We start from the raw sequence: 72,089 nt of genomic DNA on the forward strand, positions 1-72,089 counted from the left end.
AGAGTATATACAACATTCTGCACCTATAGCTCCCCACCTTTCCAAGAAAAGGAAGGTGTTCTTTATTTCTTCTCCAGAATCAAGATAGGTGATTATAATCACGCAACATTTGGCCTCATCTCTGAGTTATTTTTATATATATTATTGCGGTCATTGTGTATGTTGCTCTGGTTCCATTTCCTTGACTTTGCATCACTTTCCACAAGTCTTCCCATGTTTCTCTGACCTCTTTGTATTTGTCCTTTCTTACTGTAAAGGGATATTCCATCACATGTCCCAGCCATGGGGTGCCCAGTGGATAGGCCGCCCACTTTGTGTCTGGGCTTTTACTCTGGATAGCACCTTAGAAAGCCTGAGAGGAGATGAAAGGATGGGGTAACTAAAGCCTTTAGGGGATTATCCGCAGCCCAGCTGCTGCCTTCCTGGGCTGGTCTGCCCACAGACAGGCGGCTTCTCAGAGGAAGCCATCAGACAGCCCCAAATGGGGGGTGTTAGGAGGGGGAGGCAATCATAAAGTTAAAACCCAATGAGATAATCAAGATTAGCTTTTGTGTGATCTTGCCATGTTTTCACCTATTTCAAAACCGGAGTACCCCAGGCCTGTTGAGTAATGGGGCCAGCAGCCCAGGGCAAACACAGCCCAAGGACTGATAAGAATCCCCAGAGTAAACAGTGAATTCCGACTAATGGCTAAGTCACTAAGGTAGGTAAGACCCAGACCAAATACACGCCCTTAGTCAAACACCATTTCATTAACTCAGGTTACAGTGGCTCAGGGAAAATTTTCCTCTTTATGTTTGTCGGATGGAAATTAATTATCCATCACGCATCAATCACTCTTAGCTTTGACGTCTTGTGTGGACATTAAGGATTCCAAAGCATTTTGTCCAGGTGGGCCCTGGGGAATACTCTGGTGTCCCCTGATTTCTGATTTTTTGGCAAAGCACTCATTTTTTGGCTGAGCACTCTGGTAGACTCCTACTAGGAAAAAAAAAGCTTTGGGTTGGGGAGTTTTTGGCAACTGGAAAACATTTTGTCCAACAGAGTATAAGATGGGTCTGGTTGAGATAACCCAATTGAGTAAGCATGGATGACAGCCTACTTTAGTGTTACAGAATTGTTTGGTTGGAAGGACCATAGATCTAGAATTGGAAGGTACCTTACTTAGCAGAGATCTAGTCCAACAGATGAGAAAAGTGAAGCCCACATATCACAGGTTCATACATCATAGATTTAGAGCTGGATAGGGCCTCAGAGGCCACCTAGTCCAATCCCTTATTGTACAGAAGAGAAAACTGATACCCAGGGTATTTAAGTGATCTGTCCAAAGTAAGTTAGAGATATGGTATTTTAACTCAGGCCTCCTGACTGAATCTTAAGGTAGAATGGGTCTTATAGGCCATTGAGAACAACTCCCTTTTGTACAGATGAGGAAATCGACTCAGAGAAGTTAAATGACTTTCCCAAGGTAACACATCTTCCTAGTCAGTGTCTGAGATATGATTTGAACCCAGGTCTTTCTGCCTTCAAGTCTAGGGTGCTGGTGTCCACTGTACTACCAGCTACCCCCCCAGGCCAGTTCTCAGAAATGCTAAAGGTCACACAACCAGTAAGCCTCAGAGACAGAATTTGAATCAAGGTCTCTCCTGACTAAAATAAAATCTCAGCTTTAACAGTTGAGTTGAATTCAATCCAAAACGAATTTTATTAAGCACCTACCATATGCTAGGTGTTATGCTTGGCTCTTGTCCTACAAAGACAAAAACACAATCCCTGAATGCAGGTCTTATTTTACTGGGTGGGGAGGGAATATACAATATATGTCATGACAAACAAATCAATATAAAATACCATATATACAAAAAAAATGCAAAGTAATAGGGATGGGAAGGAAGGCATTAACAATTAGGGAAATAGAGTGAAATCTCATAAATAGGTGACATTTGATCTGATCCTTGAAAGAAGTCTAGAGTCAATGCCTAGAGTCAATGATAAGAAAAGAGTCAGTTCCAAGTATGAGAGACAAACTGTTCAAAGTCCTGGAGGTGGGAAATGGCATGTGCTATGTCGAATTCCTTGAATGACATACCCAACAAACAGTCATTCCGTCTTTGCTTGAAGATCTCTAATGAGATGGAGGAACCCACCACTTGCTAAAGTAGATCATTTCAGTTTTGGACAGGTTTCTTTTTTCTCCTGAGTTTAAAAATGTTTTTGTTGTCATCATCGTCGTCATCATCATCATCACCACCACCAACAAAATAATAATAATTGAAACATTATTTTTGGTGATGATTTCCAAATTCTCTCCCTCCCTCCAGCCCCTCCCCCACCCATTGAGAAGGCAAGCAATATGATCTCCAATATATGTGTGAATTCATGAAAAACTTTCTGGAAAGCTTTTCAACCTCTTTTCAACTTCTGTACAGGTTGTCTCCCCTATCAAATTATAAGCCCCTTGAGAGCAGGGACTAGTTTTCCTTTTACTTGATAGATGGTAAGCACTTGATAAATACTTATTGAATTGAAGAAGAGCTGAGATTTAAATTCAGTTAGGAGATACCTGGGTTCAAATCCAAATTTTCTCTCTCCCTCCTCTTTCCCTTCCTTCCCCTTTTCCTCCTTCCTTTCTCCCCTCCCCCGCTCCCTGAGATGGTAAGCAATTTGATATAGGTTATACATGTGATGTTTTAGAGTTTACAAAGACACCATCAGAATGAGCAGGAGATAAAAAATAAAATTGAGAATATTAAAATTATAGAAATCATAAGATAATAGGCAATAACACAGATAAGTCCCACTCTGGCACTGCTTCCAATCTTCGTTGAGTGTTTGAATTCTGCCCCTAACTCTCAGGGAATAATTCACTGTGATTTCTCCTCCCTAAATTTGCCTTTGAGAGTCTCTAGCACTGCCAGAGTTAACCACAAGAGCTCTTCTTGGGTGTGAGAACAAACCAGTCCAAGTTGCTGGCCCAAAGGTAGGTCCTTGCTGTAGTGTAAATCATAGCTAAACAGGCTTTGGGGAATTTCCAAATGGCTGTTAAACCAACAACCAGAGGCTTCTGGAATTCCAGGTAGAGGATGGGGATGTTGACCTCCAGGGGATACTTGACCTTTTTAAGTGAAGCAACTGAAGGAGTCCCAGGAAAATCTTAGCCTGATTCCTTCCCTCTCACCCAGGTGTGCTCAGCACTTCAGGGATATGAGGGAATTCTGCCCCACTGTAACAGCTATGAATGCTTTTTTTTCTGGACTGGGGTCTTTGCATGTTCTTTCCATGGGGCCCCCCATTAGGTTACTGTGCATCTCTCCTGATGGTGGAATGTGAGTGGACAGGAAGCATAGGGTTGTAGAAAGAGAGCAATTTTCCTCTTGGCATTTAAAGCATTCACACACAGTCTGACTCCAGGTGACCTCTCCAGGTGACCTCTCCAGGTTCTGGTAACTGGCCTTGTGCTAGGGAGGCAGCAGGGGTTTTTGGAGAAGATATTGTCAAGGACCCACTACTCACTCCCCTTCCTTCTCCCATACCCTCTCTACCTTCCAGACAAATAAGATTACTGGCTGTTCCCAGACCTGAGCATTCCATCTCTCATCTCAGGGGTCCCTCCCATGCCTAGATTGCTCTCTCTTTTCGAGTTTAAATCATTATTTATTTATTTGATATTTTTAGTTTTCAGCATTAATTTTCACAAGAGTTTGAATTACGAATTTTCTCCCCATTTCTACCCTCCCACCCGCTCCAAGATGGCATATATTCTGATTGCCCTGTTCCCCAGTCAGCCCTCCCTTCTGTCACCCCACTCCCCCCATCCCCTTTTCCCTTACTTTCTTGTATGGCAAGATAGATGTAGATTGCTCCCCCTTTTCACTTCTACCCCTTAAATTACCTGATTTTCCCCCAGCCTCAATTTAGATGCCAACCTTGTACAGAAAAAGCATTTTCCGATCTCTTTAACTAATACTCAGATATCATTTATTTACTTATCTTTGTACATGTTGAATATTACCAGTAGAATATAAACTCCTTGAGGGCAGGGGCTTTTGCATTTGAGTCTCTATATTTCTAGATGCCAGAACAATGCCGGACACACCAGGAGGTGCTTAGTAAATGCCTGTTGGATTGGCCTGAATTGAATTCTCAGAGGTGGCATGCAGTGGTGATAAAAGGGCTGGACTCCCAGGCAGGAAGACTTGGGTTTGAATTCTACCTTGGATAGTTAGTTACTAGCCATGTGACTCTGGACAAGTCATTTAGCCTCACTCAGCCTCAGTTTCCTCCTCTGAAAATAAGAGAGATGAACTTGATGGACTCTATGTTTCCTTCCAGTTCTAAATTTATGTTCCTGTGTATCTGCAGGCAGAAGGTTTGAGTCTGAATCCAGACTTTGGTGGATACTAACCATGATTACCTGAGAAAATGGCTTAACTTTTGCTTAGTTTCTGTATATTTAAAATGGGAAATGATACACTTTCACTACCTGCCTTATTGCTAGGTAGAGGCTTTGTAAAAGCCAAAGTCCTGTAGGAATATGAGACAACTTGACTACTATGTTCTAGGGCTTTTGTGAAGCTTATCAGCCACACTTAAAATTATTGCTTACATTCTAAGAATGACCATCTGATTGTCCATTTGAGGGTTTTCTTGGCTGGAGATGCAGTCATTTGGATTCTTTTCTCTTTTTTTGAATTAATTTCTTTATTACAGAGAACATTTTAGTTTTGTTTTTGTATGTTCACCACCAAGTCTATAGTCATCCTTGCATGTATGCATCTAATAAATGTTTGTTGGCTTGGTTTGATTTTTAGAGATTATTATAGTGTAATATCAACCCAATTAATAACAATAATAAAGACATTTATACAGCATGGTAAGATTTACAAAGCTTTTTATATACATAATGGCACTTTGGATAGAGTGGAAGACTCATCTTTGTAGTGCAAATCTGGCTTCAGACACTTACTAGCTGTGTTACCCTGGGCAAGTCACTTTAACCCTGCTTGCCTCAGTTTCCTCATTTGTAAAATGAGCTGGAGAAACAAAGGGGAAACCACTCAGGTATCTTTGCCTAGAAAATCCCAAATGGTGTCACAAAGAGTCAGACATGATTAGAAAATGACTGAACAAAAACAAATTGTATATATTATAGAGAGGCATATGGAAAAAGATTATATATATGTATAAATATATATATGTATGTGCGTGTGTGTGTGTGTCCACATTATAGAGAGGTATATAGTACATTGGACAGAGTGCCCAGCTTATGTTATATGATTATAAGGTCACTTCCTCTTTCTCAGGCTCAGTTTCCTCACCTATGAAATGGAGATAATAATACCTAAAGCATAGGTATTATTAAATATAAATATATTTATAAGTATATAAAATGTACCTATACCTAATGCTTAGCAACATCAGCATATAGTAGACACTTAATAAATGCTAGGTGACTGACCAGCTCAGAAGACCATTGTGAGGGTCAATGGATAGAAAGTATTGGGAGAGGGAGGAACAGTTCAGCAAAACTAACACATCCACGAAGTCCAGCAGTAAATGCAACATTCCACACCCTTTGTCCCTGATGTCTGGAAAAAAGGAAAGAGCTGTAGCTTCTTATTTCTTCTTTGGGACCAAGGTTGTTCATCATACATAAACAACATTCAGCGGCACCCCCTCCAATCTTTAAATTTCTGATGAGGGTATCCTTCTTTCTAGTTATCCAGTTCCTCATTGTCCTAGTTATTTTTGATTCTCCCCAGCCCCCATTCTCCACATCTAATCAGTGGCTAAGTCTTATTCATTCTACTTCCAAGATACCTCTCTTCAGTGTATTCCTTATCTACAGGCCATGCTGTCCTAATTCAGGTTCTCTTCACCTCTTGCCAGGACTAGAGCAATATAGACTCCAGATTTGTCTCCCAGTTATCATCCTCTCCTTCTCTCCAATTCACTTTTCACATAGCAGCCACAATAGGCTTCCTAGAGTATGAGTACATTACTCTCTAGTTTAAAGTCCTTTGGTGATCTCTTATTGCCCATAGGATAAAATACTAAAGTCTCAGCCAGGCTTTCTAAGCCCTTCACAAGCTGGTTCCTACCTCACTTCCCAAGACTTACTTTCTATCACTCCCATTTCACAGATTATGTTTTAGCCAACCTGTTCCTTGACCTTGACATTGGACATGGAATTGATTATTTATTGTAGAGAAGATAAAAAGAGATTGGAGTATCAGGAACGAAGGGAGGAAAGAAGATCATCAAAGAGGGGATATGCTAGTTTATGGATCATTTTAGAGAGCTTAAGGAGGATAACAGATCACAAAAAAAGGGGATCATTGGTGGTCTTTGAGAGAGTAGTGTTAGTGGAGTAGTGGAAAAGGAGGCCAGTTGGCTGGGGGCAGAGAAGTAAGGGGGTAATGTGTATTTAATGTGAATGGCTACCCTGGGACTGATCTTTTGTCAATAGTTCTCTGGGTACTTAGAGATAGCCTGAAGCTCCTATCAATGGTCATGCAGATTTGGGGAAAGCAGGTGGTAACGACCAACTGATTATCATCCACTCATATTTATGGACCAACTGGGTGGGACTGAGGGCTGGGTGTTGGCAGACTGAAATTATAAAATATATGTAAAAGACTGTGCTATCTAAGTGTCAATTGTTATTGCTATTATAAACATAATTATAACATAATAGTAGCTAACATTTATATGTTAGTTAAACATTTATTAAGCACCAAGTGTCAGTTACTGAGCTAAGCACTTAAAATTTTACAAAGTTTTTTACTAACACTAACAGTTTTATTATTGTTGTCCAGTTGTATCGAACTCTCGGTGACCCCATTTGGGGTTTTCTTGGCAAAGATGCTGGAATGATTTGCCATTTCCTTCTCCAGCTCATTTTACTGATAAGGAGCTGAGGCAAACAGGGTTGAGTGACTTGTCCAGGGTCATGAAGCTAGTTAAAATCTGAGGCCAGATGTGAACTCCAGGAGATGAGTTTTCCTGACTTCAGGCCTGGCACTCTATCCACTGTCCCACCTAGCTGCTCTCTTTAAAGTTTACAAAGTGTTTTAAATATTTTGATCCTCACTATATCTCTTGGTGTGATAGGTATTAAGTATTTGTTCTCATTTTAAAAGAAACTAAAGTTGAGAGTTTAAGACCCAGGATCGTATAGGTAGACTGGATTGGAGGTCAAATCAAGGGAATTTATTAAGCACCTACTATGTGCCAGGCACCGTGCTAAACACAAGGTGGCATAAAAACAACTATTTATGAACCAGATATAGACAGGATAAATTAGAAATAACCAACAGAGGGAAGGCATCAGCATTAAAGGGATCCAGAAAGATTCCTCGTAGAAAGTGACATTTTATCTGGGACTTTCAGGAAGTCATAGAAGCTGGGAGGTAGCAATGAAGAGGTAGAGAATTCCAGGCATGGGAGGCAGTCAATGAAGATGCCCATAGTCAAGGAGATGTTTAAGCAAGAGCAAGAGGGCCAGTGTCATTAGCTGGCAGGGTATGTGGGGGGCAGAGAGGTGGTGTAGTGGATAGAGCCTGGAGTCAGGAGGACCCAAGTTGTAATCTGGCCTCAGACATTTTCTTGGTGTGTGATCCTGGGCAAGTCACTTAACCCTGATTGCCTCAAAAGGAAAAGAGAGAGAGAGAGAGAGAGAGAGAGAGAGAGAGAGAGAGAGAGAGAGAGAGAGAGAGAGAAGGTGTAGGAAATAAGAAATCTGGGAAGGTAGGAAGGGAGCAAGTTATGGCCCCTTTGGCTTTAAAAGCCAAACCAAGGGCTCCATAATTAATCCTGGAGGCATTAAGGAATCACTAGAGTTAACTGAATAGAGGAGTGACGTGGTCAGACCTGTGCTTTAGCAAGATTAATTTGCCAGCTAAGTGGAGCATGGATTGAACTGAGGAGAGCCCCAAGTCAGAGACCAACCACGAGCCTATTATTACTCAAACACTACAATGGGTCTATGGTTTATTATTGTGGATATTCCCTCCCACAGCTCAGTTTCAGACTGTAATCCAGCCATCCATGACAGCTCATCCTGTGCAGCTCTCAGACCTCACCTCCCACAGATGGCCCACCATTGGGTCCACTCAATGTTTTAGAGATCGTCAATTCCTCTTGCCATCACCAGAGGGGCAGGTTGGCTGTGGGTGATGAATTTTAGAGTTTCCCTATGGTTGGTTTGTCAGAGCAGAGGGGTACAGAGGTTTGTCTCCATGCTTCCCTACATCTTCCCTTCCCCTGCCCCCTAATCTAATCACCATGTTATAACTCCCTTTCTTTGTAATTCACCTCCCCCTTCTCCCAACTGATCATAGAAGATCTTCTAGACATAGAAAATTCCATTGGGTTCAACCCCTTAATTTTGAGGAAACAGTCTCAGAGAAGTTAAGTGACTTTCCTAAAGTCACAATGCTGGTACCGGAAACAGAATTTGAACTCAGGTCTTTCTAGCTCCAAGTTTCACACTCTATTCACTTCTTCATGTTACTTCATCATTACATTTCTTTTGATTGACCCTTCTTGACTCTGTGGTCCTTCACTCCCACCGAATTCACCCAACTCCCACTCAGCTCCCACTTCAATCAGACCAACATTTGTTAAAAGTGCCTATTACGTGCAGAGCATTGCACTAGGCTGTGAGGGAAATGTAAAGTTTCATGAGGATTAGAGTCGACATACCTGGGTAGACTGGGGACTAGTCATTTTTCTCCCTGCCCTTCCTCATCTCTTCCTACCTAAACTGGCGGAATGACCAATATTTCATTCCCCAAGGCCCAAGGTGTGTGAGTCTCTCTCCCAGCCCCCAAGGTGACACTCTCAACATTATATCTCCTCCCCTCCTCCCCAAGGATCCGACCTAGAGCCTTAAAGGTCCTCTCTGGCCAATATGCATGTTTTAATTACATTCTGGAAAAAGTGAAGATCTCAGGCTCTGGTATCTTTCTCGTTGAACTATTGGGGACTTTGTTAGGCTGAGTGGTGTTTATCATTTCAAAAGTAGCCAAACACCTGTGGAGCCCAGAGGAATACTCAGTATGGGTTTACATGAATGGATGAGGCAGGGAATGAATTAATGAGTGACGGAATGAATAAATGAATAAGCCAAGGAAAGAGCCAAAGTGAAGGTGAATGAAGAAATGAGGCACCTGATCTCTGGCCATGAATTCTGGCTCCACCTTAGAGGAGTCCAAGAATTTGGGTTCCCAGGCTCTGCCATGTGCTGGCTGGGTGACCTGAAGTCTACATTTCCTCTCTTTCTGTGCCTCACTGTCCTTATCTGTAAAAATGAGGCAGTTCTTGCCTTGCCTACCTGATAGGGCTGTGGTGAGTTAACCAAATCAGAAAACATTTATTAAGCATTTACTATATGCCAAGCCCTGTGCATTGGGCATACAAAGTATGGTGAAATTTCCTCCCTGCCCCCGAGAAGCTCACATTCGAATGCAGGAGCCAATATGCAAATACCTACAAATGAGATGGATGCAGTGTGAATGGGAGGTAATCTCAGAGGGAAGGCAGAGGGAGCATTAAATGGGATTCTGTACAATTAAGCGCTGTTTTCTCCTCCATGGGGGCAGGGGCAGGATGCTAACATTTTGATAGAATGAACGTATGCCAGGAAGTAGTACCTCCTTTATAAAGATGTGATTATGTCCTGACTTATTCTCTCTTAGAGCATATTATTTTCAGATACTCCTCCCTGACACATAGTGAGTGCCCTCCATGTGGTAGGTACTTGTGTTTACTTTGTATAAGCATATGGTTCCATTCCATTTCTCCTACTAGAATATAAGTTTCTTGAAGGCAGGCATGGTTCCATTTTTGCCTTCATGTCCTTATTATAAGTGCTAAATAAATGCTTATTGACAGATGAATAAGTTCAATTAAATGCAATCCAATATGCATTAATTAGGCGTACTGTGCCTAATATGAGAAACAAAAATGAGAAACAGTCTTTGGGGTGGTACAGTAGTAATAGCACTGATCTTGGAGCCTGAGAAACTCAATTCCAAAGCTGTCTCTCCCACTTCCAAACTGTGTGACCTTGGGCAAATCACCTTACCTTTCTTGGGCTCAGTTTCCTCACCTGTAAAATGAGAGGTTTGGACAAGATGCTTTCTGAGGACTATTCTAGATCTAGGTCTATGATCCTATGAATATATACTTATTGAAGGGAGCTTGTTGAATTGACCAATTTACCTCCAAATAGCACCTAGGGAGGGATGTGGATTTAGAGTTATTCTGATGAACTCTGCATTTTCATTACTAGGAGGAGGAAGTGAGAAGGAAATAGATTTTTTAAAGTAAAATAGAGAGAAATTAAATAATTGTAAAAAATAGATTTTCATTAATTAACAAAAACAATTTTTTAAGAACAAAGATCTCAGAGGTTATCTAGTGCCTAAAGGCAGTGACTTGTCCAAGGTCACGGACCCTATAACGTTAACCAACATTTAACTATTTTTTTTTTGCATGGCTTCCATTCACATTGTAGTGTGATGGAAAGTGTCCTCAATTTGGAGTCCCAGACCTCACTGTGTTTAAATCCCAGCTTTATCATTTATTAAGAGGCAGCTGGTGGCTCAGTGGATAGAGCGCTGGGCCTGGAGTCATGAAGACTCGAGTTCAAATCCAGCTGCAGACACTTTCTAGCTGTGTGACCCAGGGCAAGTCACTTACCCTCTGATTACCTGACAAAATGGATCCACTGGAAGAGGAAATGGCAAACCAGTCCAGTATCTTTGCCAAGAAAACCCCAACTGTGGTCATGAAGAGTTGGATGTGACTGAAACAACTAAACAAAAACAAATAGTACCTCCCTCCCAGAATGGTGGTGAAGATTGGTGAAATGAGAGTTGTAATGTGCTTAGCACAGTGAAGGCACTGATTCATGGTAAGTGCTTTATAAAAGTTGTTGTTGCTGCTGCTGTTAACACTCATAGGATCATCACTTTGGAGCTGGAGGGGACCGCAGACACCACTTCTTCTGAGCCACTCATTTTACAGACGAAGAAACTGAGCCTCAGGAATGTTGAGTCGTATCATAATAAGCATTACAGGCAGAATTTGAATGGCTTCTTTCTAACCCAAAGGCCAGGACTCTTTCTAGCCTACAACACTGCCTCTCCTTTGTGGACTCCAAATCTTCTGGGCTCTCCCAGGGCACTGTATTACCCTTATGCATAAAGGAGAAGGGGAAGGGAAGGGAATAAGCATTTATTAAGCACCTACTATATACCAGACACTATCTTATTTGATCCTCAACACAAACCTGGGAGGTAGGCAATGTAATTATCCCCATTTCATAATAAGGAAATGAAGGCAAACAGAGGTTAAGTGACTTGCCCAGAGTCCAACAGCTAGTCTGAGGCTGGATTTGAACTCGGGTCTTCTTGATTCCAAGCCCAGCTCTCTATCCACTGTGCCATTCAGCAGCCAATCAATTAATAAGCATTTATTAATCCCTGGCAATGTGTACACCATACAAAGCGTTTGGAATGTAAAGCAAAAACATCCCCTGACCTCCGGGAACTTATGTAAAACTTATAGTACTGATTGTTCTGTGTCCACTAGGTAAAAAGCACCAGCAGATCTGGTGGGCGTGGGTGGGTGAGGGAACCCTCATCTTTATATGTTAAGGATTTCCACAAAGAAGCCTGCTTTAATGAAAGCGGGTGAAATTGCAGTTAAGCACCTGGACAGCGGAGGGCCAGTGGCATACAAAGATACCATCAGCTTCCCAAGGACATCAGGGATTCTCCAGCCTTGGAGAGTTTCAAGAAGGGGATGAATGAACCTTGTTTGCTAGGATCCCAGGGGACTCTTCAGAATTTAAAGCAAGAGTAAAAAAATAAATAAATAAAGCCTTAGTATCCAAAAGAAGTGTTTAAATTCTATCTTAGATCATTGTTTACAGAGTGATGCTGGCATGTTGTAAATCCTCTCTCAGCCTCAGTTTCATCATCTTTAAAGTGGGGACCACAGCAACCATAGTACTATTTTCAGCAGAGTGATGCTGGCATGTTGTAAAACCTCTCTCAGCCTCAGTTTCATCATCTTTAAAGTGGGGACCACAGCAACCATAGTACTATTTTCAGCAGAGTGATGCTGGCATGTTGTAAAACCTCTCTCAGCCTCAGTTTCATCATCTTTAAAGTGGGGACCACAGCAACCATAGTACTATTTTCAGCAGAGTGATGCTGGCATGTTGTAAATCCTCTCTCAGCCTCAGTTTCATCATCTTTAAAGTGGGGACCACAGCAACCATAGTACTATCTTCAACAGCGGTGTTGTGAGGGGTGAGTGAAAGAACATGCATAAAGTGCTTTACAAATTTGAGCATGTGATAATCATCATCATAAAAACGACAATAATCCCATGATGTTGCTGTTGGTAGCTGGCCTCTTAGCCAGGAAGACCTGAGTTCAAATGCTGCCTCTGATGACACCTGCTGGCTGTAGGATTTAACCTTTCTGTGCCTGAGGCAATACTCTAAATTGCAGAACAGGTGCCAGATGGAAAGAGTTTCCTCAAAGGGAGTTCCCTTCAAAAATAAAATTACAGGTCTGCTCCAAAATAAAAAAAAAACCTGACATTTAAATATTACGTTGAGGCTTTCTGAGCCCTTGGCGTTTGGAAGCAGGGTGATCCTCTGGGGCAGGACTCTGCTTAGACCCATGTTATCTTGTCAGTCTTCCTGCAGCTGCTCTCGTGTAAGTTCCATCATAAGTTCCATTTTACAGTTGAGGAAACTGAGGCTTAAGGAAATTACGTTACTTATCTAAGGTCATACAGCTAACCCAAGTTAGGGAAGAGTCAGACATGACTAAAACAACATTGTATCTAGGGAGGCATCTTCACTTAAGTTTAGGTTATGAAATTTTGGCCCCATTTTTGAAGCTAGCTATCTGTGTGTGTAGCTCTAAAATGCCTAGTTGGTTATCCACCATCTATATTTGCATGTGAAAACTAGCCATGGTGAACACACGAAAATCTGAAAACGGTAGAAATGGGGCATCTGGAGCACCATTCTCTGATCAGCGTGTGCAAATACCTGGCACAGACACACAGAGTTTATAGGAACAAAGGGTGTGTATGGTTGGGGTTCCCTCCTTCCCTCATGGGCAGGCAGTTTTGTGTCCTTGGAATTGAGTAGGTGAGCCTGTTGGATGCATTCCTGCACCATTTGCCCTGAATGTCAGCATCCCAGCAAATGAGTCTGGCATCTGTTGTAGGCATGAGAGGATCAGTCTCTTTGGCAGGAGGAGCTGAGGGGTGGGAAGGGTGAGTCTCTAGCTCTCCTGGGCCCTTTTTGTAAGGACAAATTACATTAATGAGCGCACCTCGGCAAATGCCTGCCAAGACCTCGGTTTTTTAATAATCCCACTTCCTTCTTCTAAAAAAAAAAAAACCCAACCGAAGAACGTTGTCACTCCCCTGGGAAGAGGGGGTATTTCAGCATTCCAGCTGGCTGTGGATTCTGAAAGCCTGAAGACTGTTTGCTCAGTAATCTGCTCCTCTGTGTAAGTTGTTAGGGGAAACCCATGGCACCTGATTGCTTGATTGTTTAAGGCAGGAAATCAAGGTCTTTCATTAGTTCCCATAATGTTCTTGGGAGAGACCAGGATTCTGCCTGACTGGGTTTTTCGATCCTCTCATTCAAAAGATAGATTCTTTCCTGGCATGAAGAAGGAGGCTTGAGCCCCCTAATCTATTTTCTGAATCTGTTGAAGGTTAGTTAAAGCCTGGCTGGAACTTTCTAATTTCAGAAGCAAATGAAAAAACTGTTTGCTACTGAGGGGTGGAGGACAGCTGGCCTCCTCTTAAGCCCACAGGGACTCTGAAGCCTTCTGCATTTCTTCACATATTCCATCCTTGATCGATGGGATTTGAAATGGCTGAAAATAAAGGAAAATGTGTGAGGGCCTAGTATTCAAACTAAGCTATGTTGGTTAGTTACAAACTGTTTGCTTTCCTGTGTTTCAGAAAACATTGGTTTCAATCTTGGATAAAGACATTTGATTTGCCTGAGAAATTAACTGTTGTTTAAATGTGGTTATCGGTGTTCGAGATTAGAGTTTGGGAGGTTTATTTACATTCAAGGAATAAAGTCCTTTCCTTTTTCTATTTTAACAAAGGCTATCTATACATACACAATGCCAAGGGATTCAGATGAAACTAGCCAGTTAGATTACTGGTAGTTTTTTCTAGAGCATCATCATCATCATCATCTATCAGACATCTACTATGCCCCATGAGCTGCACTAAATGTTTTACAAATGCCTCCTTTGGGCTTCACAACAACCCCGGGAAGGAGGGAGGCACTACCATCATTCCCATTTTATGGATAAGACAGGAAGTGGTTAAGTGATTTGTCCAGGTTCGTACAGTCAGTAAGTGTTTGAGGATAAATTTGAACTCAGATCTTTCTGACTCCAGATCTGATAGAAGATAAACCCCTTTTGTGTAGGGACTTTTTTTGTCTTTGTACCCCCAGTACCAAGCACAATACTCAGCCCAAAATAGGCACTTAGATATGTTGAGAGAATGTGATATGGTTAAAAGTGCAGGGGACTCGGGTTTGAGTCCTCACTCTTAGACCTTTGTCTTGGGCAAGTTACTTGATGTGAGACTTAATTTCCTCATCTGTAAAATGAGAGGGTTAGATTCAGTGATTCTAATGTCCCTTCCAGCTTTAAATCTGGGACCCTGTTATCCTCTGGAATGGGTTAGATCCTGTGATCCCTAGTAAAGTGGAAACTCCCTACAGCAGGGACTATATTTTTCCCCTTTGTAGTCCAAGCCCCTGATGTTGTACCCTGGAGAAAGGCAGTGCTTAGTAGTTGTCTCTTAAAGTTATTGGAATTGAGCTGCTCAGCACCCACTGTCTCTGTGTAAGAGGGAACAGTAGACATTTCTCAGGGATGGCAAAATGTCTTCATCTGATCCTACTCGAAAGGATCTACTCTGAGCCGCAAGGGACCTCAGAGGCCTACTGATCCCTAAACAAGAATACCCTCTGTTCCATACCCATACAATTGGCCATACACTTTCTGTGTGAAGGTCTCCAGGGAGGGGATTCCCATTCCTTCCCAATCAAAGGAAGTTTGCTTTAAATATTATTGCAACAAAAGCAAAAACAAAAATCCATCTTTTGTAAAATTATAACCAGAAAACACAAACAAAAAATAAAATTAAAAACAAACCAACTCTGCCTTTAAAAAACCCATTGAGGGTGCTGGTGGTAGTGGTGGTAGTTTATCCATTTTTAACTCCCTCACAATGAAACTTAATGAAATTGCCCTCTTGGTCCTTGGTCCTTGTTTGGTCTTCCCATGATTCTCTGCTCCTAATTAGACCACTTGAATCTATATTCTTGAGTAGCTTCCACTTCTGAGAAGAGTTCAGAATCATGAAGATTCTGTCCCCATTGCTTTCATTTTTTAAAAAAATTTTACTTTATTTTATTTTATTCGATCTACTTTCTCTTTTTCCTGTCTCCATCCTTTGTCCCCATTGCTTTCATTTTTTAAAAAATTTTACTTTATTTTATTTTATTCAATCTACTTTCTCTTTTTCCTGTCTCCATCCTCTCTCTTCCACTAAGAAAGTAAAACAAATAAAAAACACCAGAACCAAAACCCTTGTTAGAAACATCCATAGTCAAGCAGAACAAATCCCACCATTGGTTTATCTATATCTACATCTACACCTACATCTACATCTACATCTACATCTACATCTACATCTACACCTACACCTACATCTACATCTACATCTACATCTACATCTACAACTACATCTACATCTACATCTATATCTACATCTACATCTATATCTATATCTATATATCTATGTGTATGTATATGTATGTGTATGCATGTATGTATGTGTGTGTGTGTATATATATATATGTGTATATATATGTATATATAAAGTCTCAGTTGACACTATGGGTCTACTTAACTCTCTATCAGGAGGTAGGCTTAATTCTCCACAGTGGGTCTGGAATAATGGTTGGTCACTGCATTGATCAGAGTTTTTAAATCTTTCAAAGCTCTTTGTTTTTACACTGTTATTGTATACATTGTTCTCCAGGTTTTGTTCACTTCACACCGCCTCAGTTCATACAAATCTTCCAAGGTTTCTCTTAAACTATCTCCTTTATCCCACTCTCCATAGAGGCTCTTGCAAACATTTACATCATTCCTCAAATTTTCCATGACTCCTCCTTCCCCCACCCTCTCATCTGAGAATCTTGCCTCATATTTTACAGAAATTCCCCTTGAGGTTCCTCTTTTCTCTTCTTCTTCATCTCCTATCACTCTGGTGCCTTTTGCCCCATTCTCCTTCACCCCTGTCTCACCTGATAAAGTGGCCTCACTCCCTACCAAGGCTAACCCCTCTACTTGTTCAAGCGATCTCATTCCATCCTATCTCTTCCAGCAGACTGGCCCCTCTGTCATCCTTACTCTTTCACAGATTTTCAACCTTTCTCTGTCTACTGGTCCATTCCCTAATGCCTAGAAATACGCCTATATCTCCCCCATTCTTAAAAACAAAACAAAACAAAAAACCCTTTCATTTGTTCCTTCCATCCCTGATAATTATCATTCTATTCCTCCTTTGTCCTTTGTAGCTAAACTCCTAGAAAAGGCCATCCATACACAATAGGTGTTTCCATTTTCTCTCTTCTCACTTTTCCCTTACAATCCATCTTCTGACTTTATCATTACACTGAAACTGCTCCATTTAAAGTTACTAGTGGTCTCTTAGTTGCCAAAACCAACGATCTTTTTCTGAATCCTCATTCTCCTTGACCTCTCTGTAGCCTTTGGCACTATTAATCAGTCTCTTCTCCCTTGATAAGATCTCTCATTTTTAGGGACACTACTTCCTATCTGACTGCTCCTTCTCTGTCTGCTTTCTTGAATCTTTCTGCAGATCATGCCCTCTGACTGTAGATGTCTCCCAGGACTCTGTTCTAGGCCCTCTTCTCTTCTTCCTCTATACTTGCTTCTCTCCCGTGGTGGTCTCATCACCTCCCATGGACTTAATTACTATCTCTACGCTGATAATTCTCAAATCTACCCAAGCTCTCTCCTGATTTCCAATTCCCTTTTAGATATCTTGAACTGAATGTCATGGACATTCTTGTCCAATAGACATCTTGAACTCAATATGTTCAATATTGAACTCATTATCTTTCCCCCTAAACCCTCCCCTCTTCCTACCTTCTCTGTTACTGTAGAAGGTACCACCATCCTCCCAGTCCCTCGGATTCACAACCTAGGAGTCATCCTCACTATCTCTCACCTGCCATACCTGGACTGTTGACTATTGATCTCACATTTGTAACATCTCTCAAATTTCTCTCCTCTGACATAGTACATCCAGGGCCTCATCACCTCAGGCTTGGATGCTTACAGGTGGGTCTGCCTGCCTCAAATCTCTCCCCACTCCAATTCATCCTCTATTCAGTCACTAAAGTGATTTGCCTAAAGCACAGATCTGAACATGACACCCCCCTCCCCCAATCAATAAACTCCAATATCTTCCTATTGTCTCCAGGAACAAATACAAAATGGTCTGTTCAGCATTCAAAGTCCTTCATAATCTAATCCCCTCCTACCTCTCCAGTCTTCTTACATCTGACTCTCCTCCACATCTTCTTCCATGACACTCATCTGGTTGTTCCACGGATGATACTTCATCTCTCTGCTCCAGGCATTTTCCCGGTCTTCACTCCCTTCACAGAAGTTGTCACGTGTTACTCAGGGTTCTTGAAACCACTTTGTCTTATTTTGTACATATACTTTTTACTTTAATTATTTATGCATTGTGTTTTTATAATAGAATATAATGTAGGGGATGGTCTTCTGTTTTGTCTTGCCACCTCTGCTTAGCACAGTCTTTGGCACATAGGAGAAACATAATAAATATTTGTTGAATTCTATTGAACTGACTGATGAAAATGTTGTGGTTTTTTTGGCAGAGGGGAGGGATAGAGTAAAAAAAGCTGGAGAGGGATTGAACCAGGTGACCATTAAATTCCTTTCCAGCTCTAAACATGAAAGATAAAATCTGGATTTTGGAGGACAATGCTGCTAATGATCTCAGGCCAGAAAATAAAGCATATTAATATTCCAAATACCTTAGATCTGCTCAGCAGCCCATATTTAATTTGAAGTAATTTATTCTGTTAATATTTAGGTTTCCTGCTGTCAGGAACGCTGGGCATATGGCATTCCCCTAAGACATGAAAAGGAACCGATTATGGGTGATAATATGGAATGCACATTCATTGATATGTTTAACATCTTAGCGTGATCGGTGTGATGAATCTCAGCTGCTTCCTCCTCTGTGTGAGGGTGCCTGCTCCCTGTGCCCAGGATGCTCTCCATCCTTACCGAGTCTATTTGGAGCCCCTCCCTAGCTGTCTTCAGAGCACAGAATAGGGGTTCTAAATAAGGTCTTTCCTCATCTCCCTCCAAGACCATTATGCATTTATATTTCATGTTATTTTATATTTCCTTATCTTGATATGTGTTGCCTCTCCTCCCACCCCCACCTCCCAGTAGAATATAAATTTCCTGAGGTCAGGGACTGATTCGTTTTTTGTTTTTATAACTCAAGCTCCTAGTACTATGCCTAGCATATAGTAGGTATTTAATAAATTCTTGTAGAATTGAATTGTTTTGCACAGATTAGAATCCCTTCTCCCTTGACTAAAAGGGAGTGTGGTATAGTGGATAGTGGTCTGACTTTGAATTCAGGAAGACCAAATTCTTTCTCAGATACTTACTAACTGTGTGACCCTGGGCAAGTCAATTTTGTCTCAGTTTCCACTTCTATAAAATAAAGGGGATGAACTTGTTGAATTCTAATATTCCTTCCAGCTCTAAAAGTCTAGAACTTGATGATGGCACTAGTTTATTCTAAGCCCTTGGTATGCATTCTGGATCTTAGTTTTATGAAATTTTAACATTTGAGGTAGAAACCTAGTTTTCGTTGGGATAAAAACATATATTGGTTCTGCAAAAAAAGTTACTTTGGGTAGATCTCAAGGGAAGAAAACCAAGCTATCAACAACTATATAAAAAATAAAATATTCCAACTCACTAATATTTAGAGAAATGCAAATTAGGGCTCACCTCACACTCACCAGATTGGCAAAGCTGACAAAGAAAAGAAAATGACAAATATTTGAAAGGTTGGGGGAAAACAGGTATTGCTGATGGAACCATGGATTTGGTGCACTTATTCTGCAGAGCAATTTGTAACTGTGCACTAAAAGTTCCCAAACTGAGCATCACTTCTGACTCACAAATACCACATTTATACCTATACTCCAAAGAGATTTTTTTTCAAAAAGAGAAAGAAGATATATATCTATGTATACATATATTATATATATATATATATATATATACACATATATATGTGTGTGTGTATGGATTTGTATACACACACATACCCACAATATTTATAGTAGCTCTTTTTGTGTTGGCAAAAAACTGGTAACTAGAGGGGGATGGGGTGGGTATCCATAAATTGAGGAATGGATGAACAAATTATAGAAATGTGCTAGAGTACTATTATCTTATAAGAAACAATGAAATGAATAGTTCCAGAAAAACCTGAGGTTATTATGAACTGATACAGACTGAAGTTAGCAGAACTAAGAGAACCATTTATATTATAACAATAATTTTGTAAAGACAAACAACTTTGAAAGACTTAAGAACTCTGATCAAAGCAATGAACAATTATGATTCCAACGATGAAGGACCAGTGATGAAGAATGCTTCCCACCTCCTAGCAGAGAGGTGATGGTTTAAATGTGCAGAATGAGACACACATTTTTGAACATAGTCAATTGGGGAATTTGTTTTGCTGGACCATGAATATCTATTACAAGGATTTTGTTTTCATATTTGAATGGGAGTAAGGGAGGTGAGAGGGAAAGAAAAATAAATGCTTGTTAGTTAAAAATAAAAATCTAATTTCATTTTTAAAAAGGTACTTTGAAATAATTCCACTAGGGGCAGAATGTTGTATACATTGTCAGATGAGGTTCTTGCTTAACCAAGTCTTTTTGTTACAAAGGATGGTTCATTCTGGATTTTTTTTTTTGGGGGGGGGGAGTAGGGAGCTTTTCCAAAAATGACTATGGCATAAAAAACAAGCAAAACTTTAGAATTATTTAAAATAAACTAAAACTTATTCAAAACAATGACAACCAGACCAGTTAGTAAAAAAAAAAAAACCAAAAAACAAAAAACAGAAACAGTCAAGAGAGGAAAAACCCATCCAGCTTGTTGTTGGGAAGATGTTTAGTTCTTTCTGTTATTATTTCATCGTCAGCTCCCAGCACATAGAAAGTACTTAATAAATGCTTGTTGACTGACTAACTGGTGGTTGGAGAAATATGACCTGACCCTAAGCCCAGGATATGTATTTGAGGCAGTCAGCTACAACTCACAATAGACAGAGGGAAGCTCTGGGCTTGTCATATGAGTCTTGCTTTCTTCATGAATTCTCTCCCTCATTCCTGCTTTACCATTCTCACCTGGCTTTCTTGTCCTTGCTGGTTTTCTACTCCTAAAAGAGAGGAAAAAGACTATGGCCTACTGGTTGTCCTTCTAAATTCTAGTTTTACCAACTTACTTTATTTTGGAGTGATAGCTGGGAGAAATCCATCTTCAAACACATATATTCCCAAATGGCCTGAGCAGATGAAAAATAATTTTCATGGTCATATGAAGTTAAAGGGTATTTTAACAGAATCCAAGGAACTCAGCATTGGAATAGACCTCATAGGCATCTAGTCCAATCTGTATTAATGGCTTAATGAGCATTTGTTAAGTACAGATCTCATCTTTTTGAAATTCAGGTCCACCAGCCTGAAGGGCTGTGGTCATCGTGTATATTTTTTTATTTCTTTTATTTTTGTTTCACATGCTACTCCTTCACTTAAGTGCGTGCATTGAGCTGGGGTAACAATTTTTTTTTCAACTTCAATCATGCCCATGGTCCATGCACCTACTATGTGTCATAAGGGAAGACCAAGAAAGGCAAGAACAGTCCCTGCCCTCAAAGAACTTGTAGACTAAGAGGGGAAACAATATGTAAGCAACTCTAGGCAAGCAAGATGTACACAGGATAAATTAGAGGTAATTTTAGGAGGAAGGCATTAGCATTATAGAGGGGTGGGGAAATGGGACCAAAATAGACTTCTTGTAGAAGGTGGGATTTTAGCTAGGACCTGAAGGAAGCCAGGAGAAGACGATGAGGGAAAAAATTCCAGGGAATTGGAGAAAGCCAATAAAATTGCAGTCAGGAGACAGAGGGTCTTGTATAAGTAACAGCTAGAAGACCAGTGCAGCTGGGCTGTAGGGTATGTGGAGGGGACTAAAATATAAGAAAATTAGAAAGTTAAGAAAGGAACCATGTTGTAGCATTTTAAATTCCAAACAGAGGACATTATGTGTATTCCTGTGAATCTAGAGTTAATTTAACCTCTCTGGGGCTTGGTTTCCCCAACTGTAAAATGAAGGGGTTGGACTCAGTGACCTCTTGCATCCTTTCTGACCCAAAACTTGTGATCCTTTGATTGGATGACTTTGAACGTTCTTTTTTTAAAAAAATAATTATTATTTATTTATTTAACATTTTTAGTTTTCAGCATTGATTTTTACAAGTGTTTGAATTACAAATTTTCTCCCCATTTCTACTCTCCCCCTCCACTCCAAGATGGCATATATTCTGATTGCCCCATTTCCCAGTCAGCCCTCTATTCTGTCACCCCACCCTGCCCTACCCCCTTTTCCCTTATTTTCTTGTAGGGCAAGATAGATTTCTATGCCCCATTGCCTGTATATCTTATTTCCTAGTTGCATGCAAAACTTCTTTTTTGAACATCTGCTTTTAAAACTTTGAGTTCCAAATTCTCTCCCCTCTTCCCTCCCCACCCCCCCAAGAAGGCAAGCAATTCAACATAGGCCACACATGTATCATTATGCAAAATCCTTCCACAGTACTCATGTTGTGAAAGACTATATTTTGTTCCTTCCTATCCTATCCCCCTTTATTCAATTTTCTCCCTTGACCCTGTCCTTTTTGGAAAGTGTTTGCTTTTGATTACCTCCTCCCCCTATCTGCCCTCCCTTCTATCATGCCCCCTTTTTTATCTCCTTCCTCCTTCTTTCCTATACGGTAAGATACCCAATCCAGTGTATATGTTATTCCCTCCTCAGGTTAAATCCAATGAGAGCAAGATTCACTCATTCCCCCTCACCTGCCCCTCTTCCCTCCCAACAGAACTGCTTTTTCTTGCCATTTTTATGCAAGATAATTTATCCCATTCTATCTCTTCCTTTCTCCCTCTCTCAATATATTCCTCTCTCATCCCTTAATTTGATTTTATTTTTTTAGATATCATCCCTTCATATTCAACTCACCCTGTGCCCTCTGTCTCTTCAACTACCCTAATACTGAGGTCTCATGAATTATACACATCATCTTTCCATGTAGGAATGTAAACAAAACAGTTCAACTTTAGTAAGTCCCTTATGATTTCTCTGTCTTGTTTACCTTTTCATGCTTCTCTTGATTCTTGTGTTCAAAAGTGAAATTTTCTATTCAGCTCTGATCTTTTCATTGAGAAAGCTTGAAAGTCCTCTATTTTGTTGACAATCCATATTTTGCCTTGGAGCATGATACTCAGTTTTGCTGGGTAGGTGATTCTTGGTTTTAATCCTAGCTCCACTGACCTCCAGAATATCATATTCCAAGCCCTTCAATCCCTTAATGTAGAAGTTGCTAGATCTTGTGTTATTCTGATTGTGTTTCCATAATACTCAAATTGTTTCTTTCTGGCTGCTTGCAGTATTTTCTCCTTGATCTGGGAACTCTGGAATTTGGCAACAATATTCCTCAGAGTTTTCTTTCTGGGATCTTTTTGAGGAAGTGATCTGTGGATTCTTTCAATTTCTATTTTACCCTCTGGCTCTAGAATATCAGGGCAGTTCTCCTTGATAATTTCTTGAAACATGATATCTAGGCTCTTTTTTTGATCATGGCTTTCAGATAGTCCAATAATTTTAAAATTATCTCTCCTGGATCTATTTTCCTGGTCAGTGGTTTTTCCAATGAGATATTTGACATCGTCTTCCATTTTTTCATTCCTTTGGTTCTGTTTTATAAGATCTTGATTTCTCATAAAGTCACTAGCTTCCACTTGCTCCAAACTAATATTTAAGGTAGTATTTTCTTCAGTGATCTTTTGCACCTCCTTTTCCATTTGGATAATTCTGCTTTTCAAGGCATTCTTCTCCTCATTGGCTTTTTGGAGCTCTTTTGCCAATTGAATTAGTCTATTTTTTAAGGTATTATTTTCTTCAGTATTTTTTTGGTTCTCCTTTAGCAAGTCATTGATTTGCTTTTCATGGTTTTCTCTCATCACTCTTATTTCTCTTCCCAATTTTTGCTCTACTTCTCTTACTTGCTTTTCCAAATCCTTTTTGAGCTCTTCCATGGCCTGAGACCAGTTCATGGTTTTCTTGGAGGCTTTTGATGTAGGCTCTTTGACTTTGTTGACTTCTTCTGGCTGTATGTTTTGGTCTTCTTTGTCACCAAAGAAAGATTCCAAGGTCTGAGTCTGAATCTGAGTCTGTTTTTGCTGCCTGGCCATGGTCCCAGCCAACTACTTGACCCTTGAGTTTTTCACCGGGATATGACTGTTTGTAGAGTGGAGAGTACTTTGTCCCAAGCTTGAGGGGCTGCACTGTTGTTTTCAGAGCTATTTCTACACAGCAAGCTCTGCCACACCAGTGCTCCTCCTCCCCTAAGAACTGCCAACCCAGACCGGACTCAGATCTAAGCTGGCTCTGCACTCCTGCTCAGATCCACCACTTAATTCCTCCCACCACGTGGGCCTGGGGCCAGAAGGAACTGCAGTTGTAGTTCTGTAGCTGCACCACCTCCACTGCCCCCCAGGTGGTGGCCGAACCGCAAACTCCCTTCACTCTGTCCCTGAAGTTTTTCCCACTAACCTTCTCTGTTGTCTTTGGTGTTTGTGGGTTCAGAAGTCTGGTAACTGCCACAGTTCATTGATTCAGGGTGCTAGGTCCTGTTCTGCCCAGCTCCTGGTCTGGTTGGTCCTGTTGCTGCCCACACTGGGCACAGCTCCCCTCCATTCCCAGCTCTGTGTGTGATAGACCTCACCCAGTGACCATCCAGGTTGTCCTGGGCTGGGGCCCTGCTTCCCTCTGCTATTTTGAGGGTTCTGTAGTTCTAGAATTTGTTCAGAGCCATTTTTATAGGTGTTTCGAGGGTCCTGGGAGAGAGCCTTAGGCAAGCCCCTGCTTTCCAGATGCCATCTTGGCTCCACCCCCCCCCAACTTTGAACATTCTTTCTTCTCTAGATCCATGATCTTAGGGTTCTTTGACAACTTCGCAGGAATTGGAGGGCCCAGATATTTCTTTAGGCTCCTCCTCTGCTGGGCCTTGGATTGATTCTCTGGTTCAATTTTATGGCCCTCTATCCTGTGGCATGCTTTCAGGGCCCCTCTTTGTTGGCAAAGCTAAATTTGGGGTAGAAGGGTTTTGATGATGGCAAATCTTCTTGGATCTTATTCAGTTTCCACTGGGCAGCTGCTCTGATCCACAGATAATGTTCATGGTACTCCCCAGATATGGAATGTGATATCTATGGAAGGCCCCAACCCTCTAGGTCACATAATGAACTAGACAATGAGGATTCCTGTGGGATAAATCTTAATTTGTTTGCTCATAATTGGTCTCAGGGAGGCCTTCTAAAACTTTCCTGCATTAGGAAGAAAACAAGATTGTCCCCCTAAACAAATAAATGTCCAAGTCTCTCTTCTGCATTATGTGATTTTTTCTGATTACAGCCACATGCAGGAGGGGCCATGTAGATCCTTTGAATCTGACTTCCTGCTTACTTTCTCACTGCTGGGAGACCTAAGGCACGTTGTTTTCTCTCTCAGCACAGCCATCTGCCAGCTCACCTCCCTCCAGTCCTTCAAAGCTTGGCTGGCTTCATTTCTCTTCCACCCCCCACTCCCCACTCCTATGCATCTGTCTTTGATGAAGGCATTCAGTATGTGGATCCCCACCAGGTCCAATACAGTCTGGTAACTTTCCAACTTTTCCCAACCCCATTCTCGGCCTCCCCTCTAGGGTAAAGGGAAGCCCAGAGAGAAGAAGACTGTGTTGGGAGAAGGACCAGGACATTGATAGATGCTAGCAACAAGGATGGGGGAAGTGTGTTATAAATGCAATGGGGAAATAATGAGGACTCTGGAATCAGAGCTCCTGGGTTCATATCCTGTCTCTCATGTTTACTACTGGTGGGACCCCATGTGAGACTTTGTTCCTCACTTTCTCCATCTATAAAATGAGGGAGTTGGACTAGATGGCTTCTTTTCAGCTCTAGGTCCATGATTCTGTGATTATAAAAGAAGGATGGAGGTAGAAGAAGAGCCTGGAAGTAGCTAGAAGAAGCAAGAAATATGACAACCATTCTTCCTGGCCCCTGGAGTCAGAGGAGAACAGTAGAAGGAGCAACCTAAAATGAAGAAGGCTGCAAGAGAAATCCAGATTTCAGTTAAATGCAAGGAGGTGAAAGAAATGTTTCTTGCTTGGCATGTTTGAGCTCTGAAAGGGAATTTACTGAGAGGACAGCAGGGTCTCTAGTAACTGTAGTGCAATGGATTGGAGATGACCAAACCCTAGTAAAGTGACCCTAGGAAGGAGTTGGGCCATTTGGCATGGGGACAAAAGTTTAGGAGGAGATAATATGGCCAGCTTATCTCCAATTACTGAGTAGGACACAGTGTGCTTGTGGGATAGAGCAGTCAGAGGAACTGAGTCACAAATCTCATCTGTCATTCACTACTTGTATAACCTCAGGCAAACTACTAGAACTCTCTGGGCTTCAGTTTCTTTATCTGTAAAAAATAAAGGGGTTGGGCTAGACAGCCAATGAGGTCCCTTCAAGCTATAAATCTAATAATCTCTGATCGTAAATTGAGAGCTGGAAAGCAGATTAACAGTCATCCAGCTCAACCCCTTTATTTTTACAGATGAAGAAACAGAGGTCAAAGGAGGCTGATTAGCTCAGTGACACAGACAGAAAGCATGAAGGCTAGGCTTTGAAAACAGGCCCTCCAATTCAAGCGCCAGTGCTTTGCCAATGACGCTGTAGCTTAAACTGGAAAGCCTATGGGGTTCCCTGTAGTTTTAAATCAATTAGATCATGACTGGATAACTGCCACTGGGGAGCCAATATGACAGGAGCAGAAGTGTGCTGGAACCAGCTTTTACCATCCCCTTAACCCACCCACACCACCTTTTTAAGTGTTCAGCATGAGCATTTATATCTAAGAAATAGGCAAACACTACAAATCAGGGTTTGATTTTTTGTTTTGCTGATTGTCTAGACCAGAGGTTCCCGAACTTATTTGACCTACTCCCCCCTTTTCCAAAAAAAATTACTCAGAGCCTCCCTGGAAATCTATTTTTGTTAACCCTTTAAATTTTTTTTCTGAAATTTGTGTTATTTCAAAAAATATATAATTTTTTAAAAAAATGATGCATCTGAAGTTTAATAATTTACTTTATATTTGTGTTTTTATTCCTGCATTGAAATTTTGATGATGCAATATTGCAACATGTAACCATATAGTATCATATTGTAAACAAGTCATTATAGACACATATTCCTGCTGATGAATGCTGGACTTCCTGACAATGTATGACACATTTGCCTGCCAACACTTGCTTGTTAAGACCTGTCAGCAGACTTGACCACTGATTGGTTATAACTTGCATTTTGTGTGTTTATTTGGAAAATAATATAATCACTACAGCTTTAACTCCTTTACACAACAGATGAAACATATATGGTTTTTCAAAATTTTCTTCTCTTCTTTCCTTATGCTTCCACACCCTTTAATTTTTATTCAATGTTCCCCCAATTGTACCTGAGGCCACTATTTCCCCCCTCGCATCATTCCAGCACCTTCCAGGGAGTGGTATCACCCACTTTGGGAAACTATGGAAGAAAGAGGGGGAAAATGCCAACAATACATATTAAACATAAAAGTGTGCTGTAAAAGCCAGTTTTTAAACATTTATTAGCACACCCCTGAGTGTGAGGTATCTTGGAGGGAGTGACCAGAACTTAAATGACAGAAGTATTGGAAGAAATAATCTGTCCTAAAGCTTGAAATGGAATGAGGAATAGTGGAGCTTGGAGGAACACAGGAAGACCTGTGTTCATATCCTGCCTCAGTCACTAGCTATATAACCTTGGGCAAGTCACTTAACCTCTGTTTGCCATCTATAAAATGAGAATAATGATAGTACCACTGCCTTAGACACTAACTATGTGACTTTGGACAAGTCACATAATCTCTCTCAGTTTCCTTATCTGTAAATAGAGAATAATGATAGCACCTACCTCCCAGGGTTGTGATTAGGCAACATATATACTATAATTTGAAGATCTTAAACAATATATATGTGAGCTGTTAGTAGCAGTGAAAACAACAAAGAGATGATCCATAGAATATTCACTATGGATCCTTAGGTCTTCTTTCCCATCGCTATAATTTTTTACTTGTATAAGAATCATCTCTACATGCATAGAGAATGTTCTTGATGATGGTAAGAGAAGAAAACAGGGAGGCTTTTACAAACGATATGTACAGCTATCTAAACCTTTATCATCCCACAATTAATTGAAGAAACATAGGAAATAATACCAGGTTCTTCTGTTTTTGTTGTTTTTTAACTGTAAGAAAGCATTTGATTTAATAGAGAAAAATATCATTTTATTCTCCTCCAATAAGGTGACTCCAAGGGATATGTCAAAATTGTATAAGATTCCTTGAAAGAGTCAACAACAGAGAGAACTTTGTTCACCAATCCCAATGATTAATATCAAATGAGGCATAGAACCACAAGATGAATGCTCTGAGAGCCTCAGATATCATCATGGAGGAGGGTCCCCACCAAGTATAAATGGAAGATGGATCCCCTATATGGGTGAGGTCTTCTGGATGTTTCTGTTTGCAGATACATATATGATTATGTTTGAAGGTAGAAAGAAAAAAAACACCCGTTTTCACCATGGAAAATGCTCAATGAATCCTTGTTCTCATTGGCATGGGTCTACCATCTACCAGTGCAGATCACAGTCCATCCAACTTCCTCATGTTCTGTAATTGTTGTCTATGTACTCCCACATCTTCCTAGAATATCACCCCAATGCCCGGGAGGCTTTCCTCCATTTTTTTTTAATCATAGGGATATCAGAGACTTCTTTTCTGGCCAGAAAGGAGGTCAGAGGTTGGTGTTCTTAGCACTGACTTTCTATCTTTCTGTCTTGATAAGAAAAGCTCTAGGGTGGTTTGTGTAGACCATGGGCATGGTTGGTGATTAAAGGACTTTTTTTTTCTTTTTTTTAAAATTTATTTATTTATTTTTAGTGTACCACACACGGTTCTACATAATTTTGAGTTCCAGATTTTCACCCCTCCCTCCCCCCTCCCTTCCCAAGACTACCATGTATAACTTTGCATTGAATTAATTTATACACTAGTCAAGTTGTGGAGAAGAATTATAAAAAAAAAAAAAAGGACTTTTTTTACTCTAGCCCAGTGAGTACAATGAAGTCAAAGAGTAGTATGTGAAGCAAAATAAGAGGTAAAAAATACACATAATGCCTAAGGGCTTCTCTGGCTGGTTGGCTGACAGTGAGTCTGAATCTCAAATAGATGAAATAGCCACTGGGGCTATGAACTAAAAGAGCTGAAAACCATCCCTCTGCTGGGGAAAGGTCACATAGCAGCTTTAATTCAGCATAAAACCAAGAATATCAGCCATGAACACCCAGCAAAAAGTAGCTTAGCAGAGATACCAGCAAATAGTCACACAGTAGAGAAAATAAGCCAACAGACTACTTCAATTATTGCTTTTGTCTGCTGTTATTGAGTCAGTTTGTTGTAGTATACAGACTGCTTGACTTGGCATCAGGAAGACCTGAGTTCAAATCCAAGCTCAGATACTTACCAGATGTATAAAACTTCTCAGCCTCAGTTTCCTCATCTGCAAAATAGAGATAATAATAGTACTTACCTCACAGGATTAGTGCAAAGATCAAATGAGATGACATATTGTAGCAGAGAAGAAAAGAACTTGCAACTCGATGACACCCTGCGTCATAAGGAATAATTGTAGAACAGTAGTGTTAGAGCAAGAGAGGGGCTGCAGCATGGAGTTGATGTCTTTTAGTTATCTCACAGTTCTAAAATCTTATTTTTCAATAAATGAATGTACAGAAAAATCATTATTTGAGTGCTAACTTTGTGCTATGAACTGTATAAATTTTGGGGATGCAAATAAAAAAAGACAGTCCCTGTCTTCAAGGAGTTTATATTCTAATAAAAGACAACACACCTAAGGGAGTAGTAGCTAGGGAAGAGATTTTTGGTCTGGAGAGTCACAGGGAGGCTGGGTTGATCCATAAGATAGGTTTTCAATTGTCAGACCTTTCCCAAATCAATGGTAGTTTTCATTTGACTATGGTGCCTATAGCAAGATGTAGGAAACAGGAAAAGTAAGTGGATGTATGGGTGGGAAGGAAGAAGATACACTCTATGGCAGAGAAGATAGCAAGGTGGCCTTGCTGGATAGGGAGGAGGGCAAGGGAAACAATTGATGAATTTAGACTTATTTGGTAGGCTATGGGGAGCCATTAAAGTCTTTTAAGTAAAGGACTTAAGAGATCATAGCTATGGTTTGAGAATTATAACATATCTGTTGGTTTGGAAGATGGAGAGGTTTGGAGGCAAGGGAGAGATGTTTAGGGAGCCATTGCAAGAATCTTGGTGAGAGCCAATAAGAGTTTAATCTAGGGTAGTGGTAGGGGAAATACAAGGGAGATCAAATAAGATAATATATTTGAAAGCACTTGGTTACCATCAATCTCCAGGTAAATGAAAGTAGTATTATTTAATAATATAATAATAACATAATTGACTTTTTTTCTAATTGAGAAATTTATTCAAGTAGATCAAATTAAACATGTTTTTTTCTTGGCACTTAGAAGAACATGTTAGAGTCTTGGGGTTGCAATGGTGGTTTGTGCTGGCAACCTAGGACTCTATGGGGCAGAGGAAATGATTTTGGAGCCATGGAATTGCTTGACTGAAGCAATTAAAATTTTTTTTATTGCTATCTTTTTTCTTTATGTCACTTATTTCCACTGTGTCCTTTCTGCACTCTCATAGAGAGGCATCCTATAGAATAAGAAAGTTTTAAAAAAGGGGAAAAAAATGTTGAACAAAACTGACCAAGATATAGGAAAATGTCTGATGTCATAGGCAGCATTCCATCTCCATGTCCCACCCCCATTTCTATAAAGAAGCGTGGGTGGGTAGGGGAGAGGAAGAGGTGTCTTCTCATGGCTCCTCTTTGGGGCCAAGCTGGGATCTTATACTTCTGGAGCATTCAGTTTCAATACTTTCATTGCTTGGTTCTTTCCATTTCCAGTGTTCTAGTCGTGTGTTGTTTTCTTGCTACTTCTTACTTCCCTTTGCATCAGTTCACAGGATCATAGGATCATAGGCCTAGCGGTGGATGGGGCATCTGAGATCATGTAGCCTAGTCCCCTTATTCTACAGATAAGGAAACTGAGTCCCAGGGAGATCACATATGTATAAAGTGGCAAAATCAGGATTGGACCTGGGTCCCTTGATTCCAGAGCTGGTGTTCTTTCCACCCTTCTCCATATTGAGCATATTCCTTGTTTCTTTTCTTATCACATTCATATATGATATACTTACATACGTATATACACACATATATGTATATGTGTATGTATGTATATCTGTACATATGTATGTGTATATAAGTATATATACATATACATTTTTATTATATTTATTCACCACAACTTGTTTAGCCACCCCCCAGTTGATGGGCATTGCCTTTATTTCCAGTTCTTTGCTATTACAAAAGTACTCCTATAAATATTCTGATGTGTTTAATCACTCAATAAACATTTATGAAGCACCTCCTATATGCACTGTGCTAAGCACTGGGGTCTTTCCAATAACTGACACTTCTGTAGCACCTTAAGTTTTGAGACACTGTATTTGGGGATAGAGAGCTGTCCTTGAAATCAGGAAGACTCGAATTTCAACTCTGTACAAGCCATCAAACTTTCTCTAGGCTGGTACTCTTTATACTATAAAAGGTGTAAAAGGTGCTGACCTGTATTAGTGGAGGGTGTTTTCTGACTTGAGAGTTTCTTCTATTAGTAGAATACCATCCAGTCACTCTCTCTGTCCTTGTTTACATTCCCTCTTTGATTATTATTACAACTCTTTAAAAGTAGGTGGAATTGTTCAGGGTCACACCACGAGTTATTTGAACCCAAGTGTTCCTGACTCGAAACTCAGCACTCTACCCACTATGACAAGCTCACTCTCAAGTGGATGATGTTCTTAGCTACAGGAGCTCCCAGAAACCAATTCCTAAAGTCATTAAAGAGTTCTGAGGGTTGGAGGGAGTGTCAGTACTGATAGAATCATGGCTCCTTTATAATGGTTTGATATAATGATGATGGAGGGGAGACAAAGTCAAGAAGACTTGATGCTTGATTAGATGTGAGAGGAAAGGGAAGGAGATGCATTTACAATAACACTTAGGTTCCAGCGGTTAAAAGAAGAAAAATTAGGCTTGGCATGTGTCGAGTTGGAGGTGCCAACAGGAAATCAAGATAGAGATGTCAAGCAGGCAGTTGGAAATGTAGGGCTGGCCTGGGAGTGAATGTATGAAGTTGGGTGTCATTTTGCACCAGTAAAATTTGAAGTCTGGTGGAATACTGATTTTCAGATTTCTGCCCTAGAGGTGAGCTGTTCTGATTGGTTGATGAGTGAAAATTCATCTCTCCAACTAGATCAAGTTGTCCTCAGGTCATGTTCACATCGAGTCATCCACCAGGATGCCAGGGTCTGCTGCATGGGCATCTTGCCATTTGCCCTACTTAAATGGTCATACTCCCCCTCCAACCCACTTTCTATCTCTTGCTCTGGGAACAATAACCAAATCACGTAAGGTAGCATTTGAACTCAGGTCTTCTGAATTTCAAGTTCAGCCTTCTATCCACTATATCACCAAAAAGGGCTTGACAATTATCTGCCCTGTGGGGTTACTCACAATCCGTGTGACTACTTAGACCAAAACTTCCATTCCCTGGATGCCAATCCCTCTTGTATTGTCTTTCCCATTAGAGAAAGCTTCTTGAGGACAAGACCTGAATGACCTTTGTTTATCCCCAATGCTGAGAATGATGCCTGGAACATTATAGGTGCTTTGGTGAAGTCAGCAAGGCAGAGAAAGTAGAGAAAAAAGAGTATTGGGAATAGAACTTTGGACTGAACTCATACATGATTCTCATTCTTAAGGATATTGGGAGCAAGAAGATAGAGCCAATGAAAGAAACAAGGGAGGTAGGAGAAACTGGAGTTAACATTGTCAATGGAAGCCCAAGGAGAGTGTTTCAAGGAGGGCTGGTCAACAATGATATGCACTGCAGGTAGGTCAAGGAGGCTGAGGACTGAGAAAAGGCCATTGGACCTAGCATCTAGGCAGTCAGCTGTGATGTTGGAGAGCATAGTGGAGTCTTGTATTATAGGCAGGGGCCAGAGTACAAAGGACTAAGGAGAGAGTGGGGAGTGAGGCCATACGGTAGTAGTGTAGGTGTAGGCTATTTCTTTGGAGAGTTTTCTGGTGAAGAGAGAGAGGAGTGTGGGGGTAGCAGTTTCCACAGAAGGTGTTTTAGAAGGAAGACCTTCTGGGCATGGTGGCACATGGTGGTAATCCTGGCTACTGGGGAGCCTGGAGAATCCCTTGATCCCAGGCGTTCTGAGTTGCAGCAGGCTATGCCTAGCTGTTGTTTACACTAAATTCAGCATTAATATGGTGAGCTCTCCATCATCCCTCCCAGATCTGAGGGGCCATAAGTTGCCTAGGAAGAAGTGAACTGGGAAAGGCCAAAGCTTTTATACCAGTCCATGGCATCTGGCCTGTGAGCAGCTCCTGACTTCGAGTCTGGGTAAGATAGGCAGATCCAGTCTTAAAAAAGGGAAAGGGAAAATCCGTATTTGGTCAGAGGGACAAGAGACAACAGAGAGGGAGATACAACAACAACAACAATAGATAACATCTCATCACACATTAGGGTTTGCGAAGAGCTTGACATAAATCATCCCATTCGCTCTCGCAACAACCCTATTGTGCTATTATCACCCCCTCACTTTACAGTGGAGGAAGCTGAAGTCCAAAGACCCTCAATGACTGGCTAGTATCACATAGCTAGTAAATGTCTGAGTTGGGATTTGAACTCAGGTCTTTGGGACTCCAACCCCAGCATTGTATCCACCACACCACCTAGCTGTTGGAAAATATAAGAAAAAAGAGGCTGAAGGATACAAATCAGGACATTGTTGGATGTTTACATAATTTGAAATGGAAATATCAGTTTGGGTTGAATTATGAGGTCTTTGGTTATATAATGCACTGAGAACTTCTCAGGAAAATGATACTAATGTGTAACATAATAATGACATGCTTTGGACATAAACCCCCAAATACAAAGGAAAAATCTTTACTGCTTATAAAAAGCTTTACTTATTTACAGACCAATGTGGTATTATGTAGCTTTGAACAGATCTTTTCATATGTGTGTAAAATGGAAAATAAAACACATACCTATATTTCAATATATATTTCTCTATAGGAAATTCCTCCCTACCTAAAATGAAAAATAACCAGAATTTTGTCTATAGTCCCATGCAGTAATAATGACTGACATCCATATAGTTTAAGTTTACAGAGTACTTTATATACACAGTCTCTGCTGATCCACTGAAGGCATATATTATAATAACATATTATTTCTATTTATTACATAAATATATTATATATTACAACTATATGATATCTCATATTTATTTTGTAAATATTTTTGTATTTTCTTAGATGCTTATATGTTATCCCCCTTGATAAAATGTGAGCTTCTAAGGTTGAAACATTTTTAAATCATGTCTGACTCTTCTTGACTGCATTTGGGTTTTTGGGTTTTGTTTTTATTTTTTTTGGCAAAGATAGTAGAGTGGTTTGTCATTCCCTTCTCCAGCTCATTTTCCAGTAGAGGAAATTGAGACAAATAGGATTAAGTGACTTGCCCAGAGTCACACAGCTAGTAAGTGTCACAACATTTGAACTCCTGACTCCAGGCACCACCCAGATGCCCCCCCTCCTTTCTTTTTTAAATGCATTTTCTTTTTTATTGTGATCTCAACAATCATCAACAACCCAAACATTTCAATATATGCAAAAGAGCAAGAAAGAACATTGTGCAGTTTGATTGCCTTATTTTTGCATTTATAGCTCCCTGGCACAGTGCCTGACACACTGTAAGAATTTGCTAAATGCCTATGGACATTGTTATTATATTATGTCATATTTATTGTGTTTTATTGTATTATATATTATATTATCGATAGGGATTATATATAATTATATATAATATTAATATGTATTATATTATACATAATATATATTACCTATAGGGATTATATTATAATCCCTATCTTACAGATGAGTCTGGGTTGATAGCAGAGTAGCTTGGGTGCCTCAGGGAGCAAGTAGTGACCTTCCAGATCCAGGCCAGCGGTAGCTGGGTAAAGGACTCACTGAGGCAGTCAGGCCTCATCTGGATTGGAGCTGGATTCGAGTAATGCGAAGTGGGCACTGAGCTAAGAGTGTGTCCCTGAGGTGATGGGGAAAACATTTGTATTTTTGTTCTTGTTATCTATTTGAAGTAAATCTCCCTTAGTATGAAGTAATCCGTGCTAAATGGTTAAATAGAACTCAGGGGCTGCTCCCTGGTGCTGAATAGTGAGGAAGAACAGAGGGGGCAGGGTGGGATTTGAGCTGATAGCTGTTGAGAAAAAGTACCTGAGAATTCCTTTGGACCCTGGGGGCAGGTGTAACCTGCCTGGCACAAGGAGACTGAGCTGGAGATACTACGTGAGGCTCAGTGTTAAGTCAGAAGAAGGACTGGGATTTGAGCTCAGGCTTCTTCTGATAACAGGGCATCACCATGCCTCAAAGCATGGCAGGCTTCCTCTGGTACAGACTGTGTATTTTCATCTGTCTTGCATCTGGGCTGTCCCTGGGCATGTGAATTTCCATATGCCAACCAGGCCTTTGCCTAACCCAGGCTTACGGAAGCTATGCCTCTACCAGGCACACCTTTTTATCCTTTAATTTACAAACAGGATCCTGCCCCTTCCACACTTCCATGGTTTGGAGAAGAAGAAATCATGGTTGTAAAGAGAGGGCCGAATAAAAGGTGCTATATTTATAGATAACTCTGTTTTCTTTCTCCTTCGGCTGTGAGTAAAATTCCACCATTTAAAAGCTGGGCCTGGTCTCCAAGTGAAGAAAGCATTTAATGGACTAGGACATTTTCTCCTCATTATCACCTCATTAAGGGTGACAGAACCAAGGGGCCAGGCCTGACCCTAGGAGTTTCTCAAGGTGATAATGAGAAAACCTCCTGTCTTGCTTTGGCCTTGGTCTACCTGCCATGGTTTGGAATGGTTCATGGGATTTCAAAACTGACTGGTCTGACTTCAGGACACTGGGAAAGAGGGAGAAGAGGATAGGAAACTCTTTTTTGTAGTGAGCCCCCAAAAGAGGGGAAGGGTTTCCAAACCACCCCCTCCCAATCTGCCCCTCCCCCCTGCCTGCCTGGGGTGCTTCAAGACTGATGGAGCCCAGCTATGAAGGGAAGGATTCTGGGTAGCCGAGCTGGAAGCCTTCTGGGATTCAGCCTCCTTTGTTAAGTGAATCCTCCAGAGCTTTGTGCTGTGGTGATGACTTTGGGGTCTCAAAGGCCATGCCCAGGGGGCTTTAGACTTCGACCCAGCCTACCAAGTTACAAAGGCTTCAGCTACAAAATAGATAGCACTGTGGTACAGAAATGGGGACTTGGAGTTAGAAGACCTGGGATCAAGACCTTCAGCTTGGAGCAGTAAAAAGAGGGCTAGATCTGGACCTGGGTTCAAATCCAGCATCAGACACTTAATAGCTGTGTGACCTTGGGCAAACCATTTAAACTCTCTGTGCTTCAGTTCCCTTATTCCTGAAGTAAGGAGATTGAGTTAGGTAGGTTCTATAAATCCTATCCAGTTCTAAATCTATGATACTAAGGGTCAACATCCCAGCTAATTGTAATAATAGCTATGATCTTCCAATAAATACTAGATATGTGACCCTAGGTAAGTTGCTTAATTTCTTTTACTTTTTGGAGGCAATTGGGGTTAAGTGACTTGCCCAGGGTCACACAGCTAATAAGTGTCAGAGGCTGAGTTTGAATCCAGATCCTACCGACTTCGCAGCCAGTGTTCTGTGCACTATGGCACCCCCTAGCTGCCTTAAGTCACTTAATTTCTAAGTGCCCCAGGTAACTCTCTAAGATGATAAATGGCAGAGAAAGTGCCCATCCGCAGCAGCAGATGGAATTCCCTCACTCCAGGTTTCCTATACCTATGAAATCACTGATCTGGTCCAAAAAGAAAACAAACAAAACCAGGCTTGCTCAAGAAACTTCGATGTCTTTCTTTTACCTGGAGGATAAAATTCAAAATGCTTTTTGGTATTTCTATTCCTTCACCATCTGCCACCAACCTTTATTCCCAGTACAGTTTTCTATTCCTCTTCCTCACACACTCTTCCTCCCCATGCAAATTTATTGTCATTTGGATGACACCTCCCACATCACTGCAACCAACTCTCTCTTTGATTCCACTTCACGGAACCCAAGCAACTATCAAAATTCAGCTTGAGTGCTGCCTCCTGTAAGATGGTTTTTTCCCTAATTTTCTCAATTTTCAGTGTTCCATCCTCCCGCATCCCCAGTAATAACTGTCATTATTTGGCTTTGTATATAGTTTGAGTTTAACTCCATATTTAGAGACACCTAGGCAGCACACTTGAATAAGATGCTAGGCTTGGAGTTAGGGAACGCCTGAGTTCAAATTGAACCCCAGACACTTCCTAGCTGTGTGACTCTGGGCAAGCCATTGCCTCAATTTCCTTAACTGTGAAATGGGAACAATAGTAGCATCTGCTTCCCAGGGTTGTTTTGAAGTTCAAATGAAATAAAAAATTTAAAATGCTTAGTACAGTGCCTGGCATATAGTAGGGTTTTTAAATAAATACTTTCTTTCCTTTTCTCTTCTTGTCTTCCTTCCTTCCTTCTTTCCTTCCTTTCCCTTTTCTTCATTCTTTCCTTCCTTTTCTGTCCTTTCCTTCCTTCCTTCTTTCCTTCTTTCCTTCCTTCCTTTCCCTTTTCTTCTTTCTTTCCTTCCTTTTCTTCTTTCCTCATTCCCTCTCTCCCATTCTCCCTTCTTTCCTTCCTTTTCTCTCCTTTTCTTATTTCCTTCCTTTTCTCTCCTTTTCTTATTTCTCTTCTTTCTTTCTTTCTTTCTTTCTTTCTTTCTTTCTTTCTTTCTTTCTTTCTTTCTTTCTTTCCTTCCTTCCTTCCTTCCTTCCTTCCCTCCTTCCAGTAGACCCAGGATAAAATATAAGCTTTCTTGAAGGCAGTGATGTTTCCATCTCTGTCTGCATTCCCAGTGCCTAACATATATTAGGTATATTTCTCAGGTATTATGTTTTGAGGTCAAGAGGTGCCAGGTCAAGTTCAGACATCCCTTAATTGGCCTACATTGCAATGAGACACAGGGTCTCTGAGGATAGGAGGACTTGTGAGTTTTCTGTGTGCATCTTTTGCATACTGGGGCTGAGCATGCCCAGTTAGAGTGCTTCTCTTGGTGGAGGATAGAAGACTCCTGGAGCTTGTAAGGGTGACCTCGCTGAGGTAAGGCTGGACTGAATGTAGATTTTGGTCTTTGAATCCAGGGAAGCTCAGCATGAGTTGTCAAGACCATGTGGCAACCAAGAAAACCACTGCAATCTTAGGTCAGAGTCCAGAGAGAGGGAGGTTGAAGAGGTTTGGGGTTGAAGGGTACTCGACACCCCAAAGTACCAACATGCCGGGTCTTGCTGAAAGAATTCACCTCAAGCCTTCTCAGCCTAGGGAAAAGACAAAGTTTATTAAGGGTTTGCCATAATGGGTTGTCTTAAGAAATCCCACCCTTTGTGATGCCTGTTTTCGCAAACCGGCCGGAATCCGAGCTAGATTGAATCTGAGGGCCTTCATGGAGGCAAGATGAGACTTATATACACAAAGATTGTAGGAGGGATCTAGGGTGGTCTTGAGTAGTCTGGGATGACTACAGGAGGGGTTTAGAGTGGACTGGGGTGACTGGGGTGAGATCAGACTCCAGCGTGGGAAGTAGCTGAAGGCTTCCTGGAAACGACCGACAATAAGAGAGCTAGGGTATAGATATTTTGATCACGATCAAGGGTGGGAAACAGCCAGAAGGCAATACAGAGGTAACTGAGCAATGGAAGGCTAGGCTAGGCTATTTGGGCATGAAAAACTAGATCAAGTGGGAAGATTCAGGGTGGGGCTCAAGGGGGTTCCCACAGACTGTACTCCTGGTTCAAGGGGGTTCCCAGAGACTGTACCCTCATCATTCCCCCCTCAAAAAAATAGGACCCAAATTCTTTTGGAGTCCAAGGGGGTTCCCACAGTCTAAACCCCATCATTGTGACAGGCTGCTCTCTTTTATCTGGATCAGAGAAGTTCTGGAGTATGGTCTTCAGCTTTGAGTGCCATGATGTAAAAAGGACATTGGAAAAGCTGGAGAGACTCCAGAGGAGGCTACCAGCATGGAGAAAGCCTCCAGTTTATGTCCTAAGAAGATCAATTCAAGGAACTAGGGCTGTTTAGCCTGGGGAAGGGAAAACTCAGGAGGGCAATGTTAGTTGTTTTCAAGTATTTGAAGGGCTGTACTCTGAAAAAGGGATTAGATTTCTTCTGCTTGGTTCCCAGAGGACACAACCAGGAACAATGGGTAGATGGTACATCGAAGTTCAATTCTGTTCCATGTCAGGAAACTTTTCCCATTCACTAGAAGTGCACTTTGTATAGATTTTGTACTTAAGTTTTTATACACAGTACTTGTTTCACTCCAATAGCTTCTTGAGGGCAGGGACTCTTTCCTATGTGTCTTTGTATCCCTTCTATCTGGCACATAGCAGAGACACTTAATCAATGCTGGTTGGACTGAATGGACTTGGATTTGCATCCCCTTTCCTCTTTGGAGGATGAATGGTGGCATCAATGAAGGGGCAGGACAGTTGTCCTGGATTTGACCACCAGGTACACCAGGCAGGATAGTAGAGTAGAAAGAGCCCTAGCCTTGGTGGTAGGAGTACCTGGGTCTTAGACACTAAGATGTGTGATCCTGGGCCAGTCAATCAACCTCTTTGAGCTTGTTTCTTCATTGTTCAAATGGGGATAATAATAGCACTTTCCTCACATGGTCATTGTGATTAGATGACTGGAGGGACATTTTAAAATTGGCTTCCTGTGCACAGCAGAGAACAAAAGAAAACTTACAAAGAAGCAAAGAAAAGATGGACAGCTCTCAACACAAGGTGTAGTATTTATTACATAGGCTTTTCTGAAATGGAAATTTATTGCTATATATTTTGATCCTCTCTTATGTTCTGCTGTCCACATGACATGCTTTTTTCTATTCTTATTTTGTATTTAAGTTTCAATATTTAAGTTTACAATATGTTTCTTTTTCTTTTCTGTACTATGTATTTAAATTTTAGTATTTAAACCTAGATTTTTTTTTTAAAATTTCAAGAATTAAATTGGGTCCCCTCCATTATAAATGAAAGCCACCGGATGACCCCTCACTCTGACTCCTTGGTTATGGGGATGGGATCCCATCTTCTCTGGAAATTCAAGGACTGGGGAGGAGGAAAGGAGTGATGGAAGCTCTTATGCTGAAAGGTTGTCTTCTTAGCCCCTGTTTCTCCCTTCCTTGGGGTTTTAGGTCACCTTTTCCCCCGGAAGTTTAAGGAAAATTTTTGGAGTGAAGTGGGTGCGGTATCCTCACAGACTTGTTCTCTTCCTTCTCTCTCTCCTCTGGATCCCAATTTCTCTCTCTCTCTCTCTCTCTCTCTCTCTCTCTCTCTCTCTCTCTCTCTCTCTCCATATGTATATATATACGTACATTATATATTATATCAAATATTATTACATTATCACATAATTATATTTTATACACTATATATTATATGTGTATATATTATATACACATATATTTCTCATTTGGTTATGCTTACATATATGTATTGTCTCTGCTAATAAAACGTAAGCTTCTTAAAGTCAGGAACTGACTTTTGTCTTTTTATCCCTAGACTCTAGGGTACAGCCTGGCCATAGAATGATTCTTAACAAATGTTGATTGATTGATGGAGGTGTCCCCTACATAAATAGGAAACGTTTGGTACAAGGTAAGTGTTTAATATATACTTGTTGACTGATTGATTGATCAGGATGAAGGACAGTTTAGAATAGATGACTTCTAAAGTCCTCTTCGCCTTTAATCAAAGATCCTAGGACTTAAGGATCAGGGAAGACCCGATATAATATGATGTATGTAATTCTTTCTCTATGGAAGTGTTAACATTATTAACTAATGTTCACTGATATAAAGACAAAATAGTGCTTAGCACAAATTCATAGTACACGGTATATTCTTAATAAATGCTTGTTGATTGATTTAGAAAATCAATGAATCAAGTAAGACCTTGCAAGCAGTTAAGGGAGAAACTTTCCATTAAGTCAGCAGTTCTTCAACTTTTGTCTCAGGACCCCATTACACTCTTAAAAAGTATTGAGGACACCAAAGAACTTTTGTCTATGTGGGCTATGTCTATGAATATTTATAGCATTAGAAATGTAAAAACCTTAGCATTATTATAAAAATAATTTTGATTTTGTGGATTCCCTTAAAAGTGGCTCCTTCCAGGATGCCCTGGGGTGGGGTGTCTCAGAATGATTGCCTTAAATCCTTAATGGGAAGACAAAGGTGTCTGTAGCCAGTGGCAGGGTAAAGCTGCCTCTGTTATCTCTTGGAGCCTTAAGGTCAGTTTCATTGTAAACTAGCCTTTCACCATTCAGCTCACAATTACTTTCTCTCCTTGGTCTCCAAGTTGGCTGTCAGCTCCACACTCTCCTACCCTAGCTCGCAAGTACAGAGACACCCGCACAAATGGTCAGCACGTGCCTAACAGTCCTTGTCACTTTCTTGACTGACACCTTTGAAAGTCACCAAGGTGTTAGTTCTCCCCCTTGTAAACCAGCAGAGATAGGCAATACATTCAGGGGGAGGGGATAGGAGTCAAAGGGGTGGAGTCGGTGATGTTTAGCTTTTCACTAAGGTAAAGTGTTATATATGGCAGGGAAACACCAAGATTTGGAACCTCCCAGGGAGATGGATGGGCAATCTCTTAAAAGGATCCCTCCTCAGGCCCCATTCTTCTCTCCTCCTGCAAGGTTAGAAGCTGTGCTTGAGTTCTATGTTCTTGCTGATGGTCTCATGAATCAATCGCTACTCTGCCTCCTTGTCTTTCTGGTCCTGCCTGTTCTCCATCTCCATTCTGACCCTACTCTCTACTTCCTTCAGGTTCTCCTCAGAGTCTCTAGAAGATGGTGAGAGCTAGAACTTAGAGGCTCCAGAGAACAGGAGAATGTTGTTGCATTTGACCAAAGCAGTCAGGACAGAATGGTAGGATATTAGCATGCAGAGCTGGAAGAGAGCTTGGAGATCATCTAAGGCTAACCTTACCATTTTACAGATGAGGAAATTGAGGCACAAATATGTTGGGCCTCTGACTACTGGACAAATGGGCTACTGCTCATTTGACTACAGAGTACTGTGGGGACCCAACTCATCAGCAGTTATAGTCCACTGTGGACTCATTGGGTCACACTGGAGTTAGGGCAGGAAGGGCCTTCAGAGCTCATTAGTACAATCCTATTATTTTTGAAGAAATAGAAATTGAGGCTCAATAGAGTAAGGGATTTGCCCAGTAAGCATTTTTGAACCAATGCCAATCAAGTACAACCTGCTGTCTAGGTGCTGACGATACAAAGACATGATGCTAGCATCCAAAGAGTTAAAAGAAAAGGTAGGAACCCCTGAAGTACTCCAGTCCCCCTATTTTACAAATGAGTAATTATTACCAGTGAATAAGGTGCCTAGCTCAAGGTCACACAAAAATTCAATTCAACAAGGGATATAAAGACAAAATAGAAAGCAGTTCCTATCCTCAAGAAGCTTATATTCTTGGACATTGAAGGGCTGCCCATTAATTGGGAAATGCCCAAACAAGTTGTGCATATGAATGTAATTGTTCCATTAGAAGTAATGAGCAGGCAGACTTCAGAAAAACCTGGAAAGACTTACATGAACTGATGCTGAGTGAAGTGAGCACAACCAGGAGAACATTATACACAGTAACGGCAACATTGCGTAATGACCAGCATCGATAGACTTAGCTCTTCTCAGCAATGCGATGATCTAAGACAATTCCAAAAGACTCATGACGGAAAATGCTCTCCACATCCAGTGAAAGAACTATGGAGTCTGAATGAAGATTGAAGCAGACTATTTTCCCTTTTTTTCTTTCTCATGGTTCCCCCTTTTGTTCTGATTTCTTCTTTCACGACATGACTAATGTGGAAATATGTTTAATATGATGGTACATGTGTAGCCTATATCAGATTGCATTCTGTGTTGGGGAGGGGTGAGGGAAGGGGGAAAATTTGGAACTCAAAATCTTATAAAAGTACATGTTTAAAATTAAAACTAACTAAATAAATTTAATTAAAAAAGAAGCTTATATTCTACTGGGGAAATACCACATGTACATAGAGAAGTAAATACAGAATAATTAGGGGAAAGACCAAGTGCTGAAAATGAGGAGGATCAAAAATAGCTCCAGTAGAAAATGATACCTGGCCTGATCCTTGCAGGAAGCTGAACATTTTAACAAGTGGACATGAGGAGGTAGTATGGTTCAGGTATCGGGGTAGCCTGTGCAAAAGACTGGAGGTGGGAAATTGTGTGCCAGTTTTATGGAACAGCAAGTTGGCCAATTTGGCTGAAACACAGTGCCTGAAAGGAAGTAATGTTATATCAATCCAGAAAAATAAACTAGATCCAGATTGTGAAGGGCTTTAAATGACAGACACAGTAGTTTATATTTTAAATTAGAGGCTGTAGGGAATTCTGAGAGGTTTTTGACTAGGGAAGTGACATGATCACCTCTGGACTGATTATCTTAGCAGCTGGGTGGAAGATTGGATCAGAAAGGCAAAAGACTGGAAGGAGGGAAACCAATTAGGAGGCTATTGCAATAATCTAGGCAGAAGGGTGTGAGAGGGCAGAACCAGGGTGGTGGCTATCTGAGCTTAGAGAAGGGGGCAGATTTAAAAGATGTATACAGTGTGGGGAGAATAGTTAAGACATGGCAACGAGCTTGATGTAGGAAGAGTCGAGGATGATTCCAAAGCTGGGATCCTCAGTGATTGGGAGGATGGTGTCACCCTAGATAGAAATAAGGAAGCTTGAAGGAGGAACAAGTAGGCGTGGAGAGATCATGAGTTCCATTTTGGACTTGTTGAGTTTGAGATACCTACAGGACATCTAGGAAGGTAGTGACATCTCAGGAGAGAGATGAGAGCTGCATGGATAGATTTGGAAGCCACCTGTCCAGAGCTGATCATTGGCAGATCCAGGACTAAGTAATTTGACTGCTGACTTTTGATCTTTAATTCCTTTCATGATACCAGTGGGCTTTTCTAATGCCAGTGAATCAATAGGGAATAGAGAAGTCTGGTCCCTGGCCTCCCACTTGGACTATTGTAATAATCACTTAGTTGGTATTCTTCCCTCAAGCTGTCACCCACAGAAGTACTAAAATAATCTTCCTAAAGCCCAAGTGTGATCACGTGGTGAAGTCAAATCATTTCCCTGTTGAAGAGACGTCTATGGCTCTCTGTTTTCTCTAGGATGAAATGCCAACTCCTTAGTCTGGCATATAAGACCTTGAATGATTTGGCTGCTGCTTGCCTTTTGAGCCCTATCTCACATTATTTACCCATACCTAAACTAGGTGCCAGCAAAATGAACTACTAACTATACCCCAATTCAGAGTTCCATCTCCCACCTCAGATTTTGCTCACGTTATCCTCCATATCTGCAATGCCCTCCTTCCTCACTGTTATCTCTCTGATTTCTTTTCTTCCTTCAGAGCTCCATTTTGGCATGACCTCTTCTGTGAAGGCTTCTCTGATGATTTGGGCTGCCAGTGCCTTCTCTTTTCTCAGTTTATCTTGCATTCAGTTTATTTGTTTAGTCAGTCAGTCAACCAGCATTTTGGTAAGCACCTACTATGTGCTAGGCCCTGGGTTTACACTATGTATCTCCACCCAGGGAAGAGAGGAAGCCTTAGAAACAGGGCTAGTTTCAGGCTTAGAATCGATGGTTGAAAATAGTAGTTGAAGGGAAACAAAGGTTGCATCAGGAGGGTGAGTGTCACAGGAAACAGAAGGAAAATTTGAGTGGATGACAGAATTGCCAAATGGAACTGGAAAAATGTGAAATTTCACTTTAACATTACCATTTAAATTCAGTAACCAATTTCCTACACAGAGAAATTTTTCTGTTTTCAGTCACAACATATCTCTTATCAGGTTCAGGCCTAAAGCAGAGTGATAGCAAAGGCGTGTGTGTACCAAGTACATCTACACTACCTTGGTTTAATAAGTGGGTTTCCTCGGAGTGTTGATACAGTGGAACTTTCTTAATCCAATATCTGATGGAGGAACAAGGATAGAAGAATTAATTTACTGCACACTAATTAAAGAGGAGTAGGCACTGTATATACTGGGAAAGTTTCCGAAATGAATATTTGATAAACAATATCTGGTAAATTAAAAACCTGAAATGTTAAATTAAATGCAAATTAAAAATCTGGAATGTTAAATTAATTAAATACAGAAAACCGCATTAAGGAACATTATGGGGTGAAGTTAAATCAGAAATAGCAAAGTTATTCAGCAGTCAAGCCTACCGCCAGCAAGTGCTCACTCACCTGTTGTGAATTGACTAGCCGTGGGGAAGGTCCTGATACCATGTGTGAATTTCCATACCATATGTGGTACCTTTCCTAGGGGCTCAGGATGCAGTTCAGGGAAGCCAGGAGCATCACTACCACTTGGTCACGAACCATTTTTCCTGGAGGTTAATTTGGGCCAATTCCTCTTTCTTTGTTTGGGCTGGAGAAAGCCACGATGTCAGCTAATGGCTGTTTCCTGCATGAGAAATGTGGGGCTGGGGATCAGGCTTGTATTTTCTTGGTGGAACAGTCTGGGAGAATCTTCATGATGTCAGGTCACTTTCTTCTCCACTTTAAAGAGTGGAAGTAGAGCAGATGTGCCTTACCTAGAGGCCAGAGACAGTGCAGTGTGGTAATGGGGAAAGTCCCAAAGACAGAAATTGAACTAGTGATTTCTGAGTTTGAGGCAAATAACACAAAATGGTCCTTCCAATGCTGTTGTAGATGCCAAGGGGTAGAACGGCTGGTAGCACATGTAGGGAAGTGTTCATCCAGATATGGCCTCTGGGAGCCATCAGGGCAGCTTCCTATCGGGACCAATTATTCTTGCTAACTAGGTGATAAGCTCAGCTGTTGCTATGCTGCTGGAGGATTGGATATGGCTGGCACCTGCTGAATTTCTCCTTCCTGGCTTGCCTGACCCAGTAGCTCTCATTGGATAGGGAATCGACAGATCTGAGTCTGAATACTGACCCTGCTGCTTACTTGCTCTGTGACTTAAGGTGAATCTTTGACCTCTCTGGGCTTTAGATTCCTCACTTGTAAAACAAGGAGGTTGGAATAGGTGATCTCTAGGGAATATTTCCAGCTCTAAATCTTATGATTTCTCTTTTTTTTTCTTTTCTTTTTTTGAGGGGGGAAGGCAGAGCAATTGGGGTTAAGTGACTTGCCAAAGGTCATACAGCTAGTAAGTGTGTCAAGAGTTTGAGGCTGGATTTGAACTCAGGTCCTCCTGACCCCCTGGGGTTGGTGCTCTACTCACTGTACCACCTAGCTGCCCCTCTTGTGATTTCTCTTAGGATGAAGAGAGGAATCCTGAGAAATTTGAAGGTTAACATGACCTGGATTGGAATCCTGCCTCTGGCATATTCTGCCTCTGAGCAAGTATTGAATCTCTCCAAGTTTTAGGCATCTTGCTAAGACTCTGGTGCAGGGAAGATAGCAGCTGGTACATGTTGTCTCTGTATTACAATGTAGCTTCCCTCGGGACAGAGACTTTCACTTTTGATTTGGTATCTTCCATACCTATCCCAACGCCTGGCCCAATGCAGGCAATTTTTTTTTGAGGGAGTAAGGCGGGGCAATTGGGGTTAAGTGACTTGCCCAAGGTCACACAGCTGGTAAGTGTGTCAAGTGTCTGAGGTCACATTTGAACTCAGGTCCTCCTGACTCCAGGGCTGGTGTTCTACTTACTGCGTCACCTAGCAGACCCCACCAATGCAGGCATTTAATCAATGCCCATTGATTGACCACAGAGATTACAATGACTCACCCAAGGTCACATAGCTAGTAGAGATTTCTAAGATACCATCTAAATTCCACAATTCTTTAAGCCATCAAGTGCCTGCACAAAGGAGCTACCATAAGCCAATTTAAGTTCACTGAGCCTTCATTTTCTCACCTATACAATAGAGATAATAATACCTATCTAGCACCTCCCAGGGCCACTGTGAGACTTAAATGTAATAATGTACAAACATCACTTTGCAAATCTTTAAGCACCAGATAACTGGGTATTATTCTCATTATCCTAAGTGCCAGAATTGGGATGGGGTGATTAAACTAGGAAAAAGTGAAAGTATCTTTAGAGAATGGGGCTTTCATGCTACTTCATATTGGGGACTATTAGAAGGTGCCGTGGGGCAGGTAAGTGGCTCAGTGGATGAAGTGCCAGCCCTAGAATCAGGAGGATCTGAGTTCAAATCCAGCCTCAGACACTTACTGACTGTGTGACCCTGGGCAAGTCACTGAGCCCTGTTTGCCTCAGTTTCCTCATCTGTAAAATGAGTTAGAGAAGGAAATGGCAAACCACTCCAGTACCTTTGCCAAGAAAACACTAAATGGGGTCATGAAGAGTCAGAAACAACTGAAATCTCTGAACAACGAAAACAGGAAGGTGTCTTCGATAGCATTTAAATCAGGTAAGATTGTTGATAATGTCTCACCTGCATTTCCCTAATTGTCAAATGTTGGGTAGATGATTTGTATATTGTATAATGGGTATTAAAGTCTGGGCTTGAACTTGGCTCTAACATTTCCTGGCCAGGTGACTTGGGGTATGTAATTTAACCTCTCTGGACTTCAGTTTACCTGCAGAGACAGTAAAGTTTAGTAGACAATGGGCTAGCTATGGAGTGAGGAAGCTCTGGCTTCAAGTCCTAACTTTCCTGTACTAGCTATGTGAGCATGGGCAAGTCATTCCACTTCTCATTGCTCTGGGGAATTCTCTCTGAATGCAAGTTCTAGTTGAGCGACAAAATGAAGAACTGACAAAATGAAGAACTTTAAAACAGGCAGAGCAAGCCATGGAAGGAATAGATTGTCTTGAGAGTCAGAGAGCAGAGGTGAGACTTCCTTCTTTTATCAAGGATATTATAGAAGGGATTTTTGCACTATACGGGAATGTTAGATTAGGTGATATTTAAAGTCCCTTAAAACTATGATTCTCTGACAGGGAAAAATAGGACAGATGATGGAGAGACAAGGAAAACACCTGTGTTACAGGAGTTTCTAGTTCTAATGAGAAATCCAGAGTGTCAAGGGGTCCATGACCCCTCGAAAGTTAAGAGTCCTTGCTCGAAGGTTTGCTAAGCACTCCAGATGTTATTTCATTTGATCATTGCAACAAACATGTGAGGCAGATGCTATCAGTATCTCAATTTTACAGACAGGATGAAACAGGTTCAGATGAGACTGTGCCTTGTCCAGGGTTCCACAGCTAATAGGCATCTGAGGCAGGATTTGAACCCCTCTTTCTATCTCAAGTCTGGAGCTCCAGACTGCCTTCAATGGGGGGCAAATGTAGATTATTGGTCAAAATCAGATGATTTCTAAGGTTCATAATCTCCAGCTTTAGAAGCTAGACTCCTTCAGAGTTTATGACCCCTGCGAGTCTAGTGGTAGCTGAGTTCCCTTCCTTTTACCCTGCCTCATGTTGATTTCTTTGGCCCTCGTCACTACAGGAGTCTATGGTACCTGAGAAAAGATGATGAGGAATTCAGAAAGAACCCAGAGCTGGGCATCAAGATACATAAGTTTTAATCTGACCTCACCAACTGTGCAATTTGGATTAAGTCACATCTCTCTCTGGGCAGGTTGTGCTATCTTTCCAGGCTTCAGTTTCTTGATCTGTAGAATGAAGGGATTAGATTAAATCAGGGGTTCTTAACCTTTAGCATCATAGATGCCTTTAACAATATGTGGAAACCTATGAACCTCTTCTCAGAGTATGTTTTATTGCATACATTCATAATTGAAGGTGATGATAGATTTCAATTAGAGGTTAGTCAAAATAAATATGTAATTTTTCTTCTCATCCAAGTTCATGAACCTCCTGAAATTGAGACATCAGTGGACTGGAGCCAGACACTGACTTCATATAGGAGCTTACTATAAATAGTCACTTCTCTATAGTATGTGCATTTACATATTAGTTCTGTGACCACGACCAGGTCATATAACTGAGTTTCAATGCCCAGGCAACTCTCTAAGATTGAAAGTTACAGAAGAGTTATGTAGGGCATCAGTGGAGAGCGTTTCCACTCTGAGAGTTCCCCCACAGGGATGAAATCAGAGGTCTAGGCCTTCACCCCTCCCCTAATGTTTCAGGGATTATAACATTCCTTTATTTCTGTTATGAAAGTTATCTGCAACCAAGTGATTCCTTATTGACTCTGGATAAGAGAATGCCACAGTGATGAATTGGACATTTGGAGTCTGCTCAGCTACTCACAAATCCTCCCCCCACCCCAAACTAATTGCTTTAGATAGGCCAGGAAATTAGATTCTGAGGGTCACTCCTTTCTGGCAAAATGGGACCATCTGTTGGCTAAGGGGGGAGGGAGCAGGGTAATGGTGCCGCAGAGGCAGGGATACTGTCTGTTAACTCAAGATCTCAGTTTACTTCTTCAATATTCAATTTATGTCTAAGTCAGTAAACAGAAGGAGCCCAGGTTTGAAAATTAATTCATCAAGTAAGAGTAATGTTCCAAGTGAGGAGAAGTGGCTCAGGATGATAGTCAACTGACTTAGCCCTTCTATGAAGAAAGGCTAAGAAAGGAAGGCTTTCATATGTGGAGAATTCCTTCAACTCTGAATCCATCATTTGGGACTAGGTCTAGTTCACTTGTTTCTTCATCTACATCTATAGGGATGGTTTCTCTCTCTCTCTCTCTCTCTCTCTCTCTCTCTCTCTCTCTCTCTCTCTCCCTCTCTCCCTCTCTCTCTCTCTTACTTTGTTTTTTGATGCTTCCTCGCTGTAGGAAATTCCAGATAAAGGAACACTCTCTAGGAATAATTGTTTAATTGTTCTGCTACTTAAAGTCTTAGAAAGTTGTCAAGGGGCATAGGGGCATACACATACACACACACACACACACACACACACACACACACACACACAGAGAGAGAGAGAGAGAGAGAGAGAGAGAGAGAGAGAGAGAGAATAATTTTCCCAGGGCCAGGTAACCAGTGTATGTTGCAAGGTGGGGCTTGAGCACAAGTGTTCCTGACTCCAACACAAGCTCTTTGTCCATCATGCCAAACTGTCCCCTGGAGCTCTATCCTCAATGATTCTGATGGATCTGTGATCTCATTCATCCAAGGACAAAGATAAATACCTGTTCCTACCTTCTTTTCCTGTGAAACTCTTGTCTTGGTCTCTCATCGATTCCCATATGAAATACTAGAGGCCTTTCTCACTTTCTCCTGATATCAAGAGAGTGCTAGGTGAATATTTGGACTGTCTACCTGTGGTTACTAGCTCAGACCATATAGCTAATCCATCTTTTCATACATTTCTTTGATGATACCATTTCTCCCTGTTCTTCAAAGTTCTCACAATCACCATGAATCTCTCCATTGTCTTCTTTGATATTCCTGTTTAATTCTTTAGGGACTATTGTATTGTTGTATACTCATATCAATATGTCAATATATCTATGCTCTATTTTTATCTGCTTATGTCTATGTCTGTTCACATGAATATCAATGCCATTCACTTAATCATTCATCACATGCCTACTACATGCTAGGCACTGTATTTAGTGCTGAGGATGCAAATAACAAAAAAGAGAGCTAATCCTTGCCTTCAAAAAACTCACAATCTAATGGGAGGAAGACAAGTCACAAAAGAAAGATAAAAAGCAGGGGTGAGGGTACCTGGCATGAAGGCATGATGGAGAAGTCCCAAAGGAGGCCAGCCAGGTGGAAATGAAGAGATAGATGACCTGGGTGCCCTTCTTAAGTCGATTTCTTTGCTCTGATTTCTAATCAGAGGGGCAGAGGGTATTGATGGGGCATGAATACCAAGGCTGATTTGATATTGAAGGCTGAAGAAATTCCTGGTGGAGATTCCTGCAGCCATGATAAAAGTTGAAGGGAACACAGTAAAGTAGGTTGTCTATTTCTATTTGCCTATATCTCTATTTATGTCTATGTCATTGTTGATGTCTGTCTACATCTATATCTGCATCTACATCTATATCTATGTATATGCTTGTGCTTATGTTTTCCTGTATGTCCAAGTCTTTGTTTCTGCCTCCATTTATCTTTGTCTACAACTATATCTGCATCTATGTTTCTTCTACTGCCCTTTAATTGGGAAAATGAACAATGATGGTAACGTTCCTCAAACCCGCATGGAAAACAACAGGGGACTGAATGTTGAATTTTGAACAAAGCTTGTGCTGAGTGCAATTTATTTTATATTAAAAATGATTTATTTTTCCCTTTATTTTTATATCACAAACATTTCTGGACATGCTAATCTCCCATCCCCTTCCCAGAACAGAACCCTTCTTTTTGCCATTGCAAAGAAGAACCATTTAGCAAGAATAATCAAATAGAGACCATGTCTTACAATATACACAAGAATTGTGTTCCCTCATGTCTCTGAAAAGAAGAGGGTATTTTTCAGCATCTTTTCTCTGGCACCTGGATCAGTTATTATGCTTGTAGACTATAATTCCAAGAACAATAACAAACAACAAGCTTGTTTGAGAAGTCATCATGGAGCAAGAAATAATGTACCTCAAAACAAATAAACAACACCACACAACACAACAAAGAGGCTGCATGGTACCGTGGAAAGAGTAATGGGTGTGTCTGAGGTAAAGGACCTGGGTGTGAATCCTGGCTGTGCCGGTTACCACTACCGATGTGACCTTAACCAAACTATTTAACCTGTCTCTGATACTGTTTCCTCATTTGTAAAAAGAGGAGGTTGGACTTGATGACCTTAGAAGTCTGCTCCATCCTATGAACATGGTGATGGCAGTGGGGGGTGGGGATGGGAAATGAATAGGAACCTACATTTCTCTCCTGAGTTTGTGGCTCCCTATTCAGACATATGTGTTCACCAACAATGCCCCCCATGCTACATGCATCTGAAATTGGTCCAGAAAGACAGTAGCAGATCTATGTTTCACAGTAATTAAAAAGGAAACTTCTTCCGTGCCAGCAGCATCTCCCTGTAGGTAGAGTCCGTGTCCCCCAGCCATAGAAGATATAATTACACTGATGTAAATCACAGCAAGATGACTGGGAGGGATTGGCCTTTCCCCTTCTTTAATTCATTGAAAGATCTTATCTTTTTGACAGGTACTGTCAGGCAGGGCTATGGGCTGGGAGGCAGGATGTTTTTTCTAGTAACTAATTTGCTTGGGAAGGAAAAAAAATGAATTTATTTCAGACACTCAAAAGAGGTGAGATAATCCAGCCTTAGTAGAAAATGTTCAGAATTTTTTTTTAATCTCCTCCTGCCTCTCCTCTCCTCTCTGCTTCTTTTTTCTCCTCTCCTCTCCCCCTCCTCTTCCTCTCCCCTCCCATTCTCTCTCTCTTTCTCTCTCTCTCTTCTTTTCTTCTCTTTCCTCCTTCCTTCCTTCTTTCTCTTTCTTCCCTCTCTTTCTCTCTCTGTCTCTACCTTCCTCACTGCCCCTTCCCTTCTCACTTTTCTTCCTCCTCCTCTCTCTTTCTTTGTCTCTCTCTTTCTCCTTTTCTATTTCTCTACCTCTCCCCATTCTTTCTCTTCCCTTCTTTCTTGTCTCTCTTCTTTTTCTTTCTCTCCCTTAATTTCCTTTCCCTCCTTTTTCTCTCCCTCTCTCCTTTTTTCCTCACTTCTCTCCCTTCTCATAAGATGTTAATTAGTCTTTTGAACCTTTCTTTCCTCCTAAAAATAAGGTTGGAAATATAGAACACCTCTTTCTCCAAAAGTACCCAAACTGCTAAGGCATAAGCCTGACATTGTTTGCCCAGAAAAATCAACATTGGGAGGCGCTTGCATGCCAGGAACTCATTTCTCCCTCTGTGTATCTTGATAGCCTTTGGAGATGTTTCCTGGTAGGCCTTTGTTTCTAAGTCATTTGAGTCTTGGAGTGGGGAAGTATATTTCCCAGACCTCCCCCCAACAATGTTCTCTTTCCCTAATTTTGTCACAGTTGAAATTTAATGTCTAGAATTTCATGTGATACAAAGCGGCTCCAATGACTTCTGGAAATGCGCTGTAAATGCTCAGAAGTCAGAGTGATATGCCAGTAGGGCCATAAGTGGAAATAGAAGAAGGGACAGAAGTTTTGTGTGTCCCCTCCCCTCAACTACCAACCAATGTTCATTTTCATGGCAAGACTTGAAACAAAACTGGACCAGAAAGATTTTGAATGCAGTGGGTGGTAGAAATGGTGACTCAGCCTGAGCAAACATGATATTGCTTGAACCCTGAGGCAAATGGTCCCATAGGAAGAAGGGAAGACAAAGCCTTCAGCTCTATTGTGCAGTGCTCCTGGGAAGGTGGGCAGTACCCAGGATGTACCAGCACAGGTGTGTGAGGTCTTGACATCAAAGAGGATAAAGAACTCCAGATCAGGCAAAGTCCTAGGGAGGTGGAAGGACTGGATAGGGCCCAGACTGGCGCCAGCCCCAATTTCCAAATGACTTATGTTATTTATTTGAGTACATTGTATTAGGTGGTGGCCATGGGATTTCTTATGTACAGTAGTAGAAACTGGTAGCATCAGTTGAACTCTGATAAATTGTAATGAACTTTAAAAAAACACTGTAATGGATGGTCTCTGTCCTGGACAAGTGACAGGGAAACCTGCCTTCCTGTTTTGAGTCTGGAGTCAGAGCCCTTGACTTCAAATGGACTCTGCTGCTATGTGACTTTGGGTAGGTTACTTCACTTCCCTTGTCCTCAGTTTTTTCATCTGCAAAACAGATGACCTAGTCTAAGGTTCCTTTGAGTTTTATCTTGGGATCCTCTTCAGAGAAAGGGGGGAAGGGAGGAGGGAGATTTTCAATGGGGCATATACCTTGTTGGTTACAGTCTTGGTCTCCATTGGCCTTGCTTCAGTGTTTTTCTTTTTCACAAGAAAGGGTTCAAAGTAGGTAAAGTCGAAGATGGAATGACTATGATATAAAACCAAAGGGACCAATAATTACTTAAAACAAAATGATGACAACAAGAAAAGAAACCGGTGGCATCAATCTTTAAAAACTAAACAAAACATCCTGGGGCATGACTTGGAAAAAGTTGTCAAATGGGAGAAATCTCTAAAAATCTCTGAGAATCCTGACCTCAAAGCCTGAATACATTGGAGCTTGATGCCCATGAGCATATGGACCAAACCTCCTCTTTCTAGTTTCAAGTTTCATTCTAGTTCATTGGAGACCCAATGAAAACATTGGGAAGACAGGAGCATTTTCACGGGAAGTCTTGAAGCAAAGGCTGGATAACCAATGACCACCTTTTAGAGATGTAGTCATGGGGATCCTTACTTAGTTATGGGTTGGACTAGATGATCACATGGAACAATGGAAGAAAAGAGCCGGTTTAGGGTCAGAGAACCTGGGTCCTAATTCTGGATCAGCTTCTTAGCTAAGTCACTTCCCCTTCTTGTTCTCAGTTTCCCCATCACTAAAAAGAGGTTGTGTTAGATCAAGCAGGGGTTATCCTTCCTTCCTACCTACCCTCCTTTTTTTGTAATAGAGTGTGTAGCAAGCTATAGAGGACTATTTGGGGGTGAAAAAGAGCTGGGTTCAAGACCTGCCACCAACACATATTGCCTGCATGACCCAACACATCAAGCATCTTGGTACCCTAAACTCTAAGGCTTTAAGTTTCAAAGAGACGCTGATCTGCATTGACAGAGGGAGGGGACTTCTCTACATCGATAAAATCATAGGTCTGATATCCAGAGAGAAGAAATTGAACAGGATATAACTTAGCAGATTGTAAGTTCCTTGAGGGCAAGAGCTATTTAAAATTGTGTCTTCATATCTCCAGCACTTGGTATAGTGCTTTACACATAGTTGGCACTCACTAAATGCTTATTGAATTGAATTGGTTCTTCCTGGTCATAAATGTAATTGTATGTTTCTTCAATAAAGTCCTGTTGAATGAATGAAAGTACCTTCCCCGTAATCGCACAGCTATTTGGTGGCAGAGTCAAGTCTGAAACCTTGTTGGGACCATTACCTTTCCTGAAGACCCTACAAGTGCCTTAGAGAAATCACAGCTTTCAGCCCTTAGTGCCTGGCACATAGGTGCTTGATAAAAGTTTGTTGACTGACTAACACAGCGGCAGTCTAAGCCAACTGAAACCTCAACCTGAATCCTCTCCATGCTGCACCCTGCAAATAGTCATCCAGGTTCTTTGTTGAATGCCTCCAGTGATGAGGAGCTCATTCCGTGCTGAGATACTCTCTTCTACTTCTGGACTGCTCTTACTGTTAGCAAAGTGTTTCGTTCCATGGTGGTATTGATACTGAACTGAAGATATCATGAGCACAGGCAGTGTGGTGAGCCATCAACATAATAATGGCAATGTCTGATGGAAGATGCAAATCAGCAGTTCTTTTGGAAACAGAATTCTGTGAAGCTCAAAAGTTTACTATTAACTCATTAAATAGAGACCTACATCATTTATGTACTCTACTACTTCCAGTCTGATACTTTTGTTGTTTGTTCTTTTTGGAAGGGAGCAAACATAACAGATCAAGCCCTGGCTCAGCCTTGGCACAGTTGCATATGGAGCATCTCCAACCCACCCAATTGATGTGTGACTTGTCCTGAGTCAAGTCATTATTGGTTTAACTCCAGCATTTCCCATTGTCTCTCCAACCCAAACTTCCTGCTCTTTCGGCGAAGAACAATGTGAGAAGCAGATGTTTGTTGGTGTAGCACTCATCACGGGCTTAGGAAAAGAAGATGCAGCCTTCAGTCTTGTCTGTGATGGCCCCACCCTGCCTTTGGACTCCTTGAAAGTCTCAGGGAGAAGCCTCCCTGGAGACACAACATCCCCCCTCCCCACCACACCCACACCCCCTGCTGCAACCCAACCAGAGTTGGAGTGGGGATTAGGCTACAATGGGACTTGATCTTCCTGGGGGATATGGTTAGTGTTTACAAGATGATAGGGAAAAGGTCAAGGAAGGTGTGCAGTTGTTATTGGTTTTGCCTTTGCAGAGGCCACACCTGAAGAAAGCATTTAAGGTGGAAACAAGCATGAACTTGAACATTGGTTGTTCAGAACTTAAAACAACCAGTGTCACCATAGGCAAGATGGAATACTACCCAGGAGAATTGTTGTAGACAAGAGTCTGATGAGGAAACCATGATGCCCCCTCTGTTTTACTAGACCACCCACTTTGGTTAAAATGATACATCTTCAAAGAGGCCAAGTTCTACAAGCATTGGATGCTGCTCTGGCGAGTTGCTCCAGACAAAGACCCAACTGTAGGAAGAAACTGGGTTAGGCTGCCCCTGTTTGAGTAAAGCTTCTGTTCCATTCAGAGTGGTGCACCCTCAGTTGCTGGCATGATGAGCCCACATTTTAGAGGCTTCAATATTGCCTTGCACAGTTGTTCTGGATAAGAAACCAACCAAAACGGAGGCTGGGCTAGATTGCCTCCTGTTTAACTTGAACACCCACTCATTCCTATCAAAATGGTTCATCCTTGGTTGCTGGAGAAATGAGGTCATGTTCTAGATACATCAACTAATGTCATGCAAAGTTGCTCCAGAAAAGGATCTAACTGGAGGTGAGGCTAGGTTAGGCCATCTCCTTTTCATCTAGAGCACTGAGTCTTATCAAAATGGTGCTTCCTTGGCCAGTAGAGTCAATCATATATAATCAATAAGCATTTATTAGGCTTCGACTATGAGCCAGGCACTGGTATAGGTGCCCAGGACACAAAAAGAGCCAAAAGACAATCCCTGCCCTCAAGGAGCTCACAGTCTAATAGAGCCAAGTTCTAGGTTCATCAGCTTCCTTTCAGTGTAGGTCACGATAACAGAACCTGAAAATGAATGCAGATTAAGCTGAAAGAGATCTTAGAGATCATCTAATTCAATATTCTCATTTGGCAGACATGGAAACTGAGGCCTAAAAAGTGGAAGAGGTTTATTTAAGGTCACAGTGGTACTACTAATTATAATTGACATTTTATAGCTCTTTAAAAGGCACAAAGTGTTTGCCATACCTCATCTCATTGGAGCTTCAAATCAACCCTGGAAGACAGGAGCTATAGGTATTATCATTCTGGTTACATAGTTAAGGAAACTGAAGCTTGGAGAGGTAAGTGACTTGCCTAGGATCATGCAGCTAAAAGTGTCTGAGGCTAGATTTGAACTCAGGCCTTCTTGACTCTAGGTCTAGTATTCTATCCTTTATGCCCCCTGACTGGCACAATAGAAGCCAACCATATGTCTCCCCTGACTTCAAGCCCAGGCTTCTTTCTATTGATTCTTAGCTACTTCTATGTGATACTAAGGTTCTTTATAATTTTGTAAAGCAATCCTCATCCCTATTCATTTTGACTTTTCTTATGTGACTTTTGTGGGGTATGATATTTGATTCCTACTCCTGCATGACCATACTCTACCCACCCATTTTGCTTCTTCCCATTTGTGTGTGTGTGTGTGTGTGTGTGTGTGTGATTTCTTCCAAGTGAAGAAACTCCTCCCTTTCCCCATTGTTCCTTTGTCATCATTCTTAAGAGTATGAAGTGGAATTTGATCCCAGGTCTTCCTGGTTCCAAGTCCTATCTGCTATGCCATTCCATTTCTGTGCTTCAGTTATAGAGAAGTCAAGACTTTTGGGTAAAGGTAATAGCCCTGTACCCTGAAACTCTAGGTTTTTGGGGCAGGGCCAGGGCCAGGATATAGAGATGTAGTCTAGCCATGTTTTCTGTGGACATGAGAATAGGAGTATCCAATTTTGTTGGAACATTTGGGTGGAAGTAAATTATGTAGAACTATTTGCATCTTTAATTCCTGTTTCCAGCCAAGACAGCTCCCTTAGTCATGAAAGATTATTCACATATGTGCTAGTCATTAATGACCCTACATGAACCTGGTGGGAGATAACTTCCAGAGTGCCACAGGGATCTCTGTCCTTGGTCCTGTGCTGTTCAGCATGATTGTCAGTGACTTGGATACAAGCGTGGATGGCATGCCGATTGAATGTGTAGGTGACACAAAGTTGGGAGGGACAGCCAACATATTGGATGACAAACTATGGAGCAAAAAAAAAAAAATCCTGGCAGACTGGAATGATGATCTGAATCTAATAAGAGGAAATTTAAGAATGAGAAATGTGAAGTTCTGTTCCTGGGTTCACAAAAAATCAACTTCACAAGTACAAAATGGTGGAGGCATGGCTAGACAGCATTTTGTGGGAAGATCCAAGAGGGTTAGTGGCCTCTGAGCTCAATATGAGACAATAATATGATATGACAGCCAAGAAAGCAAATGAGATCTTTGGCTGAACTGATTCTGAGTACTCAGACAAAGAGTGTGATTGTCCCACTACACTCTGCTCTAGTTAGAGCGCATCTGAAATGATGAGTCCAACTACAGACTCCACATTTTAGGAAGGACATTGATAAGCTGGAGAATGTTTGAGGACCAGGATAAAAGGAGCCTAAAGACCATGGCTAATGAGAATCACTTGACAGAACTGAGGATGTAGCACCTGGAGAGGAGAAGGCTTAAGAGGGACATGACGGATGTATTCAAGTACTCAAAGGCATGTCATGTGGAAGAGGGATTATATTTCTTCTGCTTAGCCTCCAAAGGCAGAACTAGGAGGAATGGGTAGAAATTAGTGAGAGGTCAGATTTTGGCTTAATTCAACGGAACTTTTTCGTTCAGCTGTGATCAGTTTGAAGTGGAATGGGCTAGCACAAGAGGTGGTGGACTCTCTGAGTTCTTAAAGTGGTGATCAGATGACCATTTGTCAGGGAAGCTACGGAAGGGCTCTTGTTCAGGTATGGATTGGTTGAGGTGACTTTCTGAAGTCTTTTCTAACTGAGATTTCCTGCCCCTAACAGGAATTACTGCTCAAAAGTTTTCATGGAAAATTTGGTCTAAATTGTAAACCCATACCCACATATGAGAAAGCAGAATCTGAAGCAAGCCATTTCCCCTAAAAACCAGAGATATTTTCCAGTTTCCGATGACTAATGACACATGAAGAGACTTGAATAATCACATAATTATTTCGCCATTGCTAAGAAACCATTTTCAACTTTCATGAGTTGTGGTTTCCATGAACTTCAGAGGTACAGCCTCAACCAGCCAGCCCTTGGTGGCATCCTCAGAGAAAAGGACTATTTCTCAGGGTAGGAGTTATGGGGACTTTTCCAAACTGGGGACAAAGCCAGATGTTCCTAGTCTTATTTGTACTTTTTTATAAATCCAACATTTGGACTAGGCTAAGAAAAAAAAAAAACTTCCCTGTGGGTCTGTAAACTTTTCACTGGTCTTGGGTCTGGGGGCAGAATTGAAAAAAAAAGTTTCAATCCCCAAGTCAAACAAATTTCATAGATTCTGTTTAGTACCCTTGTGGAACTTGAAGCTTGGCTAGAATACTAAATTTCTGCTATTTTTGAATCTTGTATAATCTAAGGATGAAAAAGCTGGCCCACTTCCTCTTTATGTCCTGGAGTAAAATAAATTCACTGCAAGCAAGTATGATGGCGTTTGAAAGTGATTTCTGGGTTTTATGGGATTCTTGCTAGAAATGTTGAGAAGCTCAAGGATTTATGACTAGAATCTTGACAGAAAGAGACGAACAGTCACAGGCTCATGTTAACTTCTCTACCTATTCAAATTTTTGTTCATGTTCCTCACAGAACCACAAAATTTCAGTTTGAAGGAACTTTAAAGGCACTCTAGTCTAATCTATATCTAAAAAAGTATCCTTTCTGCCACATATATCCCAGAACAGTAGTAATCCAGTCTCTGCTTGAGGACCTCCAATAAATGTGAACTCACTTCCCCTAAGCCAGTCCACTTTACTTTGGGATGGTCCCAATTGTAAGGGAAATCCCACCCCCCCAAAAAAGGCCTTGTTGCAATAGTTACCCTTTGCTTTTGGCTGTGTCCTATGAGGACATGTATGACAAATCTAATATCTTTTTCTTGCGAACACTTTTAAGACAGCTACTGTGTTCTTCCTGAGTTTTCCCTTCTTTAATTTCCCTTCTTTAACTCTTTTTTTTAGAGGGGGAAGGCAGGGCAATTGGGGTTAAGTAACTTGCCCGAGGTCACACAGCTAGTAAGTCTGTCAAGTGTCTGAGGCCAGATTTAAATTCAGGTCCTCCTGATTCCAGGTCTAGTGCTCTATTCACTGCACCACCTAGCTGCCCCCAAACATCTTTAATTCTTAACTAATTCTCCTACAGTAGGGACTTGAAGCCCTTTGTCATCTTTGTCACTTACATCTTTCCAGCTCATTGATGCTTTTGCAAAAATGTGGCCCCCAAGACAACCTTAAACTCCAAAGGTGGTCTGATAAAGAACAAGGGTAGTAGGATCATTCTGGATACTGTACCCCCTTAAAGGACTCCTAGCAGACATCAGGCTTCTTGGGGATGCTATATCTCCCAGATGACTCCTATTGAGCATGATATCCACTAAAAGCCCTAAATCATTTTTTTTAAATACATCCAACACTGATAAAATTTTTTTTAACCTAAGTATAAATATTTGATGTTTATCTCTATTGCATTTTATCTCTTTAAATTCAGGTCAACATTCCAACCCCTGGAGGACTTTTTGGATAGAGACCATCATCCTGATAGATAGTTGTTAATGATGGTTTAAGATAGTTGATGGTATGTTCATAACTACAGTTTTTTAAATGGGGAAAAAGTCTAAGAATGGGGGTCCATTCCTACCTCAATTAATCAGTCCCAGTCATCTTGATCGAATCAATTAAAAGTGAACTGGATGTGAATAAGGCTTTAATCAATTTGAAAGGGTCATGGGGGCTTGGGATCATTGGACAAAGACAGATGACACCACACAGGAAATATCTTGTGATTGGTTGAAGGAGACTAAGTCAATTCTCTTGGACTACATGTAAAAATAGTAAACTAGTTTGGAGCTGATCAGTTGCATGGAAGAGGACTCCAAAATTGGAAGCTGGGGATTCCAGACCTTTTGAAAGGAAATTGCTTTTGGGAAAATGAGAGAGTCACTCCATCTCTCTTTTCCTAGCCCCCTTCCCATTGATCATGTGGAAAGAGACCAGACAAGCAGATGACCATGGAGAAACCAGATAAGTAGGTGACAATGGCCTCATGAACTTCAAAAAGTTGGAAGATCTGGAGTTCTTATCAATGATGGTAGCAGTACCCCTGGAGCTGAAATGGCTGATGGTAGCATCTGCATTAAGGATAGCCTAGACACTCCAAATACTCAATAGTGTAATCTTCCTATGTGATAGAGAATCTAGGTTATGGGCTCTAGAAAAACACTGAAACCTGGATCCCAGAAGAGAAGTATTTGTAAAAGAATCTCCACAAAGACTCACTCTATAAAGGGAGAAAAGGACTGCCCATAACCAGGAGCCAAGTCCTCTTTGCTACATATGTTCCCTGCTTATGTGACTTGTTATGCCTCTGCTTTAAGTTTGAGCCCATGCTCCCCAAGGACCTACTATGTACAAAGGAAGACTACATCCCTAGCTTGGGGTGGGGAGGATTATTTTCATAAGAACTATCCTTGTTTAGTAAATACCTTTTCTAAAAGTTAGTTACATCTGGATGGTAATAATGGATCATTATTTCTCAAAGGGGCTCTACTGCATTCACTTTACTCCTAGATATTACTCAGCCTCTGGCCTTCTCTATTTCCTTACCAGTAGCCTTCTCATACAGCAGATGTTTCTGCCCTGATATCCATTCTCCCGATTGGTGAATCTTCAGCCCAAACTACCATGTTCCAAGAGACCCAGTCCTCTGAAATTGTGGTTGATCTCTAGTGCTGCAAGCGCAGAAAAAGGGATGTGTTTGGGTAAGTAATAATAATAGCTAACATTTATATAACACTTTGAAGTGTGAACAGTTATTTACATGTTATCTCATTCTACTTTCATCAGACATCATACAGATATTGTATCTAGTTCTGGAAACCAGGGTTGAAGAAGGATATTTATGAATTAGAGAGTAGTTAGAGGAAGACAGCCAAGATGGTGAGGGGCCTTGAATCCATCCTATATGAGGATAAGTTAAAGGAGATAGGCATGTGTAGCCTGGAGAAAAGAAAGACTCAGGGGGAACCTGATAGCCATGGTTAAGCACTTGAAGGGCTGTCCTGTGGAAGAGAGATTAGACTTTGTAATCTTACGGCTAAATACCTTGAAATTAATATTAAGGCCATTGGGAGGTGGATCCTAAGAACTTCTAAATACACATGCATAAAATAAAATAATGTGGGATATGTTGAACCAATTGAAGTGATTTCTTTCCAAAAGCTGACATGGAGGGAACAGAGGCAAACCTAGAAATCAGGAGGTATACAGAACAGCATCTTTGCCAAGTGGGTTTCTTTTTTTTTTTTACACCTACACTTGGTTCCTTTAAAAAAATTATAAAATTAGTAACCAATGAGAATAACAGACTTTCAAAAGCATAAAAGAGAATCTGAAAAGATTATATATGAAACTGTAAATTTCTGTTATTTGAGTTTGATTAAAAAATATAATAACTTCAAAAAAATAGGGGCAAAAACATGAACACCTTATTGTCTGTGTATTTTCTGGATTTTTTTTGGCTTTCATTCTTATTATTTACAGCTCTGTAATCAGCGTGTTAATCATTGTTCTGATTGCTTTTTAGAGAGTCACTTCCTGTGCTGTCATTTATCTTAAAAGTTTCGTTGTTATTGTTTTGTTTTTATATCACAAAAATCACAGAATTTGAGATTTGGAAAGGACTTCAGTACCCATCTAATCTAACCCACTAACAATGTCTGATTATCCCATATTTCTTTCTTCTATTCTGGCCCCACTCCCAGAGCCTTCCTTGTAACAATGGCAGAAAACGGTTAAGCAAAAACCACCAGATATATCAACCACATCTGACAGTGCATGCAACATTCCACACCCAAGTCACCTACCTCTTCAAGGAAAGGAGAGAGGTATATATGTATGTGAAAGGAGAGAGGTGTAGATGCATATAAAACCTCTGTGCTAAGTCCTGGGGATGTATGTATAAAAAGCAAAGTGAGTCCATGACCTCAAGGAACTTTCATTCTGAGAGGGAAGACCTCTAATCTCCAAGACCAAATTTGGTCATTATAATTAAATAACATTTCATTTTGTTTTATTGTTCCTTCCATTTATAGTGCTGTCATTTTGTAGATTGATTTCCTGGTTCTACTTATTTCACTGTGTGTCAGTTCATATAAGCTTTCATATGACTCTCTGAATTCTTCATATTAGTCTTTTCTTATGGTGCAATGATATTCCATTACACTCATGTATCACAATTTGTATAGCCGTTCTTTAATCATCAGTTACTTTATGTCCTGTTCCATGCTACCACAAAAAGAGCTAATGCAAATATTTTGGCATATATGGGATCTCTCTGTCTTTGCCCTCCTTGATGTTTATACTTAGCAATGGGAGGGACCTCTGCATTAAAAGCTATGACATTCATGGCCAAACAAAAGCTAGAGAGGATCACAGAAGGTAACCAATGTAGCTAATATTATGAAAATTAGGTAAATGGGGAAAAATCTTTGCAGCAAGTTTCTCTGATGCAAGTTTTATTTTTCAAATATATAATAAGGAACTGACTCAAATTTATAAGAATAAGAGTCATTCCCTAATTAATAAATGGACAAAGTGTATGGACAGGAAGTTTTTGGGAAGAAAACTGACCCCAAACTACTAATAGTTATATGAAAAAATTATCTAAATCACTGATAATTAGGGAAATACAAATAAAAACAATTCTGAGGTACCATCTCAGACCCATCAGATTGGGTAAGGTGACAAAAAAGGACAATGACAAATGTTGGAGGCAATATGGAAAAATAGGCACTAATGAATTTTTGGTGGAATTGTAAATTAGTCCAAACATTCTGGAGAACAGTTTGGAACCATACCCAAAGGGCTATAAAACCATGCATATCCTTTGACCCATGTCTATATGCCAAAGAAATTAAAAAAATAAATTGTACAAATTGTCTTCCTCTAGACTTGTACAAAAATGTTCATAGCAGCTCTTTTTGTGGTGGCAAAAAATTGGAAACTGAGGGGATGTCCATCAATTGGGGAATGACTGAGCAAGTTATGGTATATGATTGTGATGGAATACTATTGTGCTGTAAGCAATGACAAAGACACTTTCTAATGGTGTCTGAATTTGATTTCTATTTAGGTTAAGTCCCTTACCTGTTGATCTTAGTTTGACCTCTAACCTCAACCCCCTTTCAAAATGCCCAGAAATAGTCCGATCTGGGGACCATGTGTTTACCTGTGTAACCCTGGTGAAATTTTATGCTGGGAAAAGTCCCTGTTTTAATAAGCTTTAAACAAAAAAAAATTCTACCTTAGGTGCTAATTAGAATCTAAATTCAGGTGACAGAAAGAGCCTGTTGAGTAATTGCAGGAAAGGGGCCAATTTCAGGCACAGCCGTAATTACTGAATTAGTAGGGAAGTTCAAGTAGAGCTTCAGATTTCAGATCATTACTGAGCTCTCTGAAGAACAGCTAATCCTGGAGTGATTGGGCTTCTTACACCTGTGTGCGGGGGGTGCATGGGTGCATGTGCATGTGGCTTTCAGGGAGAGACACTTAGGTTTCAAAGTAGCCTCACCGTCAGCCATCAGAGAACTCAGAATCGGTATCTCTCACCGTTTCAAAATCTAGTTATCTAGGGCTCCCTCATCTCCCCTTGTCTTTTCTTCCCCCACCCCACACCCTTAATGGCTGCTGCTATAACTTGATTCTCTTGCAATGAAGAAATGAGGAAAAAAAATGAGGAAAAATGAGGGAAAAAATGGCTCAAAAATTGAGTCAGGCACTATTGTTTTATCTTGGATTGGGAATAGCTCTTTTATGATTCTCTGCCTTCGTTCCCCTTCCTTTGCCCTATCCCATGACTGAACTTCTAATCAATTAGGGATCAAGGTAGGGAGAAGGCATCCTTCTTGTGTAGACCACCTAGAGGGTATTGATTGGATTTGTTTATTGATGAGGGCAAAAGAACTTGGGCTAGTTTGAGATCACCAGTGACAGGTAAGGGAGGATATATTATGGTACAGTGGAAAGAGAATAATAGGGCCAGAGTCAGAAGTTCCAATCTCACCTCTGGTGCTTATGACCTGTGTGATCTGGGGAAAGTCATGTAACCTCTCTGAGTCTCCCCAACTATAAAACAGAGAGGTTCAAATAGCCCCCATCCAAGCTCCCTTCCATCTCTAGGTTTATGATCTCTTGAGCCTAAAGGGCGAATCTGGGAGAGAGAGGTTTCTGGAGGCCTGACCTCCCCTCTCAGGACCTAGAAGTGAGGGTCAGGATCATCCAACAGAAAGAGTTCTGTGCTTTCTAGCAAAGGGAATATTAGTGGGAAAGTAGCAGGAATCCTAAAGGGAGCTAAGAAGGGGTGTGTGTGTGTGTGTGTGTGTATGTGTGTGTGTGTGTATGCGTTTGAACATTCCTTTTTCATTCCAGGACATTTTCTGCTAGAGTAAGTAGCTGACATCCTCCTTCATAGATGGTGGCTATTTCTTTGCCTCTGGGAGCAACCCCTATGTACTCTCTGATTTATGAAGTGATTTACAAATATTATCTCATTTGCAAAATAGGGATAATAATAATAGCATCTCTCCCCAGTGTTGTAAGGATCAGATAAGATAATATTTTTAAAGTGTTTCTAGACCTTAAAGGGCAACTATTAATGTTATTATTAACAATACTCATCATAATAAAGAATTAGTTATTATCATTAAAACAATTATTATTGTATAATATAATACAATATAATACTGTTATGTTATGCTGTTATGTTATATTATACTTTATTATTATTATTATTAATAAATAATTATTATTGTTATAAAGGAGGAAACTGACTTCAGGAAGGGACTTGTAACTGAGAGAATTAGTAGTGGAACCTGGATTCAAACCCATATCTTCTGACTTTAAATCCTGGTCCTTCATTGTTAATCACTAAAAGAAAGGTGTAGGCAGAAAATGCTAAAGGAGGTCAGAGGAGTGATCATTAGCAGAATTTTCTCACATATACCTAAGACCTTGTTATCCTTGAGGCTCCATAATGGAGGGGATAGAATATCATCCCTGCAATCAGGAAGACCTGGGATTGGATGCCAGGTCTGATGCTTATTTACTATGCTACCAGAAGTGAGTTACTTAACCTCTCAATCTAAGTTTCCTCAGCTATAAAAGAGCTAATAATGCCTGCAGTGACTAGCTCAGAAGGCTGTTGTGAGACTCAGATAAGGTCATGTATGGAGAGGATTTGGCAGTCCTCATTGTGGTCTCTCCATGTCAGCCATCAAAGAAGTCTTGACTACCCTCCGGAAGACAGGGACAATGATACAGAGGGCCGTGGCCTCCAGTGATTCCCTGCTTCCTCTCCTCACTTGGCTTCTTTAAATCAATACCATGATAAAGGTCATAACCTCTTGTTTACTGGGCTGCCACCACAACCAAGGAATGATGAGGATGTCACCTAAACTACATTGCCTTGGCCCGTGAAGACCATGGCTTTATCCAGGGGCTGCCACTGCCCTCTGAAAGCCCTGGACAGGAAAGCTTCTCCACAACTATAAGATTGAGAACTTACTTCCCATCAAAGAAGAGCTGGCTGAAGAGAATCTTTCACAGCAATTAGCTGGAGAATCCTTTGCTCCAAGATTGGGGACCTTTGTTTACTGAGAAAAGCAGGTTGAGATGCTTTGGGAAAGTAGAGGAGGTCAGGTGAGATAAGGTCAGTGGGTCTGACAAATCACAGGGGTGGAAAGCCATTTCCTGTAATTGAGTTAAGTGCAAAGTGGTATCTTGTGGCCGAAGGGGGAGGTATCGAATGCCTCAGAAGAGATCTGAACAACTGAATGATGGAAGAGGGGAGCACCCAGGAGGGAGCTAGGATTGGGTCCTAGCTGTGCTGCTTGCCAGCATTTCTTTGGCCCCTAGTTTCTTCAGTTGTAAAATGGAGATAACAGTTCTGACAGTTCCTTCCTCACAGGAGAGCTGTGAGGTTCAACTGAGCAAATGTTTGCAAAAGTGTTTTGTAAAGCTCGAAAGAAATGAGCCTATTATTGCACGATTATACATTGCTGTATGTAATCATTCTGCTTATTGTTGACACACTTCAACTTTTAGAGCTGGAAGGAATCTTAAGGGTCATCTAGTCCAACCCCCTCTATCTATCTATCTATCTATCTATCTATCTATCTATCTATCTATCTATCTGTCTATCTATCTGTCTATCTATCCATCTATCTATCTATCTATCTATCTATCTATCTATCTATCTATCTATCTATCTATCATCTATCTATCTATCCATCCATCCATCTATCCATCCATTTAGCTATCTGTTGCTATATCTGTCCGAAGTTTTATTCATACTTTTGTTTTTTATGCCACAGTTAATTCCTAATATATTACCCCCACCGTAGAATCCCATCTTGTAACAACACAAACACACAGAAACTATCACAGCAGCCAAATCTGATAACAAATGTGATGTTGTTCCTCTGTAGTCCCTATATAAAGCAAAGGGTAATGCAGTTGGTCATTTGTTTCCTGAAACTAAACTGGGTCTTTACATTTAGTTTCAACTCAGTTGTTTTTTAGTGTTGTTTTCAATTACCTCACTGAAGTCATCGGGTATATTGTTTTCCTTGTTCTGCTTATTTAAGTCTTCCCTTGGTTATCTAAATTCTTCATTGTCATCCTTTCTTACTACAGTATGGCAGTGACTTGTAATTTCTTCAACATAGAACACAGCTTCCTGACTTGAAGCCTACAACTTTATCCTCTTTACCCCACTACTTCATCCCTCCCCCACTTTAAACCATGAAATGATATTTTGTTAATTCATTCAGATATTCCCCAGTTTGGAGTCACCATTTTCTTTCCAAGTTGTTGTCATTTTCTCCAAGAAGTGCTACTATGAATATTTTGCATCGATGAGATTTTTCTTTCTGTCTTTGGCCTTCTTGAGGTATATGCCTACTAGTGGGATCAGTGGGTTAAAGAGTATAACAAGTTTAGTCAGTTTTCTCCTACAACTCCAAATTTTTTTCTAGAATGACCCCGCCAATTTACAGCATGACCAACAGCATATAAATATCCCTAGCTTCCCACAGCCCCTCTACCGATTGTTATTTTCCTTCATCTCTTTTTGTCAGTCCGGTGAATACGAGATGGAACCTCACAGTATTAATTTAATTTAAATCTCAACGTTTTAATTTGTATCAACCACTTTCATTTTACAGATGAGGAAACTATAAGAGATGAAGTGATATTCTCAAGGTTACAAAGCTAATAAAAAACAGAGCCTGAATTGAACTCAAAACTTCTGATTCCAAATCCACTTCTCTTTCCACAACATCACATGGTGATTATGCCACCTCATGCCCGCAACAATATTTGGGTGCCCAAAATGCTGGATTACTACCTCTCTCCTAAAGCTGAACTGAAATTCTGGGATCACATTTAAACTTACAGTTGGTGTAGGTTATACTGTATGTTCTTAATCACCATTAGATTTGTGCTGCTGGAATAATGAATGCAAAAAAGAAGACAAGAAAACAAATTTACACACAGTTTTAAAATAAGTATCTAAGTTTTATTGATACCTTTTGTTTTTACATCAAAGTCATTTCCTAATGTATTCCACTTTCCCCTCTCCATTGATCCCTCCTTTATAACAATGAAAAACAGCTAAGCAAAACCAACTAAATGATACATCCAAAGTATTATTAATTACTTTTTAATAATTTTGTAAATAGTCATCTATGTATGTGCTTTTCCCCCCCTATTAGAATGTAAGCTCTTGAGGGCAGGGACTGTTTCTCTGTTTTCTTTGTATCCTCATAGTTTAGCACGGTGCCTAGAATATAAGTAGGTGCTTAATAAATGTTTGTTGATTGATTTGAATCTAAGATGAGTGCTACTGGTGCAAATATGCCCATTTTAGAGACAAGGACACTGGGGCTTGCCTAGGGTCATACTGTTAAATACATATCAGAGGCAGGATTTAACCTCAGGTGTTTCTGGGGCCAAGCCCCTGTTCACTATATCTCGCTGCACTACCACTGAGCAGTCTATCATTCTCTGAACCTGACCTCAGTGTTATAGGTATATACGGTGTGCTATCCATTTTTTTTAAAAAACAAAACATTTAATTGAATTGGTGCATAGGAACCCTGGCTCCCTGCCATGCCTAGGATGGTTTCTCTAGAAGACAGGTAAGCTAACACCAGGGCTAAGATATACAGCTTTGGGGATCTGTGCAGAGCAAATGAGGAAGCAGCCGTTTGCCTGGGGCCAAGTAACTTGGGACAAATTCACTCAGGCTTCAAAGGGAAGCCACCGGCTCCAGTGCCCAAAAGGATCAATCTCTAATTTAAAAGAGTGTACTACAATTAGCGGTTATTTACTTTATATGTTGCCAAGTCCTGAAGCTCCTATCTCTGCCTTAGGGCACCTGGGTGTAGGGAGACCTCAGAGAGTTCCAAGTCTGGGACCTGTGCTTTCCAGGGGGCCAGGTGTTAAGAAAATATACAGACATGAACTTTTTATTTGAATGCTATTTTTTAAAGGAAAGTAAGTCTCCTAAGTTTGAGACAAACGGCAGGGGAAATGTTTGTTTTGGGGTGAGGAATAAGTTTTAAAAAATAGCCTCACCTCACAGAGCAGGGGCTGGGATCTAATGTCATAAAACTCTAGCTCCCATTAAAACAGAGGAAATCAGACAAAAGTAGGGATGAGAGGGCAATGATGCTACGTCTATTCGTTTTTCAACTGACTGCCAGATGTATAAGACTGACATATTGACTCAAAGAATCTTGAGACCACCAAGGCGACATGGGCATATCTTGTTAGACTTTGAGTTCAATTTAATCAATCAACCAACCAACCAATCCAACGATTGACCAGCATTAATTAATTAAATGATTAAATGCCTGCTATGTACTAGGTTTTGTGCTAGGCATTGGGTGTACAAAGACAATAATAAAATAATCCTGGCTGTCAAAGAGGTTATAGCTGATATTCATTCCAGGCTTTGGAGACAGCTTATTCCAGCAAGAAAGGAATGTGAGGTCTTAACTTGACTGGATCAACTGTTTGAAGAGAAAATAGTTAAATCATGTTTACGGATTTATTTGCATTTTTGTCTCTTTCTGCCAAGAATGGATGAACAGAAATTGAAGCACAAAGTGCTTCCATAGCAAATATCACTGCATGAGAGGTGGTATAATGAGCTGGTCTCGGAGTCAGGAGAGGCCTGAGTTCACATGTAATCTCTCTGAATGTCAGTTTCCCCAGCAGTAAAATGAAAGTTAGATTTGATGACCACTGAAGCCTCTTCCAGATCTAGATCTGTGATCTTCAAAGCTCAGCTTAAGCATTATCTTTTGTATGAAGCCTTTTTGATTTGCCTACTTGCTAATGTCTTTTCCCCAAATCATCTTATATTTATGTATTTATTTTCTACATTTATGTATATATATATATGTGTGTATACATATAGGTACATATGTATGTTTGCACACACATCTGTTTATGTTGTTTTCTGGTAGACTGTAAGCTCTCTGAGGTCACGGACTTTCATTTTTGTCTTTGTATTTCCAGCACCTAGGAGAGTGACTAATAAATAGTAAGCACTTAATAAATGTATGGTCCTTATTAATCAGTTGATCCTATGACTCAAAACCTGCCTTTATTAGCTATGTGGCCACCATCAAGTCAATTAACCTCTCCAAGTCTGTTATCTCAACTCTGTGAAATAAATATAATGATTATTATGGGACGTATCTGTTATGAGGAACAAATGCAAGAACATCTATAAAGTGCTTTTTAAATAATTAATTTTTTTAAAAATAGGAATCGTTTCAAAAGCATGAATTTCATTAAAACTGTATGTACATCCCCCTTGTGAATAACACTGGTCTAGGAAAGAATTTGGGGTCCTAAATGACTGCACCCTTGCTCCTGGTCAGTAATTCTCAAGATTTTTAAGCAGAGGTCAACAGGATGCATGGCTGACTGAATCCTCCTAGATAAACAGACAGCTTTACTAGAGAGCATGGAGAAAGGTGTTTGATGAGAACTTGAAAGCTTTTGGACTTTGAGAGTTATTCTAGCTCAGTTAAAACATGCAAATTCATCCAAAACAACCTTAATAAGTTGGTCAAATGAGACAAATGTATTAACAGGGCTTTAGAAACCTTTAGGGGTTATATAAATGTGTACTATTGTTGGTACTTTTTAAATGTGTGATCTTGGGCAAATCTATTCTTTGAGCCTCTATTTCCTCATCTGTAGAATGATGTTAAATTAGATTATTTTTGAGGTTCCTTCCTATGATAATATAATTCTCATAATTAGTACTAAGATAATTAATACTAAGGACAAAGATGAATACAAATTCCAGCAAATAGGATTAGATTAACTTTGCTTAGACCTAGTTGGCTTTACCTTGATGAGAGTGGGGCGTGTGTGTGTGTGTGTGTGTGTGTGTGTGTGTGTGTGTGTGAGAGAGAGAGAGAGAGAGAGGGAGAGAGAGAGTGCATCTAGTTCTCTGGTTCTAACAGGGCATTTATTTCATTGGTTGCTCTTCCCATCAGAAAGAGAAAGTGCTCAAGGGAGAGAGAATTCAAGGGCTGAGCAGAAGATCTAACCTTAGGTACTTTTCAGTATTTGGGATCTAATCAAAGCTCATATAATTATATTTCTTTTTTTTCTTTTTTGGCTGGAATCTCTGTAGTCTGCTCTCCAACACTCCATAAGAGTTGAAGACACTATCACATTTTCTGAATTTCAAGCTCTAAGCTAGATCCAGTGGAAGGGCTTCCCTTTCTTGAGGGATAAGTCAGTTTTGAATTGAGGAGGTCCTGTCTTATTCACAATAGAATGTCACCTCCTCAATCCAATCCCATGACTCATAGTTTCCTCTTTCTAGAAGCCCATTGTTCTAGTCAGCATGTGAGGAAGGCAAGTTACTATTCCAGCTAGCTAAAAGGAAACAATTTTAAATGATAGTTATGATATGGCCAAGGATAGCTAAGTAAACAGACTTCTAACATATTATCCTCATTGACAAGAACCCAATCATTGTGTCCTGAC

This window comes from Trichosurus vulpecula, chromosome 4, assembly GCF_011100635.1.
Source record: "Trichosurus vulpecula isolate mTriVul1 chromosome 4, mTriVul1.pri, whole genome shotgun sequence".
Taxonomy (NCBI): Eukaryota; Metazoa; Chordata; class Mammalia; order Diprotodontia; family Phalangeridae; genus Trichosurus; species Trichosurus vulpecula.